At 38.3% G+C, this 72089-nt stretch overlaps 3 protein-coding genes across 6 annotated transcripts in view; 1 reads left to right on the top strand and 2 right to left on the bottom strand.

Moving 5' to 3' along the window:
• The window catches only part of LOC139687798 (peptidyl-prolyl cis-trans isomerase FKBP2), a 9449-nt gene extending 8467 nt beyond the window's left edge, over positions 1 to 982 (top strand). For 2 of the 4 annotated variants that reach the window (XM_071585126.1, XM_071585118.1), the window contains exons 3-4: positions 28 to 140; positions 224 to 982. In XM_071585126.1, coding sequence (XP_071441227.1) covers positions 28 to 140; positions 224 to 368 — 258 coding nt within the window. In that variant the 3' untranslated portion in view covers positions 369 to 982. The remainder of the gene's footprint in view (positions 1 to 27; positions 141 to 223) is intronic. The other 2 variants (XM_071585133.1, XM_071585110.1) reach the window with 1 other exon arrangement.
• A 735-nt stretch (positions 983 to 1717) lies between these two features.
• Positions 1718 to 11213, bottom strand: Tgt (tRNA-guanine transglycosylase). Its single transcript, XM_071598201.1, has 8 exons — positions 10900 to 11213; positions 10699 to 10788; positions 10420 to 10573; positions 10188 to 10320; positions 9924 to 10085; positions 7420 to 7612; positions 4683 to 4877; positions 1718 to 3542 (listed from the first exon to the last, which is right to left on the bottom strand). The coding sequence occupies exons 1-8, from the start codon at positions 11044 to 11046 to the stop codon at positions 3387 to 3389; spliced, it is 1230 nt and encodes a 409-aa protein (XP_071454302.1). The 5' UTR covers positions 11047 to 11213; the 3' UTR covers positions 1718 to 3386.
• A 5902-nt stretch (positions 11214 to 17115) lies between these two features.
• LOC139694992 (LIM/homeobox protein Lhx3-like) lies at positions 17116 to 68568 on the bottom strand. The gene is made up of 7 exons (XM_071593562.1): positions 68379 to 68568; positions 29100 to 29274; positions 27993 to 28195; positions 25722 to 25926; positions 23099 to 23262; positions 21117 to 21311; positions 17116 to 18463 (listed from the first exon to the last, which is right to left on the bottom strand). The coding sequence occupies exons 1-7, from the start codon at positions 68566 to 68568 to the stop codon at positions 18312 to 18314; spliced, it is 1284 nt and encodes a 427-aa protein (XP_071449663.1). The 3' UTR covers positions 17116 to 18311.
• Positions 68569 to 72089: the final 3521 nt, after the last annotated feature.

Raw genomic sequence — 72089 nt, 5'->3', positions numbered from 1 at the left:
AATACATATGCGGGTGTTGTTTTCTAGGGCTACCTTGAGGATGGGGTAGTTTTTGATAGCAGCTATGAACGCAAGAACCCTCTGACATTCACCTTAGGATCAGGTCAGGTGATCAAAGGCTGGGACCGAGGACTCTTAGGGTATGTGTGTAATTACAATGCTAGTCTGAATTTTTCTTTATTCATATTTAAAGTTATACTTTGAAGTCATCCCTCTCTTCCAGGATGTGTGAGGGTGAGAAGAGAAAGCTGGTTATTCCTTCAGAGTTGGGTTATGGGGCACATGGTTCCCCTCCTAAAATCCCAGGTGGGGCAACTTTAATATTTGAAGTTGAATTGGTAAAAATTGATAGGAAAGTGGAACTGTAGAGTGTATCCATCATTTCATGAGGAAATATTTGAATGAACTGAATACTTGTCGGCATTCCATCATTATAAAATGAGGTAGTGTAAAAGAAAGCTGCAAATTTGGTTGGTTGCAAATGATGAATGAATTACGTCAGTGGGTGCATTTATAAGTAATGGTGGCACATAAGGTCCTCAGAAGTATGTGAAGTTATGATTGTCATCTGCTGTGTCCCACAGTCTTGAGCTATCCTGTTTTAGTAGAGGAAAGATAATAAAGAAAGGAGGACCACTCAAGAAAGTGAAACCCTAAATGCTGGACTGCATAACTGTGAATCATTATGTTAAGATTTTATTTTTACTATCTCAATGAATAAAATGTCATGCTTTCACAGAAGGCAATGAAAGGAAGTTTTACATGATTATTAATTACAATACATTTTGTCTCTGGTAGAGTTTTCTCAGGGTTAAGATATTTAATGAATAACATTTTTTAGAATTTTTAACCCAGTAATATTTAATAAAGATTTAATGTTATTTATAAAAAATAAAGTAATTATATGAATATAATGTGCTCTCCTATTATTGAAATAGAAATTAGTTGCTGGAATGTGAGTTGACCATCAAACAATGCAAGTGGCTAAGATAGCTCTTATTATACCATATATATATAATTATTTGGTAATCTACCGGTTAAGGTAGGTTTTTGGATGGACATAATTACTAATTAAATAATTTGAGACCCCTAGCAAAACACAACATCCTACTCTACATCAAGTCCCTCTTCAGCTCTTGAGTACTTTCTTCCTCCCTTCATCCCGTCCAACATCCCTACCCTGTTCCTTCCCTTTCCTTATTTGCCTAATATTCTCCCCTCAATTACAGTCTTCAACATCCTGCTGCCGTCAATACCCCCTTCAGCCACTTTTCCTGCCTCCATAGGATTGCTCCCAACAAACCCCTCTCTTCGTCCACCATACCAAGTACTTCCTCGTTTGTTTTCTTCTCTGTCCATTTCACCTTCTCCACACCCACATTTCAGAAGCCTTCAGTCTACGTCTATCCTCCTACTTCAATGACCACATTTCCGAACCGTACATAGCTAAGCTCCATATCAAAGTTTTTACGAGTCTTTTCTTAACATCCTTACTCAACGTCCCCATCATCAACTCCCTCCTTGTGAAAGCCTCTTTGCCTAGCTCAATTCTTCTCCTTACGTCTCTACTACTTTGACTGTGTTGGTCCAAAACACTACCGAGACACGTGAACTGTTCTACCTGCTCTAGTTTTTGCCCTCCTATTTTAACGTTAAGCTTAGCCTTTTCATATATATATATATATATAAGATAGCTCTTATTATACCATATATATATATGGTATAATATATATATATTCTATATCTTCAGATGAAGACGGATTGTTTCCGTCGAAATATCAAGAAAATACGTGTGAGTGTTCTTCTTTTTTCGTGTTTCTATATTGTGTGTTACTGTGTATTGTACTATTCGGCACTTCCGTGTTACGTCTACGAAAGCATTAATAATAGCTATCTTGGCCACTTGCATTGTATGTATATATATATATGTATACAATGTATACATAATTTATCTCTTTATTAGGTTTACTAATTTAATGGCTGCTAATGCAACTATTATTTAGGTAGAGTTCAATTTTTGGAACTAAAATAAAACATATTGACTATACTTTTGAAAAATTTACTCCTGTACGTATGTCCACATAACCATCATTAATGATTTTGTGAAATGAATGATTGTTATTAATTTGTGTTAGTATTGCTGATATACAGATTCCATTTTGACATTAATTTATACCAGTTTTTCCCAAACGTTTTTGAGTCACTCCCTCTTGGATCCATAAACCTATACTCCACACCCCCTAATCTGTAGCTTTAAAATAATAATCAAAATCATGAAACAAAATATGAATAAATAATAACTGCGGAAGTGGATTTAGACATTTCTGTGATATTTAGAAAGGAAATTTAAAAAAAACAACCACTCGGCCAAGTTGAAAGAAAAAAAAAGTTCTATTTTAGGAAATATTGTTAAGTACCTTCTGATTTTTGGTGTGAAAGGATGACTCTGGTGATAAGGATTGAGGATGATAAAGCAAACCCAATGAAAATTTTGAAAATTATGGTTCAATTACTCTCAATGACTAAAAAAATCAATATAAACTGAAAAATAACATTTAAGGTTTATTATTCAATATGCAACTAAGTTACTTGGCAGAAACTGAACAGATTTGTTTCCTCTATTCTAATTTACAACCTGCTTGACAAGGGGCAAGTATGTATTGGTGCAAAAACACTGCATGATTGCAAACACTTGAGCATTGTTGTAAATATGACTAAAGGAAATAAGTCGATGCTACTGAAGCCTGCTTCATTCAAACATACCTAAGACCATCACTTTAATGACTAAGAAACTAGTATAGCATATAATTTAAGAAGATTTTTTCAAGCAATACCACATAAGGTACAAAATGTCAGTCAAATAGTAGGTTAAACGTTAAAATATATGCACCACACTGAGAAAGTTCTGTAAATGTTGGATGATTCAATAAGCTCAGGCTATAAATATTACAATACTAGTTTTCTTAGCCATAAAAATTCAAAAATATCATCTTACTCGTCATTGCATTTAAAATACAATCAATTATACAAGATGAACCGCATGAAGCCATGATCTTCCAATATGTAATCATTTTAAAACAATTTCTTTCAAAAACTAAATATATAATACCAGATTTGGCCATCACTTGGTGAAAATAACAAATCTTGAGTAAATATGACTGCTTATTCATTTCCAGTAAAATTCAGTGGATATGAATAGATAACCATTTTTACTTGGTCACATAAATAGTCATGATATCCCTGTAAAACACTATGTTACATATGGGACATACATTTAAATTAAGTTTCGATCTTGAGTGATGCCTTGGATGAGCTACAGAACACTTCAAGAGCGCAAAATAAATATGTAAAAAAATGAAACACATGGCACTACACTATACTTCTTCTTAGTCAGGCTTCAGCTTTATGTTTACAGCTCCAAGAGAATCCAGTACCCATTTTGGATAATCAGCAGAGGGAAAAGCACGCTTCATAAATGCCATCACAAATTCAGGGAAGGTGCCAGACTTGATACTTTCACGTACTGACTTCATCAGCCTCATCTGTCAAAGGTAAATGATGAATTGATATTAGTTTTACTTTAATTGCAACTTCATCAACTGCAGTAAAATGATCCAAACATAAAAATTCTGATACTTTTCAGACCACCCACGTACACTTGCATTGATCAGATCAAAATAAGAATATGTTGCTTTGTATTTTACTCGGCAAGGACCAGCTATCTAAAACATCTTACTTCCATACATAACAGGGGTGTATGACTACTTAAGGTTTGTTATTGGGCCACCTGTGTACAGAACCAGCCCAGTTCCAAGCATCTACTTAACCAATACTGGATCCACAGAGGAAGAATTTGATGTGCAAATTGCTATACTTGCAAGATTTTCTCAATGCAGAATCACCCATGTTTCAATGTAATTTTTAACCCAAGCTATCTGGTAGAAGGGCAACCGTATGCATCACCATGTTTTTAACTTTTGATTAATGACTAATATGTTGACTTTCTGAATGCATACTCAGTATGAAGTTTGAGGATACCATGAAATTTAAACAGAACCTTGAGTCTAGGAGCAATGCTATTGAGCTTAGGCTAAGAATCTAACCAAAGTTATAAATAATTATTGAAGAATGCATGACTGTTTTAATTATAGAATAGCTTTTAAGATTAGACTATCAATAAAAGTAGTTCTTAAATATATTTATTCATACAGAATATAAATTGTTATGGATTTTCTTTCACTAATTTGAATTAAGTGAAGGTGGGGCATTGCCCTTACTGTTGATGAACTTTATATTAATGTTCACTACTATTGCAAACCCTGCTCACTGCTTGTAAAGTTATGCTAGGGTTCCCCCCTTGCTCTCTCCTTAGGGTTTGAAGTTTTCTCTAACCCACCATTAGCTTCCTAATTAAGAAGTTAATTAACTCTTTCAAGTAACTTCATTGAAAATGTTTACTTCCCTCACTTTTGGTGACAAAATATTTTTTATGGATGCTCTTGTGAAACAAATTAAAACATGCACATTACGCAGCACCCAAGTTGCGTAAAAGAAATGCTATGAATAGATGCAAATGTTCAAAATGATCCTATAAGAGAAGGATCCAAGAATAGAAAAAATGTACTGTACCTTACTGAAGATGTTATCCACATCTTGACTAAAGCTAATTTAACGAAGCTCACCTGAAAGGCCAAGTTGTGGACAGACAGCAGATGACATGCAACAGTTTCATAGCCAACAATGGTGTGAAGGAAGGCCCGAGTGTGGCGTGCACATGTGGAGCAGTCACATTCCTCATCAATTGGTGAGAAGTCCAAGGCATACTCCTGTTTTTTGAGGTTCAATTGTCCTGAAGGGACAAGGGCACAACCAAATCTCTAACAGGGTAGAAGAAAACAATTGAAATGAAATTGAACATTCATATATACATGTGTAAAAGTCAGGGTTAAAAATAAATTTATTTACTGTAGGCAATTAATACATGGTTGATTTGAAATTCTCTCTCTTGCTTTATGGGAGTCAAACCTGGGTATGACACACTTCCTCTCAGGGAAACAACGTTTAGTCACTGATTTAGTGGAAAGGTTTTCCCCTGATTATTGGGTTGGGATTCCACTTTGGAAATGGGTTGGCAAAGAATGCCCAAGGAATAAAATGAGTGATCAGATACAGGCACAATGATGGGAATCCTTCAGGAGTAAAGCTGACAGCATATTTTACTTTTTACGAATAGAGAGAAGGTGATCCAAGTTATCGATCAACCTTGAGCTACTTTAAATACTGAATATGTTGTTCTCATGAATTTTTCAAGACAGCAAACATTTGATGAATATAAATAAGCTGAGGCGTTTTCTTTTTGCAAAAAGCAATACAAAGAAATGTTATATTGAAATTTATTTATATTATTGACATAAATTCATTCTGAATATTTAAGGCTCCAATCCTCTTGTAAACGGCCAAATAAAAGGAATTTCCTGAATATTGCCATTTTGATATTTTTAACAATACAGAACTAAATACAGAATTTTCATTGTACAAGAATCGTTTGCCATAACTTGGATTTACAACACAGACTCCTCAAATGCCTCCTTAAGTGCTTCAGCTGGTAAGGCTACTGAGGCAGCTCCTTATACTATTTCTAGTGGATCTTCCCTCAACAGCTTAACAGACTAAAGTACTTGGCTAAATTATCACACTCAGCTACTGGCATTTCCTAGTTTGCCATGTATCCAATGATCCTCATAAGTATTCAGATTTGAAATAAGAAAATTAAGTAAGTTTTGGTGGTAAGGTAGAGTAACAACAGTTCATTTGGGTGCCCATGTCAATAAATCAGAAGACCTTAAAACCCTACTGATTAGCAGTGATGCTCAATGACAATTAATGATATCTAAGTTCAAACATTAGCCTCCTTTATGGAATGTTCAACTCTCTTAGTATTCACTGCATCTGTAATTGAAATTCTTCAAGTGAAAATGATCCAGAGGTAGGAACAAAAGTGAGAATCATTCGCAATTTGGCAAATAACAACAAGGTTAAGAAATTTGGCATGTACTCTGTAACTTTTCAAGTGCTATGGGAGAAGTTGATGCATTCAATCTCAAATAAAGCTTGACAAAAAAATGATGGAAATTAGAATGAGAAATAAAAAATAGGTTATTTGGGACAAATTTCTATTGTGATTGTCAACTCCACAATAATTTATGCTGTACAGAGAAACTTCACATCATGATTTCATTGAATATACATATCTGTAGATACAATAATCGATGGAATGTTATCATGCAAATAATTGAAAGAGAAATGCAGTAGATGTACTCTTATGCAGATAAAATTTTAGTTAATATAATTTCAACAGTTTTAGAGTATCCACCAGCCTTTATGTTTAGAGAATGTAACACTCAAGGTGTGTCCAAAGACAAACAAAATGACTGCATCTTCTCTTTTGGCCAACTGAGATGAAATGAATCTCCATGAAATGATGTAGTTTTGACCTACACTTCGTAATCTCTCCCAGATTATTATAGGATTTGCAATTTATTCACAATTCTGTAAACTATGTGCTTGAAAAGGAAGGAGAAAATAATGGGAAATCACCAAATAATGGCAATTATGACAACTACTGACCTCAAATTTCAATTACTTGAACTTGAATGTTCATTGATTAATATGTTTTTCCATATTTTGATGATCTGATGAAAAATAAATTTTTTTAACTTAAATACACAATCCCTAAATGCATAGCACTTAACACTTAAATATTAATAAGTAAATGTGGAGGTAGAGTTGGAAATATGCTCTATGCTAAATGACATGGGTGATATTTGAGTTCTAAAAATTAAATTTTTGAACTTCGATTGGAATCATTCAATTGATAAGTGAATCCAATTATATCTTGAAGCTTCCAGGTCCCTAGTTTTGACAAAAATTAACATACTCTAGCCAAACACTTAATTTTCTGTTGATTTTATCAAATAAAAATTACTTCTATAAAACGTTAAGGGATATCTTAAAACTGGCAAATCATAAACATAACAGTGACGTACCAACTTTTACTCCTTAATTACCCGCGATTTGATTATGGCATGTCTTGACTGGCAAGTTCATCTGGTAGAAATGTGTGAAAATTATATTAAATTATTTACTAAAGATTTGGAAGTTGGCATAATTATTATTATCAGCAGTCTAATGGGTTTGGGTAAATTTTTCATGGATCCAGACACTAGACACTACTGTACTTCTAAGGCCTTTGTCACATCTTTACAAACTCTAAAACTGTGGATGAGAATTCAAAATAATTGAAGATTAACAATAAGTGAATTAAATTGGGCAACACAAATGAGTATTAATTTTTCTTCTCAAATGTCAAACAAAAGCATGTGAGAGACTGAAGTCAGCCTTTAGATTTAGAGTACTTACAGCTGTCCGTGTAGGAAAAACGCAGTCAAACATATCAATTCCCAGTGCACAGCAAACGACTAGGTCAACAGCAAAACCAACACCCATTAAGTAACGAGGCTTGTTCTTTGGAAGAAGGGGCTCCTTGTCTCCATCTTTTGTTTGGGTGCATAAGTGCACCATGTTCCAGAAGTCATCCTTACACTCTCCCCCACTGAGGAGGATGAAAAAGAGAAATAATACACCAAGTGAGAGATTGAACTGAAACTAGCAGGTAACTTATTGCTGAGACAATGCGTACTTTAAATCACCTTTAAAACCAATATTACATACACAAATTCACCACTATATCAGTAAAATATAATTTTGCTCAATAAAAAAATCTTGAGTGAAAGGTTTCCATTCCACCCGTAATTACTGTTGATTGCATAGAAAAGAATATTTTGGCTGTAAGTGAGCAGAGCCAAAAGCTTCCCGACCTCCTGGCCTCGAATGGGTGTATCATGGTGCGCTGTCAAAACTTATTTACTCACAAGTAGTGAATGAGATTCAAACTACCTCTTTCCTTGGGCTTACGCAATTTTTGCTACACACTTCCTCTAAATTACAACAACACTACATGAATTGCCATTTCAATTAACAATAATCAAACTCAAAATAAATAAATGTGTCAAACAAACACGAGTCAAATACAGTACCTGAGTTAGCTTACATACTTATATTAAGAACATAGAGCAAAGGCTGGCCACAATGTAAAGATAGTCCAGCTGATAGGGGATAGGGGGAAAGAGGGGTAGGTGGGGGAGGGGAGTAAGGGAACCTCAACCCTGGGAGGGGCTGCGCAAAATTACCATGATGGTCCATGTCTGTGTGAATGCACTGTTCACCAGACCTTAGATGCTACCTTCACTTCAAGATGGGTATGTTGAAAATCAAGGTAAGCCAGTGCATCCATGTTCCATAAGTGTTCCTTACTGTTCCACTCACTATCTAAATTAACCAAGTGATTTAAAAACTAAGTAAGAATTTAGAATTTTTCATTATGATTTTGATTGCTTCAATTTCCACTTATAATAAACAGCCTCCTTACAAAACAGGATTAACAAAGTTATATAACCCAAATGTATTTCTGTCACGGATTTTAAGAAGACATCCAACAGAGTAAATTGGGTAGAGTCAATGAATGTACTACAGAAGATAGAGTATACTGGAAGGAAAGGTGACAAATCTGCAAACCATAAATCTTTAAGTATTCATGCACAGGAGTAAGGATAAGCAACCTAAGACAGATGTCCTTTATTACATGTGCTTTTCAATGTAACCTTCGAGGGAATGGTAATAGAGGCATGTGAAGGCCATAAGTGGGAAATTCAAGCTTTAGTTAGCCAGTAAGCCTAATAATTAAAACCATTATTTGGCACAATGCAGAAATAGTGTAATAGGCATGGGATGAGAATTAATCACAAGAAAATGATATTCTGAAAAAAATAGGAGAAGATAATATTGAAGTTGGGGGGGCAAAAACTAGAGCAGGCATTTATTTATTGTTTCAGAAGGGAGTAGACAAAGTAATAAGGACCTTGAAACTATAATTGCATTAAGCAAAGAATCCTGTACAAAGAGGAAGGAGTTGATGACAGGGACCATAAGTAAAGATCTAAAGAAAGATTAGTGAGAACTTTACATGGAGAGTGGTTATTGTATGACCCATAAACTTGGCCATTAAGGCAAGAAGGTAAACGCACACAACCACCATAGGAAACATCCAAAGAAAGTGATGAATTAGGCAGTGGTAGCGCAGAGAATAAATGAGAAAAACTGTAGAGATACATACAAAAGCTCATGCAAAAAAAGTTTCAAAGGGAAGTAACAAGTACTGGTGGCAAATCAGACCATTCAGAACTTCAGTAATGGCTTTACGGTGCTATTGAATACAAAATTGATATTAGTGACAATTATAGAAGTGAAGAGTGAAAAAAAAGAGTAAGGTCCATTGTGATTATTAAAAACTCAAAGAGGAGGAAAACTACTAATTAAACACGCTAATTCTCAGAAACTACAGGAAGCAAAGAATGAAAACAACAGGGCAAGGGACTACAGAGGAATGAAGAGACTGACAAGTGATATGATAGCTAAAACCTACAATGATGATCCTCATTTTATAATCAGGCAATACTATGCAATTATTTTATTAATGCCACAGGCACATGATCGGTTGTTACCTATTTCCTTACTTGATTCTATCTCTTACTCCTCTATTCAGTAATTTTATTACATACTTGTACTTAAGCATCAATTAAAATGAAATATTTACAGTTATTGAGGTTGAAACAAGGAACTACTAGATATGATGAAAAGTATTTACAAAAATTGATAGTTTGCTCAAAAAAACCTCGAAATTGAGTCTTAAGACTCAACAAGGAGCAAAACTCTTCGGAAAATTGAAAGGTTGATTTAAGGAACAAAACAGGTGAGTGATTAACTACAGCTTATTGAAATATAATTATATATTTGTGAATTATCACCTTAATCCACCAATAGCATAGCCATTCACATCTCTTTCTGTTTGCTTTTTAGCACTCATAGCTCTTAGCTCTGGGTCCAATCCACCTTGTATAATAGGAAAAATATTTTGTCTTTCCGGGTAAGCATGAGCTTCAAGGCATCGATCAAGCCACCTTGTAGTTCTGCAAGAAAATATAAAAAATAAGAATAGAGACAATTTCACTTTTTAATTCAATCAATTATAAGCTTTTAAGGTACATAGCGGAGAGCTGTAGGTAAAATACCTATGCATTGCTTCTTCCACACGTGGGCCCACTGTTGTTGTTTTGACTACATCATCCAACTGCATAACAATATCAGCACCAATTGCATTTTGTATTTCTATTGAATGCTCGGGGGTCAGCATACACTCAGAATCTGAATCGACGTTTAGCATTTCAGATATGAAATTAACATTTGCAACTCTACATTATCATTGGTTTATAAATCTAAAATAGCACATCAACAAACACTCACTGTTGTAGGGGGAGTTGAATTTTACCCCTTCTTCAGTAATTTCCGCCAGTTTTAGGAGTGACACCATTTGGAAACCGCCGGAATCAGTCAAAAGTGCCCTTTTCCAATTCATAAATTTGTGAAGGCCCCCAGCTTTCTTCAATATTTCTGGGCCCTACACGCATAATTAAAATAGATACAAAATGTGTCTCTTGATTAACTTCGATAAAATAGACCAAATGTTTCAATGAAACAGAAACGTCCAATGAGACCCACAAACACCACTGACCATCATCTTACCGGTCTTGTTCCTAGGTGATACGTGTTTCCAAGTATTATTTGGCAGTCAAGCATTTCTAGTTGTTTTGGCAGTAATCCTTTCATCGATCCCTAAAATATTTTATCATTTAAATATTACCAACAAGTACGAGGGCAGAAACCGTTACAAATGAGAATAAAAACAGTTTGAAACCCTATAGAAATACGTAGAAAGATAATAACCTGCGTTCCCACTGGCATAAAAACTGGCGTTTCAACATCGAAGTGAGGAAGTTTCATTATTCCAGTTCTTGCATTCGAAGTTGAACATTCTGCAAGAATTTGGAAATTCAATGCCGACTTAACACATCCTTTGGCTGTCATTTTCATTACAAGCCCGTCCAAAAGAAATTAGTATAATCAATATACTGTCAACTGGACATTAAAATAAAAGTTGGTTGTCTTTGGAATGAACAGGTCTGCATTTGGGTCCTTAGATCACATTTCAAAAGGCTTCAGCAAAACAACTTCAACTCACACCGGCTTTTCATACCTAAACAAATCCACATGTGTTAAAACAACTGAGCGTTACGAACCGCGAGTGTTGCGAGCTGTTCGCAACGCAATGCAGCGCCGTCACCGTCGTCACCTAATGGCGTCGTTCTTTAAAAGTAGCGGGAAATTCAGTTAGGGATAGAAATATGGTAGATGAATCTGTCTGCTTTAGGGAATACCTAAATGTTGGACAATTTAGATGTTTAAAGTTGGCATAAAGGCTTAGAGGACAAATTAAGAAAAATGTCTAATTTTATTAGGGAATATTTGAAATTAAGTTGTGTGACCGATATGCCCACAAATCCATTGAGGGTCTGATTGTAAAAAATGTAATGGAAAGTCTACATTTGCGTTCAACATCCCATAAATAGAAACTATCAAATTATTTTAGGACGCCAAAGTATAATATGTGACATTTTCCTGTTACTTCTTTTACATTGACGTATTTTCATATTCTTTTTTTACCTAATATCCTTGCATTTTGGCTGTCGTTGAGAGATTTTTCGTTTCCTCGGAATAATTTCGCCGAAATGCAGTTTGCATCCGAAATATTTCCCTTTGGAATTATAATTTTTCCGGAACAATTATATCCAGAAAAAGAGCAAGAAACTGAAACTTAGAAAAATATTTATTCGACATCTGTTCAAACTTACAGCTGATAAATAGCAAGAATACAGCAAATTGTATGCTATCATTTTGCCCTGAAGTATTTGCCTAGATTAATGAAATTATTCAACCAAATGCCTTATTTAAAGTCATAGAGAATGCATTAAGGGTCTTTCTCTGAATACCACTAGCTCCATGGGATTTCATTGCGAACTCTAACTCATTTCAAAACTTCACAGTTGATTGGAATCTGTAAAATGAATGGTTAAAACGAAATTAGGACAAATATGTTCTTAAAGATGCACTCCGATATTTATAACCTAAAATCACGACATACATAACAAGTGAATGCCAATCGATGTCACTTCTCCGATAATTTTAATTCAACTCGAATCTTGTGATATAATTTGAAGAAATGTGTGACATGTAATCGTAATTGAGGATGGGATTATAAAAGAGCTGCGGAGTTGAAAAGAAGCTCAACCTGACTACGTCACTATCACGATGGTAAATATTATGAATAATATAAGAATTCATTTATAGTCGCTTTTAGGTCAGTTCTAGTTTGACGAATATCTTCGGATTAATTTTTCAACATCGTTGGATGGAGAAGCGTTAACACGCAAGGATGTTTTGGATAAACTTTAAACCTCCGTCCGCTTGGGGTGAACTTCAATACTTTCTGTACATTATCCTGTGCAGTTTCAGGAAGTTTTTTCAATGTCTACGACATTGAAAAGTTTTCAACAGCGTACTACAGACAAGTGCATTTATCAGAAATGCGTACGTTGGCATTAAACAAACAGTCTGTAACCTTTATTTTGGGACCAAATAGGTGGATTAATGCTTCAAATTGACGGAGAATTGTTTAATTATAAATAATATAGTATTTTAATATAACATCTTATTGATCTTAAAATAATAGTAAAAAATGGTAAATTGATAATTACGAGAAAAACAAATTTGCACTTTTTTTACAAGTTTATTGGTATTGTACTACGGGTACCATCATCAGGTACAAGACAAGATAATGGCTCTGTGAACCGAAACGCGTAGTACGTTACCAATAAACTTGTAGAAAAGTGCAAATTTGTTTTTTTGTCATAATGGGAAACTTCCACTCTATCTCGCCTGAATCTGTTGAAATTGATAATTCCTAGTTTGAGGGAGAGTAAGCTGTCAATCAGTATGTTTGAGAAGCATTTTATCAACATATGTTCAATTAATAATGCCAAAATATTACTGCTGATACTCTATCTTTGGCAGAATTTTGTCCCACTTTAAGTTCAAGGAGGAAAATGAAATTAATTCACTGTATTTCCTAATTTTGCCATCGGATTTTTATACATTATAAAATATCTAGCTGTGTTAATCAAAGTTTGGCACTAAACATTTTTGCAAAGCAGTAGGTGATTTTATTACCCATACCGTCATCATCACAGGCAGCCCAATGAGCAGAAATACGTTTTGGAGGATGCCCAACATTTGTAAGATATCAATATGGGCTTCCTCTAATATTAGATACCGTTCACTTAATTATTATTAAGTGTTTTATATTTTCTAGCAGTCTTCATTCTGTACAAAAGTTTTTTTCCCTCTTCTTCTCCACTTGACTAAACATTTTTCCAACGTCGCATTACCTGTACTCGTATCCCCACCATCCAAATTTTCTTTCTTCTGCTAATTTCACCAATAACTTTATCTCTCTTCTCACTACAGGCTAAATATCGTCTTTGTGTATACCCGATATTTCATTCTTCTTCCTCCACCAATAAATCTTAAACACTTTTCATCTCTTCGCCGTCCTTCTTCAAATATTCGATTTCTGACCTAGATAAATATACACTCCATACTGAGGCCTTTTATTAACGTCTATACCTGGCGTGCCTGCCATTAGCCACCTTCCTCGCAACTCTTTACATGCCCATTTTCCTTTCAAATTCTGTCAAAATAAGTGAACTGTTCCAACTGATACAATTTTTTTCTAATTCAGTTTAACATACGTTAATTATTTCTGTAAAATCTCCTTCCTTTTCTTTTGTAATAAATCTTCATGTCTCATACCGATCCCATACTTCAGAAAATGATAACTAATACCCCTTGGCTGTATGACTAACTAATGTTTAGTCATCTGTAAACCTTGCCTATTTTCCGAATGATTAGCTTCCTATCCTCCTCAATAAACCGCACAAGTCCCTCTCATTTCAACATGAAATCCTAAATGTATAAGTTAATATGCGTTGGTGATAATGAACGATCCTGGCTTATTCCTTTTCCAATCACTATCCAACTCACTTCTTCCCCTCTTACCAATTCATGTGGTGTCTGATTCATACAGTGGTTTCTAATAATCTAAATATTCCTCCAGTTTAAATAATACTCCGCAAAAGTTTCTTCGTCTTTGTCCACAGTCGGAAACCTTCTCGAAAGCTCTAAAGAGCCCAAAGTTATGCTCGTACTATAATACGTTCATTTTTATTAACACCCTAACATTATAGAAACAATCGATTCTCAGTAATTTTTCCCTTTTTTGTGAAAAATCGGACGAAGGAAAAGTGTGGAAAATGTCTAAGATTACTTGTTTTCATGATGATACCATTTATAGTACTCTCATTTTTTAAGTGGCGTCATGTTTTCCCCTCCCCTTCATCAATCCGAAACGATCTTCGTCCAGGCAATGAATCTCTACTATTCATTACTTCCTTGTCATTCTAGTGATGCTTCTCAGTAGAAATCTTGCCTCATTTGAAAGTTAACTTACTGTAATTCAGCCCTTACACACTATCACTGAATATATTTGGGATTTGTATTAAAATGTATCTATTGAAGTCTTCTGGACAAATTCCTTTGCTGTACTTCTCCAAATAAATCCCAAGACATTCTGTATCCTACTATACCCTGAAAGTTTTGGTATATTTGCTGGAACATTGGATGATAACTACCTCATTTGCCTTCATACAGGTATCCCTTAAAGAATTCTGCATGTCCGGGTTTTCACCGCGTTGTTGTTTGAAGCCGACAACAGTCGGTTGGTCAGTCAACACTTGGACGGGACCACCTATATAAGGACGGCCAAAATCTGAGTCCCTCATCTTCGACCTGAAGACGCCGGATGAAACTTCGGCGAAACTGTTGTCGGCTTCAAACAACAACGCGGTGAAAACCCGGACATGCAGAATTCTTCAAGCCACCGCCGCGAAAGTCTACGCAGCCATATAGGTATCCCTTACCCTTATTTTTATTTCACTTGTAGAATTCTTGGTCCTTAACTGTTCTCGCCCTCATCGCATTCTTTCTATTTCTAAGCTGACAGACGTAATAGACCTCCCATTATGGTTTCAAAAGCTTTCCTTCCATCTTTAATGTCAGTCTTTTGACTCCCTTCCATTCCATAATATGCTTTCCTCTTTTGGTCATTATATTTCTCCACTTTTACACATAGATGATTGACCTATATTTGTTACTCATCTTAACTTATCATTAAAATTCTATGCGCATTCTGCTCCTACGCTCTGTCTGCATTAGCAAATTTCCACTTTTACGGTGGGTAGAAAATATTTAATATTGAACAAATTCATTTAAAATAGAAATGTGGTGGCATGTTTAGTTCGGATTTCTCTTAAAAAATGAGGGCATGCATACCTGTATTTTGCCTCTGGCAGAATGTGCATTCATTCATTTGATACAGTACTGAAATATGGCAAACCTCGTGTTCCAATATGATATTCGCTTTGAATTTTATAAAATGCAGCATTATGGCTAACTTAAAATATAAGTAAACATTTGCAAATAAAATTTAAGGTTTTTATGAAAAAATCTGAGTTAGACGTTTGGTCAGGAATAAGCATAAGCCAGATTTTTGATTTTGAATAAATATACAATTTTAATATCCATGGAAACATCTTCAAAAAATTCACAGGACAATCCATAAATGCATGAACATTCAGAAAAAATGTACATTTGTATCTTTATGGCAAAGAAGATTGCCGGAACAAAATTGCAATCAACGGTCATTACCGCAAAAAGAGAACAAACACAGCCTTGGATGCGGCACCTCTCCGACAAAAGCGGAAGTGATTGTGTGGTAATCACTTAACGGAGACTCCGCGCCCATGATGGACAAAATATGGAGTCGGGGGAGAGAGAGGGGTGGGTGATTTGTCACTCCCTCCCCCGACACCTATCGTGTAGAGGAAGTTCACAAAGTCTGGGAGAGGGTGGGAATATGCACAGAGAGGTCGTGAAGTGTGGCAGCGAAGGTGGGAGGGTCATGGCGGGAAGAGAAGTGGGAGCAAATAATTGTCGCTTTGTTTATTACTGTTAATTTTTGCCCAATGAACAACACACCTTTCATATTCCAACACAGAAATCAATGTTTATTTACATTTATGCCATTCATCGTGACGTCGTTGCATTGTATACGCCACATACCAGGTTACTCGAAAGAAATGTATTCGATTACGGTCATGCACGACGTCGGATTACTTTTCATATTGGGGATTGAAGCATTTCATAAAAAAATTAAACGTGATATTGAGAAAGAAAATTAAGATTTGTAATAGTTTTGAATACGTCATTCAGTTAAAATTCAACTCATGTCTAAATAAATCGAGTGTTCGGTAAATTGTTATAATTTGAGGCAAAAGCTAACAGTAAAGAGTCACATTTTAGTTCGCTGAAACCACCACCTTGGCGAAAAAGTTTATCTATTCGAGTTGAGCCCCACAGTTGAAAACGGTGCATTTGTCTACACAGTCAACATTGTGAGCCGTCATACGGCTCCAACCTTTGAATCGACGCACAAGTTGTTTTCCATCGGAAATGTTTGCACATGTTACACATTACACTGCATAAACACACGCCAAAATGTTCAATGGACAGTAATGCTAGCTGAGAGGATATCGTTAAAGACCCAATGGGCACAAGAAAATTATGGCCACAATTGATCCAATTGTAATCGGGAATGTTGCAAATTGATAAATTTTTAACTAAACGTGGTGCCAATAGTGTTGGCTGTAAAAATTCAGTTTTAATATCGCCCTTTCTTTATGAACAACCCGATTAAAGATTAAAAGTTATTATGCCGATTTGAAGGAAAAAGTAATTTAGTAAAGATAGGATATTCAATACAAACGAAAAAATAGCCAAAAAACCCAAAAAATTAGTGCGTAACCATTTTTCTCGTTTATTTTTATTCCAAAGATATATAGTTATGAAATAATTATATTTTTATGCCCATATAGGGTTGAAAAGATTTTTTCTTTCGAAGATATTACATTTCGCAATAAATTTTGATTTTTATTACAGAGTGTACCCAAACTCAACTGTGGTTTACCATCATGGGAAAATTTTCGTCGATTTAAAAAGTATCAGTTCATAAACGTTTTACCATGAGACGCTTCGAAAACTCCAATTTCCAGGAAACAATGGTGGAATTTCTCTCATTAAAATATTCCAAAGTGAAAAATTGCATTTAAAACTTTATCCGGACAATGACTGATAAATTCAAATCTTACTCCATATAAGTATGTAATCTCACCATGAAATTTATCTGAGGACATCCCTAAATTATTTGATTTGCAAGCAAAAGAATTTAATCATTACATCCCTTCTTTAAGATGCCTCCCATATAAAAATTTCACAATATTTTAATTGATAATTTCATGATTGCTCTGCCCCACCCCCCAGGAAAACAAGGAGAACTCAAAATCGATAAATCACTCATCGCATGTAAGGTAATTTTCATGTGAATTGGAGGGAATCGATGTTTTCGAGGCGTCTCTCTCTCTCTCTCTCTTGAGATTAATCGCTCCCCGTTCCTAGTTCGAAGGAGGGATTTCTTTCCACGATCCTCGCGCCTCCGCAGTCGGGAACGCATTAACGAAAAAAAGAACCACACGTTCGTTTCCACTTTCCCCGAGACCAATCCCGGTAACTTTACCGACCCCTCCTCCTACCCGACGACGAAACAAAAGAAAATACGAACACTTCAACATTATATCTCCAAATCATCTGTTAACAAATTCATTGACCGTCCCGTTGAGGCAACGGATCCAACCCCACGTCACTGGCACTCCCCATTCTCCACGTTTGCTTCACGTCCGTCCCCCTCGGGATGCCTCGGGGCCTCCTCCAGTCCGCGCGACATCTCCCAAGCATTCCCGTCACCGCACACTTGCACTCACACGCTCTATCACACACGCATTCACTCGCTTTCGCAGACGCACGCAACCGGAGGCCCAGGAGGGGGTGGCGGGGTCTTCGGCCGACCTTCACGCCTCGTGGGGGTCCGCCCAGGCGCTCAGGAGGTGGGTAATGTGCGGCGGTGCGGCTCCCCTGCCGCGTCCCGCGCCCCTTCGGCAGGTACCCCGCCGCCCTCGGATCCCGGGGGACCTCTTTAGGGGTTGGTACGGGTGCCAGGGCCCAGGGGTCAATTCCTGCGGTGCGAGGCCAGGCACAGCGCCGTCGACGGTGAGTGGCGGGTGCGGGGTCGGTCAGTAATGCGGCGCCGTGGTTGCGGACGCGGGCTCCAGCCAGGAGTCGGGGCTGGGCGGGAAGTCGGGGTAGGCGCCAGGTGTGGTACCGCCCCCACTGCTCGCGTCGCTGAGGTCCGGGTGCAGGAGCGGGTGCGGCGGGGGTGCTCCACCTGTCGAAGAAAAAATCGAGATGTGGCGATGAGATCGAGGAGGGCAATCGCTAATCCTACAACCATGCGCATCTAGCGCGTAGCTTGCTCCCAGAGGGGTTGCCAGGTTGCCACCAAAACAGGAAAAACGATATGTAGCCAATTCGAAAAATCGTGAGAGAACAGAATTCATCTGTGCAATAACAATTAATTGCCAGCATTATGCTCCAAACTTTCAATAAAATGGTATATTCACAGGAATACATGAACAACGGTTTTTATTGATTTTCAGTTACATTTTTTCATTTAAAAGAAAGGATGAGCTTGCGTTTTTTATTTTAAAGTGGTCAATGTTGTTGAAAAAGGATTAATAAAATTTTATTCAACTTCCAATTATTATAACTATGAATATGATATTTTGAGATGGAGTAAACGGTATGATAATAAGTGAATCCGCCTGATAGGATAGTTCCAATATTATTTCCATGAACTGTTCTTTGTAAGTATCCAACAAAGTAGCCAGATTATGGTATTAAAAAACTATCGAAAGAACATTTCAGCACTTAATTTCATATTATTAATTTAAATATCTATGTCAGATATTTATGCATATGTATCTAAAATAAATATTTTAACTTTCAGAGGATATGCTTTAGAATTATATGGATTTGTTATTTAAAGGTGCACGCGGAGCATATTTTTCCTCTCGTTAAGCTGGAAAGAAATGTATTATTATTTCTCGAGCTGAAGTTTCTTTGGCATCATTTTTATTCTTGAAAAATTTATTTTTTTACACTTTATTGCTTTAGTTAATTGATTTCTCTGTGCATGTATTTTTTATTCCAAGTTATCTGTTAATTTAACTCACTTATCGGTATAAATAGAGCCGGATGACAAGATGGCATTAAGTAAAACCGTAAACATTTGAGTGAAAATTGAGTAAAGTATTAAATCGTATATAATAAGCTTATGGTCAAAGTCGGCCAAAGCCGGATGTCTTTGGTAGACGGCGTGCATTTTAAGAAGTAGAGCGCTTAATTGAAGAACCTGACATTGAGATATTGTAAAACATTTTGGAATTGGGATATATAAATCCTGTGAGAGATATTACATTAGGACGAAATGCGACAGTCTTCCATTAAATGGATTTTAATTGACTTGATTAGCTTATTGGGTTAATAGGTTTTTAGAATGACCGGAATTCCACAGATAGGAGTTAAATTGGGGACATTGGGTATGCAATCATAAAAAAACATGTCCTTAAATTTCTATTTTCGACGGATCTAGACGAGATACTATATTGGATCGTTTACATTTTAAATACTACATCTTTAATAGTTTGAAAGTACGGCGGGGATGTTAGGAAATATTTATATATCACTTGCAGTTTCTACGCAGAACCACTTGCCATAGATAATAAAAAATAAATATGGCGTAATAAAACTGATTGCTTTCTGATTTTCAGCGGTAATATTTTGATTTACGTTAATTGGTGATTTCATTGTTTTTCATTACTGGATTATGACGTAAACATTCTACGATATAACTCATTTTTTTACAAAAAAGTTCGATTATATTTAAAAATATTTGCTGTTACAATCACATTTTTATAGTATATATTTTTCAGATTTATTTCAAATGTAACCATAGGGCAGCTATTTTTAATGAGTAATTGTTGAAACTCTATTCATCTCATTTAATCAGATAACTCCGAATCAGAATATATTACTTCTATTTTAAAACTTATCCATACATATAAAGCTTTTGTGGAATTAAATATTGAAAACACTAATTCAGGTATTTGATTGCGTTTGGTTTACGTATTTTTACAGCAATAACTTTTTGTGGGTCCGAGTATTTAATACCTTCCTTTTAAAATGTATATTTCGGATAATTATTTTGGTGGCAGTGCAAGGTGTTATATACTGCTGAAATTGACAAAGTTGGTTCCGGATTACCCGACTTATTGAAAATTGTGCATTGCATGAAAGGAATCATTGGAAAATTATCTCATTGAGAAACAAAACAAAACTATCTCTTCTTATTATACACCTGATGAGTACCATTACATATATTGATGCTCTCTGAAAATTCTGATTAGTATACTATATTTCATTTTAAGTTTTTGCCGCCTGTAACTAGACTAACCTTCCGTGCGCTTTAATGTGCATGTGTTGCATAACATCTAGGATACCGCGTCAGGCCTAAAGCCCGCTTATCGTCACTCGCTTTCGACATGCTCCTTATATTATTCCCATTATTTGTCGCGGCAAAGAACCGCGACAGAGTCACTTTGATTGTACTAATAATAACACAATTATTATCTATATGTTTCAGATTCATTTCCAGTGACGTGAGCAGAAAATATACGCATAATTATGCCTTGTAGATGCTATGTATATTTCACTCGATTTTTGTAATACTTTTCAGATTATGTGGGAATGGATTCATAATTGATAACAACTGATAATGGTAATCTTTGCCAATAACTCTCTCATTCGGATAATATGCTTGTGGACGTGGGAAATTGGGAATGAATGGACTGATATTCGCGCTCCCTTCCCTCTCCCGTTTTCCTGTCCCCAGGAGTCAGCGGCGACCTCTGATTGGCGAATGTGTGGGTGGGTGGGTTCGCGGCGGCCTTGAATGCGGTAGCGTGCGAGGGGAGACATACCCGGGGGTCCGAACAAGGACTCCGCTCCGCCGAAGGGTACGGACTGTCGACGCTGCGGGGGCGGGGGGGAGGCGGCCAAGTACGGGGGGGTTCCCCTGGACGCTGTGCCTGGAGGCCCCGTGAGGAGGAAGGGCTGATGTGGGGCCGGGGGGGGCCTCCTGCCGCCTCCTCCGTAACCGTCGCCTCCCAACGGGTCTGCGAAACAAAGGAGAAACGGGAAGCGACTCGTCAATCATATTTACTCTTTTTTTATTATCTACTTTTAAAATTTTTAATTCCTTGTCGACATTTTTATTGATGTGGTTCAAAATTTTATGACTAAATGCCTGGCTCAACAAAGAGGTTTGTTTGCATGGCATGTGTTCATCGTAACAGATTATCGTTGAGAGATTTCGATATCATGTCTCTTAATGTTCAGTGCGCATCAGAATTAACAATTTATTATTTAAAAGAGAGGGGAGAAGGCATTTGTATAAGGAAATAGTTATTACGAATGCATTAAATTAAACGTTAATTGTACCTTAAAAGTTAAGACGATATTTATAGTTTCAAGAATCGACCTTTGACACATAATCTCGAGGAATGTTTTTGGTTAAGTTATACTTTGATTTTATCGGGTAAAATTACTAAGCATCCCACCTCTGAGCATGATACGCCGGTACGCATTCCATTTTCTATCAACACACTAGCTTTATGGTACAATCGATAAGAGTTTTATTCGATCTTATTTAATTAATGTTAAATATTCACATGTTTAATATTGATTACGGGCAAATTTATAAAATCAATCCATGAACATAAAATTTATGCACTATAGCATGAATGTTCAAAATAACATTTATATGTACGTATAAGCTGCATCGTTTATTTTCTCAGTGATTTCCTGCTTTTTAATGCTACCTTCAAATATTCTGCTATTTTATATCTTTTTGCTCTTAGGAAAAGTATACATAGTAGGTAAGAGAAAATCTTGGTTATCAATTTCCGTGCATGTGTATAAATTCCATGCATTATGCTCATCAACTGCCTTTTAATAATATTCGTATTTTCTGCTTTGTGGGAAATCTGGTGTCATATCTCGTATTTTTATGCAACATGATCAAATTTTTTCGTCTAAGAATACAGCAAAAGGGGTTCAACATACTTTGGGACTTTAAGAATCGGGTAGGTATTCTAGCTATATCATTCAAAATGTGCAAATTTGACCAAAAATGTGTTCCTTGTGTGAGAAAAACGGCTTAATTCAGTCATCGCATTCAGATACAAATAAACCTAATATATTTTCAATGTTAACCCACAGAATATAACATTTTTGTTATCATGTGGATAAATGAAGGAGAATAAGTATTTTCTGAGAATTGCTTAAATTCTGTTATTGAGCTGTTAATATTAAATTGCTGCCGATTTCAATATGCACTGGGTTAGTAACTACATATTTTCCATTGTATTCAATTTCTTTTCAAGCTGCTTTGTCTTTAGCGTGTGAAAAAGGCTATCATTAAGAAGGTTGATTACGCAGTCTATGCTTTTAATCGTACGTGCAATTTGTTAAAGTTAACTTTGATGAATCCAAATGTGCTTGAGTTTTTAGAGTGGGTTTAACTTACCTAACTCAAAGGAAAATTAGCATACGCACATAGCCTATCATTTATGACTCTTGGCTGAATGAAATTTTTATTTCTATATTTCCTCATGGAGATGAAGAGGAAACGCATGACGGTACTAAGAAATCATCAAAAACAACTGAGGGTTTTCACATAATTAATGGGATGGTGAAATTTATTGCATCCGGAAACTTATTAAACGGTTGTCATTACCATATGCTTCTGTTGAAGTGGCAATATGGGTCGAACTTTCGGCAGCAGGTCTCGCCCAACCCCATGCAAAGTGTCATTTGACCCGCTTGGCTGGTGCCTGCGGGAGGCGGCGCATTTGACTGCGCCAGTCCAACCCCTCCCGCCCCATTGCGTGTGGTTACTCACCGTGGCCGAGGGGCGGCGCCACTTTGATCTCATCGTCGTCGTCCTCCTCGTCGAGGCGCTGCGCCACCTCCGCCCTCGGCGAAGAGGCGCCCTTTATGCTCCGGAAATACTGCGACCAGCGCGTGCGCCCCGCGTCCTTTTTGAGCCGCTTCTCCTTTGCCCTTCTGAAACGAATGGCGGCGGGGGCGTGAGCTGTAATCCTCCCCCTCTTCCGCGTGCCATCGACTGCGCCTGCGCGCCGTCAATCGCCGGACGGTTGGAGAGCGTTGTGGGGGAGTTAGAGGGGACGCGTTCTCCTCCCCCCCCGACCCACGCACCCTTTCGTCCTCGAACTATCTCTCCCCGAGCTGCCATTCCGCAACTTATACGTCCTCCCGGTCCAACTCTCCCCCCCGTATTTTCCCCTCCCCCAACGAAAGAGCACACGAGGGTGTCACCATTTTCTCCGCGCGCGCTCTCGGATTGCAATGAAGTCGGGAAAATACTGATCTTGCCACCAGATCGTTTCTCCGGAGGTTTCGGAGCTTGAAGTGTGCGTCACGAAGTTTGTCAATGATTTTTTAGGAAATGTGCTCATTAAATTTTACAGGTCTTTTCGCTTTTTGCATTGCGTCAAGGTTTGGTAAGGTGCCATCACATTAAGTGTGACAAGATGCTTGAATTAGTGTTTAGCATACACCTGTTAGCAAAATATTATAATTTTAAGGAGAATAATGGCCACAAGATTTTTCTTGAGATATTTATCGATAACGGTAATCGGCACATTACTGAATGACGATGTAGAGGTGATGGAAATGTATATTGGCAACTGTGATTTATTGGTGATTTTGATTGAATTGAATTGTATTTATAAGGCGAAGACTTTTTCTTCAATGCTGAGGTTTCAAGTAGAGTGGGCGAATATAATGAAAACAATATAACCACCGCGAAACTAATATAAAACTAGAGACTGAAAAATGTAGAAAATTGCTGTGGATAAGTTAGTATTGCTAATAGGTCTTATGGAGAAATTATCAGTGAGTTTAACTATCCCTTTTATTAATATAATGAAATGAACATTGTGAACTCCAGGCCTTGTTTACTAAAAGAAGCAGTAATTTAGCTCTATGAAAAGAAAAATACTCAATATTTGCGAATCAATGAATGGTCATCAACATTGGCTGCTAATTTAGTCCTGGGGGCATCTGGGTATAGGAAAGCCTAAAACTGATCGCTCTCGTGTTTTGAGGCGATAACGTTCGCAGTAAAGATATCACATTAGATTCAAATATAGATATCCATGGATGGTTTTTGCGTATTGATAAATAAAGTAAATCAAAACAATAGAATAAATTATGAATTTGATCTTACTGGGTCCAATTTTTGATGTTATGAATTATAAGATAGGAAGGTAATGATTACATTGGTTTAGAAAAATTAGGTCACGTTTGATTATTAGCTTAGATTAGAGTGTTAAACTTAAATATCTGTAAAACGATCAAAAAATATTTCATATGAGGAGGTTACATCAATATGTCTATTTCATGTAATTTGGATAACTGGTTATGAAATTACGGCCTTAAATGCGGTAAATAAAATGATGATAATGGAAAAGTATCTTCCTATTTGTTTTCATGAAAATGTATGTAGAAAATCCTGGAAGTTAAATATAAATAAACGGAAGTGTAGGACTAATTTCAAAAGAATCATGAATAAATGGCGCAGAAATAAATGTCTTTATTACGGAAAACTGACATCACGTGCAAAATTATATAAAGTTTTTAGTAGTATCAACAAAACTAAATCTAACTGCCATTTTTGAAATGATATTCATTCATTTCTGTTAAAAAAAGCCAAAATCGCGAATTTTTAAACTTTGGTGCCTCAAAACTTGCTCAAAATAATTTTACGTTTAAAAATAACCTCAGAGTGTTTAAAAATTGTATACTCGCATCATATCCTACGAACAACGCATGGATGGGTGTTACATTACTTTTTATCGCTCGTAATCAATAGATGAACTAAGGTGAGATACTGAATTGCGTAGTAACTATCCCATTGGCTTAGGCCAAAAGGAAGTAGGAATTTAGGACATTATGAATTTTAGATCCAAAGTTAAATCAAGAAAGTATCCCCTAGAATGATTTCCAGATTTACGTAAGAAAATTAGATAGGGCGTCCTCTCTGTCCTCTTTCCATCATTTCACCCTTCGTAATTCTTCTTCTAACTCACATCCCTTGTACATGAAATGGTGCTATCCAAAAATTTGTCAGACTACGATCCGGAATCGAAGCCCGAGCGAAATTTAATTAATTTTTATTAAGATGAACGATCATAAGTACGGAGTATGCTTTTTGTGAAAAAGTAAAATTTGGACATTTTATTATTGGATGAAAATGAAATTTTTGGATGAAAATGAATATTTTTTTGGTGATGCCAGAAAATTTTAGAAAAATATGTGATTAGGTTACAAAGAGAGAGACGGAAAACATTTACAGTTGATTTTTCCAATATTGACGCTGATATAGATGAAATAGGCCTACTTTAGGTGGCAGTTTCATTTGATAAAAGTCTTGGATGGAAATTGATACGTGTAAATGGACGGAGAGCGCTTCCCAATGTAAGGGGACTGGCCAAACTCACCTGTTCTGGAACCACACCTGTACTACTCGCATGTCCAGCCCCGTATCCTGGCTCAGTTGCTCCCGCACGTGGCGCGCCGGCTTCGGGGAGTTGTTGTAGGCGCACTTGAGCGTCTCCAGCTGTTTGGCCGTGATCGTGGTCCGCGGCCTCTTGTTCGGGGCGTCTCCGTCGCTGCCAGCCACGCCGCCTCCTCCGCAACTGCCATCTACACACGCGCGGGCGGAGAGGAAGTCACCGGGAGAGGGGAGCGGGAAGGGGGGTTGGGGGGGTGGAGAAAGAGAGGACGGGCGTAAATTAACGAGCGAGAGGACGAGGACCTCAACCGAGGGAGAGAGGAGGGTGCTTCCACCATCCGCCTCCCTTAGGTACTCAACGAAACCGAGCCCTGACTTCAAAATCCAGTTTCGATGACTGATAGGAGGAATCAAGGTGGGGAGTGTCTGTAGCGGGTGCACGGGGAAGGTACCGAGCAAGCCGAGTTCGCATGTGAGCAAGGGAAAACTTGAAAAGCGACTCGGACAGTGCCAATTTTGACTAAGTCGATTATTTATTCGTTTAAAAAATTTCAATTAAGCATCATTTCAAGGACCGGAATCTGGGTAACAAGACATGAATCGTTAAAGTTCTTAGGAAAATATTTCAACAAAATTTCTCTAGGTTAGCATTGAGACAATCAATTAACTTATTTCTAACGTGCGTGCTTGAAATGCCAAAGTAATATATTTATAGATGGTTGATATTCGAATAATTGCTACATATGCGCCGTGTAGGCATAATTAATAATAGTTTTGTTTTCGTGTGAGATAGTCATTATAGTGATTATCATGATAGTCATTTGTAGTGTGCAGTAGAGCAATAAGATATGGCGAGAGATTTTAAAAGGCAAGTGATTTCCTGAGTCATTTTCATCGTTCTGGGTGCAGGAGAATTTTGGATTTAATAGGAATTTAGGGAGCGTAGGATGAGAAAAGAGAGAGCTCCAGCGTTGAGATAAGAATTCACTATCCCTTGAAGGGGAGCGGGTTCTTCGCTTGAGTGCGCCTCGACTAGGGATCGCAATGCCACTGAGAAACTCGCCCCCGCATTGATCCTTAACTAACCCCCCCTCCACCAGATGTCAGTTCATTATCAAACGAAAAATATGTTCCTTGAGCCCTTCATGGAAAGGTCACGTGATATAACTAGCAAATTCTATTATATAATCAGGTGCCCTAGTTTTACCCATTGATAAAATACGCTGCTGTGGAAAGATTATTCTCGCATTATCATTCCTGCATTGACTGATTTCCAATTGTTTCCCAATGGGTTTAATAATGCCCCTTATCCCTTATTGTTTGTTTGTATGAAGCTTTCAAAAATTTATTTTAAGGCACTTGAACTTTGAAGTTTTAAGTCTAAATTATAATTAAGAACGGTAAGCAATCATAACTTAAGTGTAGCCATTATGAGCTGGTATATTCTATTTTGTCGACGATGACAACTTGAGAGGTCAGTTATTTAATTATTATTAAATAGCTACAAAAACCTACTAATATAGTAATCAAAATTGCTTTCAGTTTGCGATGGATATTATTTACCCCATATTTTTATTGTATTTAACTGAAGCTTCCTTATGAAATGAAATTATGAGCTGGGGAAATCGGAACATTTTAAATTATTTCTCTAGTTTTAAGAACACTGTGCTGATTGAAAGAAGATAACATTCCAGAATAGATCATATTTATAATACATAGTCAATACTCCAACCAAATTTACAGTTTCTACATGGGGTAAATAAAGACGGGATACATCGACCCTCGGGCTGAATGTAGCATTGCAGATTATTTAGCAGTTATCTGTAGAAGTTGAACAATCGCAAATTAGGATCTCTTCATTGACAATTTATCATGGAACCGATATACCCCTAAATGCACACTAATATTTGTTGGTGCAATATTTAATTGAAAATTAACAACGTTTACGACAAGGAAGTCATGTAACTCTCAAAAGCTGTCATATTTATAATGTGCACTCATTCCATGCTAAGAAATAGTTCACGACAAATGGGACAATCGAATATAGTCAATTATAGCGCAAGCGTAATGTACCCCTAAAAGTGAGGACGTGATTATCACACCCCGCTCAGAGACATTCCAAAATAAAAATATATCGTTCACTATATAGCACTATCATGCATAAATCTTCCTTAACTTCATTCCAAGCTTTATCATCTAAGAAAAGTAAAAAAAAATATGCACACACTGGCATATAGGAACTGACCATGGTACAAACCTTTGCTCCTGGCCGCCTCGTAGTCCGGCTTGCACACCAGTTTCCTGTCTTCCATGAGGTAGAATTCGTCGCCCGTGTTAAGCTGGCGCCGGCAAAGGGCGCATGCGAAGCACCCCAGGTGGTACACATGCTCACCCGCCCGCCGTACCACCTCCGTGGGCGGAATGCCCTCCTCGCAGGCCGCGCACTTGGTTCCGAAGCGCCTATCACCGCAAGCCGAGAGAGAGAGATGTGAGGGTGAGCGAAAAATGATTGAGAGAGGTGACCGATACATGCTACAGGGTCTATTATATACATATATATATATATTTATTAAATTATATACATACATAATTATGCAACGCCATAGTATATATGTATATAGGTGAAGATATATATATATATATATATATATATATATATATATATATATATATATATAAACACTTAGAATCGCGAATAAGTACAATTGTTTTGATTAAGTTAAGTCAATGAGATCGTTTCAAAGATGCTTTTAAGTATTCCTCGGTAACAGTCATTAGTCCAGAACAAGTCCTCTCAAAGGAGCAGTTCAAATCTTTTTAAGGAAAGAATTACTTTACTTGACAATACGTCATTGAGCACATAAAAAATTTAAAGCAAGAATTTTAAAGAGCGATAGTAATAATAATAGAAAAGGGTGACTTATCATTAGTAAGTATACAAGTAGTAAAAAGTATACAAGGACTGTTGAATAATTTGATTAAAGTTGATTTCACTCTTTTGAATACAAAAACCTGAAAGAACTATAATTTTATATTTGAGTTCATACGTTTAAGTCGTGGCGAAATATTCACATAATTAGTTTCTTATGAAGAATATACAATGAATCCTGTCTAAAAAATGCAAAATATCACTGCATGCCAAGGCAGAAATTTTATGGAATTAATGCATGAAAGATTATTCCACGGTGTTGTATTTAATTGATAATTTGTCCCTTAAGGGACATTCTAAGCGTGCGTTAATGTTCTCTTAACTACGGCCAGCGCGCGAGTCAGGGAATGACATGAACATAACTTATAGCCATTCGGAAAACTGAACGTCTTCCAACTTCGTTATTTTAATTTAAAATGTGCGAAAGATACTGACTTGAAGAAGTCCTCCTTGCAGAAGACGTGCCCCTCCCGGGCGAAGCACTTGTCCGTCAGGGGCGCGGCACAGTCTCCACACTTGAGACACCGGGCGTGCCACGTGCGGTCCAGGACTTTGAGGATGAAGCGGTCCAGGATGAGACCTCGGCATCCACCGCATCTTGGAACGGTCGCTGCAGAAATAAGAAGAGGGATGAATACGCATATTAACCTCCTCTCATTGGAAGAAAGAAACTTCAAAATCTTCAAAATAAGAAATAAGATAAAGTAGAGAAGTAAATATTTTAGTCAAACTAATTCTATTTATTGAATTAATTATACAAGTTTGCAATAGTAAATCATTTCCGTTATGATATACGAGGGTCATCCGGAAAGTAGTACCCGTTCGTGCCGCATGAAGTGCTGACGACGCGAGTAGCCGCTGGACGAGGTCACATAGCTTCAGTGGCTTGTCTGCCTTCTCTGAGCCAAGTTGCGTGACGCTAGCATTGCCTGTGTTGTTTCTGTGATTGTTTACAATGTTTAAAAAAATTGAGAACGCCGCCAGTTGTGAAGTGAGGGCAGTGATTAAATTCCTCAATGCAAGAAACGTTCGCCCATGTGATATTCATCGCCAATTAAAGGAGGTGTATTGAGACAATGTAATGGACGAGTCGTCTGTTCGGCGGTGGTGTCGCAACTTCAACATGGGGAGGGGGAACACACACGACGATGAGCGTTCGGAGAGACCGTCTGTCATTACAGACCAACTGGTGAGCTCAGTTGACGAATTCGTGAGGAACGATCGGCGCGTCACAATTGATGACATCTGTGAGCATTTTCCCAATGTTTCTCGAACAATTGTTCATGAAATTGTTAAACACCATCTGCATTATGCAAAAATTTGTGCAAGATGGGTCCCTCGCGTATCTCAATGAGCTGGCGGCGAAGGACTATGCAGCAGGAATACAGAAACTTGTCACACGTTATGACAAATGCCTTAATTTGCTTGGAGATTATGTTGAGAAGTAGTTTAAAGTATCCTCTTTCAAATAAAATTTTTTATGTTTGTTAATATTTACTTTTGTGTCTTTATTTCACGAACGGGTACTACTTTCCGGATGACCCTCGTAAATAAAGATGAATTAATGCCAATTAGATTTTAGGCATTCGGACGGCTGATCGATTTGAGCAGCTGTTAGATTCGGAAAGCTGAACGGCGTAGTAATGGAGGTAGCCAATGGCTTAGCCCGCGAGTGAACAATTACAGCTTACCCACAAAATATGTGCCAACAATAATTATCCAACTGAAACGAAGCGAGACATAGTGTTAGTTTTTTTGCTAATTTTATAGCGTATATTACACTTGGTATGAATGACTCGGAATCTCACTCGAGGGGCTATCTTAATCACATGAAATATAAGAATAGTTTTATTTGGGGTTATTCTATTTCATTTTACCACAAAATTGAATAGTCTTGAAAATATTTTCCTACCTATTGCGATTGTTTCTCAAATAATCGATAAACTGAATCATCCAATAACTTAAAAAGGTTTTTGAGTATGCGATGTTATCACGCACCCCATTTCTTCTCAATTTCTATCTACAACATTCCATAGTCGAGAGAATAAAATTTCAGATTTCAGTCGTCAATGATTCAAAACATTCTTACTCGCCAGGGTATTTTGGATGTTTATAATTTAATTAATGGTTAAAATAACAATTTGTTTTACAAATTTCAGTCCAATACTATTTGAAATATATATTAATAATTACATAATAATTTGTATTTATACATTTAGTATTCATCGCATAATAATTGTAAATAATAGATGTGTGCATGAATAACTCACTCACTGGATGTTTATAAACTAGTAGGAGTACATTAGGTGCTATGGTTGATATTTTGCAAAATGTACTAAATTAATTGCGTTAAGGATATATAATTCATTAGAAAAGATTGACAGCACAACTGAAAAAATAAAATATGTACGAATGTGCACTTCTTCTCCATTTTACAAAATAATACACAACGGTGTAGGTGGTGCATTAATGTATAGTAATATGGCACTGTCGATTCTTTGGATTTATTTTCCACACGGAGAGTAAATGAAATATATTCACAGACAGGCGAACAAGTCTAGAGGGAAACTGTAGATTTTAAGACCGTATGCTTAGTGGTAGTCGATAAAAAGATATTTCAAGCTATTTTAACTAACTAGAGATTATACCGATTAGTTATTTATAATTAAATGATAAAATGTAGTTACTTTGTTTATAGAACGACATTTATTCTTGGTGTACTTCCAAATATAAGATAAACCCATTTACAATTGCTAGCAGAGCGTATTAATTAACACCTGCAAGAAAATTAACGTTATTGCTAATCTCGGCCATCAATTTAAACGGCACCAAGCTCAAATCATTAAGGAGGAAGGACCAGTCTCGTCGCAAGACTCCGCAGAAGAATAATTTGCGCTCCGCTGCCAGGAGTGCTTTGAAAATTAGATTAACCGAGGACTCATTTGCTGAAAACGTTTAGAGGTAGACATTTTAAGCGATGAAAAATACGGAATGCCCCCTGCGGATTGAATCATTTCATTAACTTTCCAAGGACAATACGTTTAATTTAGAAAAATTAATTACAGCATATTACTTTAAAAGCAAGGTAATGAATGAAATAATTATCAATTGAAGAGAGTTTTTACCAGGAAACTAACACAAAGTAGCATTTCTAGATTTTAAACTTCATTGTAGTAGAAAGCGTTTTATAAAGTTGAAAACGTTTCTTAACCGCGGAATATAACTTTGTCTGGAAGTGGACGTTGACTGAGACTCCACCATTAGTTCGATTCATTTGAGTTCGTTCGAAATTCCACAGCCACACGGTCGATAAAATACGAGTATATCAAGTGTCGGTGGGGGTAAAAAGGTAGGACCGAAGATTTCCTAGTCCGTGTCTCCGAGTGGCGAGTTTCCCCTCTTTCCTGCCCCTTCCTCTATTCGGCCCCTCACCCTCCCTCCCCTACGCGGTGAGGTTTCGCGGCCAAAAGGTTACGCCGTTAAACTGCGGCACGCAAATATCGACAGTGCGACCTTAATTAAAGACCTCGGCGTCAAAAGAGCAATTAGACAAAACCTCGCAATGAAGAATCGCCCAAAGGATACTCAACAAGAGCTGTGACAGAATATATTACATCATGTCTCTCAACGAGTACTTTGAGTGTACCGTGTGTAATATCACGTCATCCACCTGGGTGATATAAAATACCCACACGAAGACCAGTTAGGGCAAATCGCGTTTACCCTCCACCTGCCCCAGTCATCTCTCGTGGAATGCGACAAATATTTTTTACCGACAACTGACAATATTGCGTCATTAACATTAATTTACTAATGAAGGATTTTAAAGGACTCCTCAAAGAATTATATATGATCCATATTTTAAAGATATTCTCAGAACTAAGCTCCCATCATTAGATACATAAATCAGTTAAGAAGAGTGGTAAGTAATCTGTCCATAATGTTCATCTACGTAGAAGGTTTTGCGGAGTTAATAAAGGCTATGTTATTGACAGTAATACGGAGATGAATTAAGAAATTCAGGTCACTCTCTTTTTTCTGACACGAAACAGTCGACTGGAATTCTGAGGAGACCGTCCGTCAGTCGCTATTTGAATCGACGCGGTCGCAAGACAAAGGCCGTAAAGTCAACTTCTCGTTTTTTCTCCATACTTCTTCCTTCTCTGCGTTTCCCACCGTCTGTCCGCGACTTCACACGGCTCTCGCCCGCTTCCCTCTTGGGTGCCCCTCGCTGAAACCCCCACCCTCGGAACCCCGATCTCAACCCCCCCTATTCAATCTCCACCCCTCCACTCTCCCTCATTCACTCGCTTCTTGTTCCCCGTTCCTTCTCCTCCCCTCATTCACTCCCTTTTCCTCCATCTCCTCATCTCTCTCTCTCGCTACATTTGAAGGCAAGGACTCTTATATGTACAGTCTTCCCCTTTCTCTCCATTCGCTTGTTTCCACGTATTACACCCTCCTCTCTTCTCGCACGAGTCCTCATCCCTCCTTTGCCGCACTCACGCATCATTCCATCCCCCTGAAACCCCCTCCCTGCCACCCTCACGCAAACCCAACCCAATTATCCTTCTCCCTCCTTCTCGGTTTTCCGGACACTTCGCTCTCCTCTGTGCTGCTCCAGGATGCGGAATGCACGGGAGAAGCATTCCGGCTCCTCCCCCCCCCCCGCCTCTTCAACGAGGCCTCCACCATACCCTCCCGACCACCACCACCACGCCCCACCCCACCGCAGGCGAGGGCGGCGATGTGTGCACAATCTTGCTTCGGCACCATCTTCCTCGCCGACACGCCAACTCCCCTCCGTTCCCATCCATCGCCCCCCAAGGACCCCCTACCCCCCGCCGGACCTTTCGTTCTTCCCCTCCGCTCCTCCCTCTGCACTCCCGCCGCCTCCTGCGCTCCAGACATAAGCACATTTCTGGGAAATATACCCGGGCGTGGTTCTCCACCGCGGTCGCTGCGGGGAGCGTAGGGGTGGAAGGGGAGGAAGAGGGAAGGGGGATGGAGGGTGTTGGGAGGGAGAAAGTTGTAAGGGGGAAGAGGGGAGGATCTAGGGGGTGCAATGCACTTTGTGAAATGCGCAGGCGCCGGTGGGCGTGGCCCACCTCTTGCGCCTGCGCAATGATATGGGGAGATATCTGTGTGTGTGTGAGTCGCAAGCATCAAAACCACGGGGGTTTTTCTCTCTCCTCTATCTATCTCTTTCTCGGCGTCTCCGTTGTACCCTTTTTTTATTCCCCCGAGCCACTCGATAAATGCCTGCGGGGTGCGACAAGGATGTCAGCGGGGGGGATGGAGGAGGGTTGTGCGGCTGGCTGCTGCGGGCGAAGGAAGAAAAACGCCAGGGGGCTGAGGGGGAAGAGGGGGGGAGGGAAGAGAGAGGGGGCGGGGCGGCGGTTTCACTTCCTTCGCGAGGGAGATGGGTGAGGAGGGGTTGGATGGTCGAGGAAGGAATGAGAAGGGTTGGCGGCGTTAGAGAAGCAGTCCCGGGGCAACGGGGGAATTGCCGCGGCCCCCGCTACTCCCCACCAGAGGCAAGTAGCATCTCCAGATAACGCACCGTTTGTTAAAGCCGCGCGTTTATTTCAAGCCCCTGGAACATTCATACGGACTTTATTAAACCGTTTACCATGCTCGGAAAATACTTCTTACAGCGGGAATGGAAAGAAATTTATGAAAGGGCTAGTTTTAACAGAGGCGATTTCTCCCGCTCCCGATTTTCTTCACCCTAGTGTGGCGTTATGAACCGAGGGAAAGAGGCTGAAGGCGGAGTAACGGGGAAGGAAACGATACATAGCGACTTTGAAAATTCCTCGAGCACAAAGTTTCTATTAAAGATCTTAAAATGAGTTGAAATTAGGTGATATCCTCTAGGGCAAATTAATAAAATGCATCGTGGTAAATAGTCCATGTTTTCAAGGGGATCAAGATGGTGCGAGGGCTAACGTACTGGTTTCCACCCAAAGGGCGCGGGTTCAAATCCCGGCGGTGTTGAATATTTTTCCGAGGTATCTCGAGCCCTACTTGAGGTGCTTTGTGGAGGACTTTTTGAGTAAGTACGCCGTCCGTCGGATAGGACGTTAAGCTGCTGACCCCTTGGCGCCTTTCGTAAACTAAGGCTAATGCCGACGCCGGGTTTCTCTCCACCCTTCATCCTTTCCTATCCATCCCCTATGGCGCAAATGACCTCAGCTGTCGGTCGCCTCCCCTAAATATTATTACTACTACTACTACTGATGCTATCAATTGTCGTCAATCATAATTAAGCTAAGATCACCTTGTTGTCTGGGTTTCTCCTGTACTGTCCGTCTTAGGAAAATATAAAAATAGGGTATAGTGGGGGTGTGTAAGAGATCCCTTCATAAAGGATCTGAAAATCTAAAAATAAAATTAAAACCAGACTAACATAGTTTTTCGAGAGGAAACGCGCTCTTTACATGTTTTCGTATTCACCTGCTTTATTACAAAATACTGATTTTATTGGATAAATATCCGATATGGGATAAAATTTAACCCGACATAACACTGAAAATAATGAAAACACCTGAACAATGAAAATACCCGAAATAAAATGATATGCTTGACTTCTCCTTTGCCTCTTCTGAAAAAAAGTAATGAACTTGATGGTATGCATTTTATTTCTATACAATTGGAAGGTTTATTTGGTTTCTAATACTGTTCGCCGATTCGTCTTCGCGAACGAATATGCGAATCTACTCCAAGTTGCAGTCAAAATATTGTCCACGGTTTTAAGGATTTCATCTGCCAGATGAATTATTTGATGCTCATCAAATGTTAGTGGTGTTAAAATCAGTCGTTTCTCGTCGTTGAAATGGCATGACGGCTACAAAAATAAATTTGCGCAAATATTTAGTGAATGGCCAGTAGTAAAATTTTTATTCTTCAAAAAATGATACTTTTGACGAAATCGGATTCCCTTAATTCATAAAAACTGATTTCTTATTCAATAAAGCTCTTGCTCATTCGTCTATCCCTATTCATTTCCGGTAGAGTGTTTAAAAATGGCATTTCTCGAGATAGATGCCCTGCCTATCAGGACCAGAAATCAATATGGTGGCAAGAGAGACTCTGTATTTAGCATGGAGTTTTAGGAAATGTAGTTAAATTCAGCATTACCGTCTTCCTCACGAAATATTTATAAGAAACGGATCCTCTGGCCCCCATTCCTACCGCGGCCATCCTCCCACCACCCACCTCGGAAGATAAATACGCCTCTCCAAAGAATAAACGGCTCAAAAACCTCGCTTTCGCTTACGATTTGGCGTCTCGAAAATAAACAGAAAAAACACGGAGGTGGGTGTCCCCGAAGAAAAAAATTCGCGGCAGCGTATGAACGCGTTTAATGATTCAGTGCTTCGCGATGCTCACTCACTAACGACTGCGAAGGGATTCGTTCCATTTCCCTCCGCCGGATAGTGTTGGCGCCGTTTCCGGAGATTTCGGATATCGCGTGTTATTGTCCTTTTTTTCCCCTTCACCATCCATTTTTGTATGGCATGCGGACGAGTATGGAGATCCACAATGGGTTCGTCCATGTGGAATCGAAGCGTGGGCGGGATGAAGGCCTCCTCCCGGCGATTGGGCGCTCCTCGACGGAATACGCGAGCGTTCCAGGAGTAGGAGGGACGCTCGGATGCCATTCGGATATTGCGCCGGATGCAGTCCCACTTCAGGTCATTAGTTATATTGGAAGCGAGGGGCTACCTGGGATCGCAAGCCGCCGCTTGCAAAGCTCCCTCGACCTACGCTTACTTGTATATTTCAGAGCTGCTGCCAAATTACTGAGAGGACATGATTCGCGCCAAATAAAACAAACTATTTGCACTCAGATATTGGTCTCACATTCATGTAAGTGCTTATGTATGCATGAATATATAAGTATACAAAAATACATAAATATAATTTGTATAAATAATGGGATATAAATACTTCTGTTAGCATAAACAGTTTAGTCTGGAAAATAAGTATTCTCGCGTTCATATACGTACACGCATATATATACATATATGTAAGTGTATATATACGCGTGTACCTTTATGCATATTATTATAGGTAATAATTCCGGTTAAGGTAGGCTTTGGATAGTCCCAAGTTACCAAGCAGTACAGCGACATTTCGGTTCTCTCCCTTCACAAAACACATTCAGTAAAATCTTTCAGGCAATACTAGATATTACGTATCAAATGAAAATGGGAAATTGGCCATTTATGTGGAAAGCCTCACTTTCACGAATTTCAATTAAGGTCATAAGAAAGAGCTTTAGATTCGCTACCCATTTCGGAGAACTCTAATGTCAATGGATCGTCTTAGACATAAACGGTTAATGTATGTGAGAAAACATTTTAAGGGTTTTATGCCATACATGTAGTGTTAGACATATTGTAGTGAATGGATGTACTGAGGACCAAAACTGTTTTGTGCAAAGATTTTATAGCTCAAATTTATAGAAAACATTTTTTTCTACATACATGTATAGTGCATAGTTTGCAGGGTCATATATGATGCACAGGGTCTGTCCTAAAAATAAGATGAATGATTTTTTTGCCACCAATGCAGATGGCTGGAGTAGGGTGATTTGTGTTTGGGAGGGTAATGGGAGATCTTGGGAGAGCAACTCGACCCACGTCAGTTAACTGCGGGCATTTACAGTGTGTGGATTACTACCGGACTGAACCACTCTTCGACAGCCACGTCACGAAATCACGATGCCACTTTTAATGGAGCAATGATATATGATACAATTGTGTATTAAGCTTGGAAAGTTCGGAGACCATGGCCATTTTTAAGGTTGCTTATGGAGATGGAGAGATGTCCCAAGGGACGGTTTTCTGCTTGCACAGGATGTTCTGGCAGGGTAGCGAAGAGGTTGACGATGAGCAATGTCCTGAACAATAATCAACAACACAGTTTGATGAAAATGTGCAAAAAACGAGGTAACATTCTCAATTCTGATTTACCCAAAAGTGCCGTGATGCTAATGGAAGAGTGTAATATTCAGAAAATCACAGTACATTACATTCTTACAGAAGTTTTAGATTTAGCCATTAGAAATGTGTGCCAAGATTTTCCCCAAGGTGCTGTCAGAAGACTGCTTGCGTGACTATCTTGCCTTGGATCTCTTTTTTAGAATAGGTGTTTACTGGTAGCGAGACATGTGTCTTTGAGTACGACCCAAATGTAGCCCCTTTGAGCACCATTTTGGACTACTGGATTATGTCGAAGAGGCCATGACGAGGTGCCTGGACAAGGGTCCTGTTGATGCCTTACAGGAGGCATACCACAATTGGCGGAGGCACTAACATTAGTGTGTCGATAAATAAGGGTACTTTTACAAAGAATTTCAGCAATTTGTACTTTCATTTGCAATATATTATACCCCAGATTAATTCTAATTATTTTTGGGACAGAAGTATTCATTATATGTGAGAAATCTTTATTATTAATTCTTTTACTATCTTATTTGACCTTAACTACGACTGGGACTCAAAACTGAGAAACCCAAGTGTGACATTATGAAACCAAAATATGACATTATCTTGTAACACTAATATAGATTTTCATTTCCTAAGCTCACATTCATTGAACAAAACCAGAACCCATATATGACAACGTTTTAAATTTGTTTGTCCCAAAAAATATTTCCAGGAATTTTTAGAGTGTATGCCATTCGTGGTGTGTCAACTTTCACTGAGTTATTGTAAATGCATCATGGGTTCCTACAGAAGTGGCCAAGACGTCCTTTGTCACCCTTGTGTAGTTATTCGCAGAGAGAAAGAAGCACGATAGGAATAAACATTTAAATGAAATCAGTCGCCGTTGAAGGCATTAGATGTGCAAACTTCTCGACTGTGTCACGCAGATTGAAATCGTATCCGAAGGATAAAATGTCAAAGAGGGGTCCCTTGTACCCTTGGATTGTCTCACTACTGAGGGAGCCGAGTTCAGGATATCCACGCGGAATACTCGTACTGCCTCGATCCGGCAGGGTCGGTGTAAGGTCGAGGAGAAACCAGGAGCCTGAACTCCTCTTTCCCCATTAAAGTGCACCAGGGAGTCCGTAATTAAACAGCCTATCCGCAGTGAAAGTTACCGGCATGTGTCGAATTCCATTTCGGACAGGAATTCGACCAAAACGCAATCACCACAGGGATTTGAATTCTGGTCGATGGTATGTGAAACAGTACAGCGGCCACCGCACTCATCGGGCTAACGATGAGTACTTTTGATATTTCCTCCTGGGGCAAAGAATGCTATCATGAGGACGTCTAAGTACGAGGAATGAGGAGCCGTATTGAGAACTCCGACTCATATGGAACGAAATTGAATTTAGAATTCTTTATTTTGCCTAAAAACACGGGGGAAAATTATCAAAGAGCGGCGATTGGAAAACAAATACACAATTGTAAGTAAAATCTATGAAGCTTATCGAGAATCCGGTTTTTTAACTAAATCAAAATGAACTGAGGAAAACAACAAATGAAATATGGATGGCGAAGGATCTCTGACGATGATCTACGAAGGAATATAGCAAATAGTTATTCGCCAATAAAAATGTTTGAATGAATTGGCATCAGAGAAGGAAAAATATGAAACTGAAATAATAAAGTTTATATAGCTACAACAACATATGTTGAATTAAAATAATTAAAGAAGAAAAATAAAATTAAGTTCATAAACAGATAACCGTCTCGATGGAAGCGAAATTTAAACTAAGTGGAATATTTTTTCCCATTTGAAGTGGTTTTGGCATTAATCATTTTCATACTGCTACCAAATTTCATCACATAAATGACATTTTCTGGCTATAGATTCCTGCAGAATCTTCGCTAAATTGCCTTAATTATTTGTAATTAGACTCATACGGATGAATGAAAAAGCTCAACTCTGCGATGAAAAAATTATTTTCAATTCATCGAACCAAATTTTGATAAATTGAAATTTCATTCAGACGCATTTCATATTGTATATTATTCTTTAGCGTACTTTAATGCGTGAAATACACTTTTATTATATTGTTTTAAGTTTGTAATTAACGATTTACCAGAAACTTTTGAAGATGTTTCACTAAATCCACATGATTAGGTATACATTCGGCACTGTTATAATTCTGTATTATTCACGGTCAGCTTGGTCCAGACGGGAGAGGTCCATAGGCCAAGTGGCCACTTTAGTATTGCTATTGGGCGCGTGCCATACACCACTCAAAATACTAGTGTTTATGAGCTCAGAACACGTGATGTGGTTCTTAAGTATCACACAAGGCGTGGCATGCCTCCCATCCGCTCGCGTTCAAAACGCTGCCCGAGCGTGGAAAGCAGATGGGTGTTCAATAGGCGAGAGAGATAGTACTTGAAACTACCCTTGGCGAGGGGAAGAACCCTCTTGAAAATCATAACATGTATCCACACAGATGAAAGATGTTATGCTTCATGAAACCATAAATATGAATAACATCTAGCCACAGCCACCGAAAATACGAGGTTATGACGATAATTTCAAATTTGGCTACAGGAGAAATTGTTGGAATACGTGGAGTACTACAGGGAGGTTACAATTCCAGTTTTTACTACCTCCGTAGTTATGCAAACAATCGTCTTCTGGAAATCAAGATAAAAATACAAAGAATCACTGCTCCGACGTTGTCTGAAAGTGACTGGATTTTGTGAAAACAACAATTGAAAAGAAATTTTTTTTGTTGGCTCAAAATTCAGCATTTGAAAAAGTGAGGACATAATTAAATTCAGATTTAATCTAAAAGTGAAGTCGAAATAAAGGGGATAAATCAACCGATCCACCGATTTTTGCTGTTAAAACTACAAGCTGGAAACACTATTTAGTTTAATATCGTTTCTAATTAGTTTGTTATTTTCTAAAAATGATCTGTTACCCATTCTATGCTGAAAATAATATTTTAGATTATATATCACCGTTCAATCTGCCATTTAAACCATATATATGGTCATAAATTAGAGGTATATTTCATTAATATAAATTTTTATCCCAAACAACTCTCCAAGGAATTTTTGAAACACACTTTTCGAAAATCGCTCGATTTGAAATATATTTAAATGCATTAGGAAATATATTAGATGTGTAGAAATTTAATAAATAATATTGGGAATTACTTTCTCTACTCAGTAGATGCTTCATGGATAAAATTATAAGCAGACAAATTCTCGTTGAGTGAGCTAAAAAGGCGATTGAAAAGGGGGAAGAGGATATTATTTCATCTTTGATTGAATATAAATCGATAACACTAAGAGATGACTTGGATGGAGGGGTCGTATACCACAACAATTCCAAGCAAACCTTCATGACATCGCGGTAGAAGTTTCTTTCCGGAAGGGGATGTCCTGAAGGATATTCATGAATTAAGTACACAAAAATAATGATTAAAAATAAGCTAATTACGTTCCGTAATGATGCTAAATGAAGCCTATTCTCATTAATTCTTTAAGAAATCTATCACCAACTCCCTCATTTGACTCAAGAATTCGATTTCAAAATCATTTCCTCACAATAAAAAAACATAAAATATGCCTGTTTTTCGACTATATACGGAAGCCAAAAATATACACTATACCAGTGATACACACTAATGTTTAAGAGGTCAAAATCCTCGAAATCAGTTCGTATTTTAAGATATGCTGCTATTCACGTAAAGAAGTGGAATGCTAAGTAAATAGGATGCTAAATTCTCTATTTTACATGACAAAAAAATTTCCAAGACCCGGAAAAGCTTAGAAAATATTTTCAGGTATAAATCTATTCAAATTTACGAAAAAAATAGACAACCACGAAATATTACCAACCGAAATTAATTTCAAGAACTCTTTCAATACGTTAATAATTCAGGCAAAGCAAGGAAGATACTCCCAAAGATGTGTTTGGCATGTTAACCCAATTTTTACAAACACATTTTTCCTTCCTCAAAGGCCATATAATCTTCTTAATGATTTACAGCATGTGGCGCAAGTTCTACACAATACGCGAAAGCCTAACACGATATCCTTATCAAATCTTATAACGACTGGAGTTCTTATAGTGAGACGTCAAATTCTTGAGCTCAGTTGAGCCTTATGTGAATTTTTAAGTTGCTAAGAATATGTTACTTAAAAAAATGAAGGCAGGATGCAAACCAAAAACACACTTCCGGGTTAGTCTAAAGCATGATCCAAAATACGTATCACAATCACATCGGGCCTAAACATCAAATAGGCAAACGTGGAAAGCAAAAAAATGAATTATTATTACTATTAAATTTCGAAAGGTTAGAGTACTTTTTTATGAATCAATCGACCAAGCAATGTTACACTTCTAAGGACCGCCGCATATGGCAAAGCAAAATAAAACGAACATCTTGCATATCTGTAAACCATTCCCCAACTGCACATTCTTCCTGCATTCGATCATTCCGTTCGATTTTCCTGTTCCTTTCATTCTCCCTTGGTTACCGATGCCATTCATCTCTTTTTGTGTTGTGCATACATTTATCACAGCCCAGCCCTAAATCACAACAAAATGATACTCCGTTTTATTTTGTATCTCTGTATTAGTATGTATCATGACAAACCATTAACTGTTTTCTATTTATAAATATCAATTTCCTTTAGTCATATGATAGAAAAGCACGAAAAGACTGAAAATTCAGATATTACTATAATTTGTATACGTACGCTTGCTACTCCTAATAATTCGTCATTAGAAGGTATAATTGGGTATATGCACCTGGGTATTAAGCACCTAATTTTGTGTAAAATTGGAACGCGGTTGTAGGCAAAGGAAGAGATGTAGTTTAGGATTTAAGAATGAACACGGAGAGAAAGCGATCGAGTACTGCAAGAGAAAAGGCTTTCCAATAACTAGCATTTGATTCATATACCTTGACAGATCTGCAAAATGAAAAGTTCATTAGAAACAGGTTGATAGAAGTTACCTCAAATCATGATTAGTAACATTTAGGAACAGCGTCGTTAATGTTCACAAATATTCCAGGGGCGAATTCAAATTTGAATTAGAGGTAATTTAGTTGCTTAGTTACTAGGAAAAATCCATATAAGGCAGACAAAGTGGATGGAGGATATATTGCGATGTAGTATACCGTGGAAGACCGTGGTAGAAGGGAGAACGAGGTAGCCGAGTAGGGGAAGGAAGAAACTAGGGTTTATAGACGGAATGTAAACAGAAGTAGGGAATTGAAATGGAATGAAATCATTGAATTTGCTATTCCACACACTTTATTTAAAAACACGACCCGGGTTTCGACGCTGAACGTTATCATCAGACCTGATAATGAAGTTCAACGTCGAAACCTAGGTCGTGCTTTTAAATAAAGTGTGTGGTATTAAAAAGTCAATAATTTCATTCCATTTCAATATGTTATGCAAATTCCATAAAGTTACGGCGGAGGAACCACATTTTAAGAAGTAGGGAAGATATGAAGAAGGAAATAATTCAAGGAAAAGACAGAGAGAATACGTAAGGTGCGCTACATTGTAGTCGTTAGGGACTGTTAAAAAGTTATATTTAATTTATTTATTTCCACAAATGATTTAAATAAAAATGAAAGGTCAAAAGACCGGCCTTTTGAAGAGTTAGTTAAGTTGGAAGGTCAATCCTTCAGACAGCACTCGATAAGGATCCAAATTACAGCCTCTCTTAACGAATATTATAACCAAGGCCTTAAAATGAGCACCAGTTGCCTATTCATTTGTTCCCGGCTGAGTTTTGTGGAAATTCATATTAATTGAATGAAGAATACAATGCATCTTTCCACTGTCCTTGGACAGGACAGTGGGAAGATACATTGTTTTCTTCATTCAATTACCAGTTGCCCATATTAACAGATATTTAAATGTTATTTCCGCTCTTTCTGCCCTAATGTTTTATCACGCTCAAGTCACTAAGCAAATGCACATATATTTCCTTCATCTAGAGAAGTCCGTTAATATAGTTCATTAAGGGTTCCGAGGTAGCCACTAAAAAGAACGTATAATGGCAGTAATCGGTATTGATTAGACCTGAAGGTTTATAAATGATAAATAATACCTATAACAAGTATCGGGACAAATTATCATCAAAGAACGGAATGAAAAAGAGGAATCTTTCCAAAAAAGATTTCATATTTGATGTTGCCAGACTTTACTACGTGTATTTTTATTAATTTTATTTAGAAAAAAGCCAGTGCTCTACACTCAAAATATTATTTCTTCAACAAAAACCTTCAAAGTTGAAGCATAAACGTTTCAACTCTGTGAGCCATACTTAAAGGGGTTAAAACTCGCAACATCAAGTTTACTACTCTTATATTCATGCATGGATTAATTAAGTTACAAAATTTTCAAAGACATCACATATCAAAAAGAGTTGAAATACGAAAGAGATGATTTACGAAAATTAAGGGGTCACCTTTTGGTTGATAAATTTTACCCAGGATATCGCAATAGCGGCGGTGCGCAGCTGTATAACTTTACTTTTAAATGTACAAAAAATCTAAACTGAATCTTAGTTTTTGACTAAGAGACCCAAAAAAGTCGAGGGCAATGAAAGAAAAAACCTCAATACCATAAAAGAGTTCTAAGAAATATAGTGACCGCCATCGGGCACCTCTATCATCCAATTTAGTCCTTCCTTGCAGAAAGAACTTGCTTGGTCGAGCAAGATGTCAAAATATCCATTTAAGTATCAAATTACGTGAGAGATATAAATGAAAAATCAAGAACGTAGGAAACCTGTACTATTTTTGCTGATATTCCGGTCTTCATCAAAACCACTAATCACGACGATAGTGCAAAGAATATAAGCAAGTGGGGTTCACTCTGAACACTTAAATCATTTAAGTTTGGAGTTAAAGTACATGGTATAGCAAATTAATTTTAAGATTAATTTTTTTTATTTCAACCTAGTCAAAGAAAATTGCGTTGGAAAAATTAGTTGCGACTAGAGGAAAATCACTTTTAATATCCTCTCCTTCCCCAGCTTCCATTCCCCCCGCCTACCTTTATAATGATGCTTAGCTGCCACACTTAATGCCAGATGGCGAAATTAAAAGATTTAAGTGAAATTGAATACAGAGTTACGTTTGCCCAATGTTTGCAATTTCCACCGAGGACGGCCAAATCTATCGATCGTATTGGATACGAACTCTCGACGGAAGCGCCGCTTGCCATTGCAATGAGAGCGATCAGTCCCTTACGGATGAGCGTGGACGTATGATCGCCTCGATTACAGACTTGGAGACACGAACAGAGAGGTGGGTGGTAGACTCTTGGGCGCCTCCGACTTGCGCAAGACTCCCCCCGCCCCCACCTCTCCCAAGGGCTTCCCTTCCGCCCTCCCCCTCGAAGCACCCTCCGCGACCCCTCGAACCATCTGCCGGCCGTCGCGCGGCGTCAGACTTCACCCTCCCCTTCATCCCTCCCCCCCTCCTGCCCCACGCCCGTCCCCTTGCTCCCTCCCTTCCCTCCGTCGTCAAGTAATTAGAGTAAAAGCCCACCGCAGTTTCCCGGCACCACTCGCACTGTTACTTATTACTAGTTGGATATTCAGGGAACCACCATCGGTTGAGCACTATGTCCTACGAACGGAACAAATATCTCCTTCAATCGGTTTGCTTACTGCATATGTTCCTCTTAAATTGAATCTCAGATACATGAAAGAAAGAGCTGTTTTTTTGAATTTTGCAAAGAAAAATTCCGCACAGAAATTATTAAACTAAAACAAGTAACTTGGCTGCAATAGATTGACATTATATGCGTTAAAATAAAAGTAGTTCAGGGCAGGACAGTCAAAATTTAAGATGTTCGCTACGAATTTTATATTCAACATTTTCTGTCGGTAGATTAAAGAAAAATCAACGCACAGGCAATTAATGATACTCTCGTGCATATTGATTTTTACGCATAATATCTGGCTCTCAAACGGAAACCTTGACTGCTTATTTATTTATTGAATCCTAATAGACTCGTTAGGATAATTTAAAATTAGATATAATACTAAGAGGATAAACAAAATGAACACCATCTGGAAGCAAAAGCATCCCTTTTGAGGAGGTTAACATACACCAATCGACCCCATTCCTATTCCAAAGCACTGGAGAAACTGACCTTTAAAAACCGTCAGAGTTATCACATCAGCAAATAGTCTTGGAAGAAATTACACGTCCGACGGGTCGCGCCATTGTTTTCAAACGCCGCCGATCGGATCTTTCAATCTTCCGATACACTCGCTCTGACCGCAGAGCACTCGAGTCGTGTCAACAAGGAAACGAGCAGAGACACCGGCGGGACAAAGCACACCCAATCATCTCCACTGTCAACCTGTCAAGGGGATTATGGGCCTCGCCGAGAGGGAGCGTGTCCAAGAGAAGAACCGGGAGGTCATCGGAAGTGGCGTGGGAGAAGAGGGGAACTCCTCCTCATGCTGATCGGTTGGGATGGGGGAAGCCGTGAGAGGCTCGCCACGGCACCCACCCCTCCTCCTCTTACTCTTCGGGCTCGGGAGGTGGGGAGGGAGATGCGATTTTGTTTGGCCGAGAAAGCATTGTGTGCGCAATCATCATTACAACTTCCCCTCCCATTCAATTCCCAAGTGAGAGGGAGGCGTGCGGGCGGAGGCACGTAAGGCCGTGGCGGGCTTAAATCCCGGATGATTTAGGGACGAGAGGTCATAAGAAGGAGAGCGTGGGACGCGGCCGAGACCTAAGGGAGCGGGACGGGGGGAGGCGCTCCCCAGGGGACGGGGGAAGGGAGGGAATTCGGAGGAGAGGTGGGGGTTGCGGCGAGGAATCGCCATCCCTCATCCACATCACCACGCTCCCCTTTTCGGCTAAATTAACGTCTCCCCGGAAGGGGGTCAGTGGGTGTGAGAGACGGGAAGGGTCCCCGGCCGCGAGTGCGTCCCTTCCCCTCTACCCCCCCCCACTTCGTCTGGGGGAAAGGGTAGTGCCCGTGCCTCGGTGCTGTTGAGGAGGGCTGCCAAGGGAGGAGGCAGATGTGCCCGGGTGTGCGGAGTGCATTTGTGAGGATACCCAGAGGGGGAAGTGGTGCCTTTTCGGGGTGCCTCCGAGGGGACAAAGGGGAGAGGGAAGCCCCGGGGCGGAAAGGGGAGCGTGCCGGTCGCGTGCCCGCGGTTCCCCGCCCCACCCCCGCCCGCCTCTTTTCGGCGCACGGATGGGGTGCAAGGACGCGTGGCCTGTCCGCTTCCCCCGTCGCGCCCCTCTCCCGCCTTTCGCTCGCTCATCGGCCCCGAGTCATGGATTGGGAGGGGCGGGGATGCTCTTCCCTCCGAACGTGGTCCCTCCTTCCTCTCTTTTCCCGAAGGCGCCTCAACCCCCTCTCTCTGCTCATCTTCCATGCTAGCAGGAAGGGAGGGTGGGTGGTGGTTTTAAGGGTATTCCGTCTTTTTCTTCCCCGGGGGCACGGCGGCGACTCTTCCCACCCTTCTCCTCTTTCGCTCGGAACACAGCCCCGGGGCTCACTCCCGCCCCCGTCCCCTCGTTCCGCCGCTCATTCTACCTTTCATTCCGTCCAATCACCCTTGTTGAAACTGTTGTTGACCTTCCTAACCAAGCTCGTCTAATGCAAATTTCATGCGGACAAGCGGCATCTCCGGTGGCCTTTCCTGCCTCCCTACCATTCCCTCAGCCTCCCTTCCACCTCCCTTCCCCCTCTTGCGTCGACTGCAGCATTTATTTTTTATGTGGAATAAGAAATTGGCGCCCTCCTTTCTATCCTGCTTCTTTATTTCCCAAGTTTCCATCTCCGACTCAGCTCCTTTCCCAGCGCCCGTCCCACATGACCTCCTCCCTCTTATCGCCTTCCCCCATCCACGTTTATTTCTCTTCCTCTACTTCCCCCTCCTACTCCATCTCAACTTTCCACCCACTCTCACGCTCAATCTTTGTGGGAATCACTTCTCCTCCGCCTCCTTCCGGGTCTATCCCTCCCACACCATGCCTTTCCATCCTCCACTCAACGCCAGTTTTCATTTCGATGGGAATTTTTATGCGTGTGAAAACTCGTTCGGTCGATAAATGCAGTGGGTTCAGGGCTTATCAGTTCGTTTCCTCCATTTATGTTAAGTCGGAAATCAGAATTGGCTTCAATTAGGGTGAGAGACTGAGGGGAGAGTGGAGAGTGGCTGGTTTCCTTCGGCGACCGGTCTCTTGCCTCTCTCAGCACCAGTAATCTAGCTGCCTAATTGGGGAAACTCTTCAACTTGTTGAAATGAAATCTGCTCTATCCAGTTTTTGAAAATATATTTGCTCAATTATATTTAGACCGTTATTTTCATTTCTTACTTTTTCAGGTTGAAAATGTTGATAACATTATGATTTTCGAAATTTTCTATCTTGGCCAAACTTCAGTAAATATAACTAAAAGGTCAGAGTTTTCCAGTTCCTAACCCTTGGATTAATTGTTGTAGACGACAGTTTTTCTTGCATTTAGTCCTATCGGTTGCAATTCCGGCGGAACTACCGTTCAAGGTGCATTCGCGTAGAAGAGAACCGCGAGAACCATGCGCGGTGACCTCGTCCTGGGAGGGGAGTGGTTCTCTCCGCTCTCACTCCGCCTATTTATCTCCCTATATCCGCCACTCTTTCGTGGATTAATTTAGCATCATTACCACAGTTTTCTATCTGTTCTCGATTTAGACATAGTTTTCGAGTCTTTAATTTGTTTTTCACGAATTAGTTTGCGTTCGGTTTTTAATTTGTTCATTGGTGCTGAATATTATATTATCAACACGACTTATCATTCTGAGGATTCGTTTGTTACAGCTGTTCAAACTATGAATTCTGCTCTCTGCTGACCCCGTCATTCCCTCTTAACTCCTTGCACCGATATTATCCATTACCTTTTTCTCACAGTTTATCCTTAGTCTTCCTCAATAATGCATCCATCCCAAATTTCCTTCAGTTTCGATTTTCATTTAACAATCGGGCCTCAGGATATTTGCACTTTTTCCCTTGGGAGTTTTCTCTATGCGTTTCTTTCTTCACCCAATCTTCAAAATGCTATTCCTTTTGCTACGAAGTCTATTCATTTTGTTTGCAGTATTCTTCTGTGGTATCATATTTCCACCTGCATTCAATCTTCTTTTCTCGGTTGCGCCAGTCGTCCTCGTCTCGCATCCGTCAATGATTTCTCACGCTTCCTTTAGCGAATACACAAGCCGTGATGGTAAATCAATGGTTGCTTGGGATTGGAACCCTTCTTCGCCATTCCTATTCTACTAATTTTATCTATCTTGCAACTTTCATAATTAGAGATTCTGCTCCCATAATAGCAAAAATCTTCCACTTATTCAAGTATTTATTTCTGCAGTCTTACTCGGAAATTATCTCCTGTATTTCAACCGAAGAATATCACCTTACTTTTTATCTTGTTTATCTTGAGGTTGCATTGTTTTATCTCCTTCTCTATAGCAACTGGCATCCTTCTCAGAAATTATTTCTTCACCTCATTTTCAGCTATGTATGTCAGCCGTAAATTGCGGCAGGCATATCCTTCTCCGTGTATTCACTCTTATCTTGTCCTTCTCAAAAAAAATAGTTCTACTAAAATCTTGAGGAAGCCATAATTCCAACGCATTCTTTTGATAATTCTTATTTTGAATTCCTCTCGCATCTACGTAGAGGGGAAAATTGGCAACACCACGTATGCTCACTTCTGCGTCGGGAGGTTGGGGTAAGTTTGCTTAACCTACTTGCATAGTTTACTTGCAGAAAAATGCTCTTTTCCACGCGAATGGACAACGGTGAGATCAATCAACTTTGAAATTTAAGTTCACCTCTGCTTTACCACGCATAATCCTTGGCAGCAGTAGGACAAGGGATCGGATAGATTCTGACGAAGTTGGGACCATTCTCATTTCTATTTTGCCGCATGTTCGGGTGACAGAAGGAACTAGTTCAGTCTTGAACTCTCCTTTATAAGTTCATATGACGTTCTGTGGCTCTATCTCACGCGTGTTATTCCATGAATATTAGTAGAATTAACTTGATTCACTACGTCAAGCCTCTCACTGTGTAACAAGAAGTGTGTTGATAATTACTGACTGCTAAATTTAGAAATGATGAATTTATATTTAATCTTGCTCGCACTTTTTGGCCAAGGCAATGTGTAAAAATCTCGCTAATAACCGTGAGCAAGCAAAAATATAATGCAAAATTTGAAAAAAACTCATTACTATTCTCTGGAGAATGAATTGTTTAACATGCATCGAAAGGGTACCATATCCAATTTTGAAGCAAGTATTTTTTCCTTAATCAATCAAAAAAATCTAGTTGGAAACGTTTACTTGAAGGGGAATAAATATGATATTTATTTTTTAAATCGATGGGACTAAATCCGTCTTCCCAGTTTGCGTGGCAAAAGGAGCAGGAATAGATGAGATATAGAAAAAGCCAAGGTGAAGGAAGAGAAGAGAGACGGAGGGAGTGAGAGGGGAAATTCTGGAGGATTTCCTGTAGGATATAAATTTTCAAGTGAGTCCACCATGAATGGGCATTAAAATGCATACTTCTCAGACTCACGCTAATGATCGAAAATAATTAGCACGAAGACTCGCTCGCCATACCGGAATCATGTCGAAAGGCAGATAGGGAACACGAAAAATGCATTTACTGGCATGCATACACCAATATCTAGCGTAATATACACTGGGATCACGAAAATAATGCTTGCATAAAATTTAAATAATTATTTTCACATGTTATAACTATACCTTCGTGAACATGATAAACTGCGTGTTTTCCTGCAGATAACGTAGATGTGTATCGTTTATAAACTCAAGTGTATTTTTTCTAGCTCTCACTTTTCCTCTTGTTATTTAAATATGGAAATAATTAGCTCCGGTTAACCAATTTGCTTTCCTACTCCGGGCTCACGTACATACGAGTACGTACATATGAGGGCGTTCACGAAGTGACAACGCGTGCAAATTGAATTTACTCCTCAGTCCTCCCCTATTCCTCTCTCACAAAAGGAGGCATATAAGCACTAAAGTCCCCTCATGACCCCCCGCTCGACATGCCCTGATGATATGGTTAATAATTCAACTCCCTTCCCTCACCCTCCTCCCTTCCTCTCCCCCCCCCCACCGCTCTCCCGAGGAGGGAATTCTTATTCGATTAACTCGTGCGGTGTTTGAAGATGCCGAAGGGATGATTCGGGGCTGTTTTTTATTTTTAGTCTTCGACTCGCCCATTTTTTCCCCTCTTTGCCCTCCAAGGCATTTTATGACTCACTAGAGCTGGTCTTCCTTACACAACTATAGTTATTTTAAAATATTCTGTGGGAGATTGGAATCTGGACGAATTAAGATGAAGTTTTACTGAAGATAAAGATGAATGAATGAAGTTGTACGAAAAAAAACTTTTAAAATAATAGTAGCCACCAACTCTTTAGGGATATAATAATATTTATTACATTAGTTGGCTACTTATTCTGTTTACCCTAAATGTATCATTGAGTTGATGTATCAGTATATTCAAAAAAAGATGAAGAAAATTTAAGGCTAAAAAATGAATGATAATATGAGGTAACTAACATTGAGGGGTATTTTGTTCTTTTATTACAAATGTACGAGATCACAATATCCAAGAAATCAGTGGTCTAGGAGTGAATGAGTGAGCCAAGAACCAAACAAGTTGTCCAGCTCATCATTCTATCATTACGTGGTCTAAATAGGGAGGAATAGCATTTTACCTTAGTTAAACTGTAGTGTGGAAAAGCTATTACTGTGGTGTTATTAGCAAATTACTTTGTAGTTTAAGAAACATTTAAGAGTAAAAATTTTTATTTAGTCAGGGAAATTCGTTTAATTATGAATGAAATAGGAAAGCATTTAGTTATAAAAGACTTACTTTAGTTTAGGAAAACTTTGCTTCGATTTCGTTGGAAATTTTATCCATGTGTTGAAATATATAAAAAAATGAATGACTTACTTCTGCCTTGCTGTGAAATTTACATTGTACGGATTGACAGGACGAAAATAGCAGATGAGTCCAGGGTTTACACTCGTCCCTCCTCATCGGGCGCACTCCACGAGATACGCATCGTAACTAATTTCCCACGCAAACAACGTCTGCTTCAAATAACCATTCCCTACTCCCTTTATCAACTTAATCTTATTTTTCCCTTTCCCCGAATTGCGTTACCCAAATTCAATTACCCGGAGGGTCGCTCCCTCTGCTGGAAAAAAAGAGAGAGAGAGAGGGTGTAGCGAACGATGCCGTTATCCCTGGGGAATATATTTGGTTATTGATTTATCGTATCTTTCGCACGCACAATGGATCTGCCAGAACAAAATGTTTTATTCAAACAACATTCGTGGCTGACGCACCTGCGTTAATACGATCGAATGGTTTTCGCATTTGCTTTTAATGCGCAAGGCGCTAAAGCGATGTTAATGTATACATTAGCCGTCAACTCTACAATTTTCAAGTAAAACTTAAAAAGCACTCTCGTTGAACAAAAATCAAAATTTAGTTCAAAACTTTTTGAACACATTTTTACCAATAAATTGAATGCCAATCTTGGTGCATCAAAATATTTAACCTAAACCGTGAATCACTTAATTATTTTAATAATAAAATAGTTAATGTAGACACTTTATTTAGGGCAATTTGTATTCCTCTGTTTATTTTCGTCAACCAAGTTACGAAAATAACTCCTGATCTATTTTGTTTGATTTAATTTGACATGGATATTGAAACAAAAGATAATTAACAATCATTTTGCTTTTGATAAAAAACAAAGAAGGTTTGACCTATAGAACTAGAATCTGATTTTCATGAATACATTTCCTATCTTCTTTTTTATACAACGCGGAAAGTGTAAATGGCATTACGGCAGGACACCATATTTTAGAACTAGCGCACAATTCTTATTATGGGCATGATTTCGTGTATGGACGATTTTGCTAGAAAGAGGAAAATAAAAGTTTTCGGTTAATTACAGATATAAGTTAAATTTGAATGATTGAACTAGAAAAATATTAGCCATTAGTGACTGTATTGCGTTACCCCTCACGGCCTAATAATTACCTCAGGAGCCATATTCAATGCAATGCGTGGGACAAATTCAAGTGACCATTCAAGTAGCCATCATAATTGTAAATGGGCATCGTTTCGCTGATTACTATTACGCAACTGATAAAAATTAAATCGATTAATTTATTCATTGAGAGTTCCCTAAGTGAAACGTGAGTCAGCATTTGTTGTCATGTACACTCGTTGCTCGAATATTCCGAGAAACAAATAAAGTGATCAATGCACGAACCTGTTTGCTGAATGCGATGGCAGCACTCTCGGTCAACAATGCACCAATTTGCTTGACGCAAGTGCTCCGAAGAGTAATGCCTAGTATTCAGGATGCTGAATTCATATTTGGAACTTTATGCGCATAATCATAAGCATCTAACCTAAAATATATAATTTAACCTATGGATGATCGAATTCCTTGAGAAAAAACCTAAATTCAGCCTTCTAACATAGTTCCGTGGAAAAAGGTTCCAGAGTTCAGATTTCCACTTCTGATCGCAATTATTAGTAATACATGGCTTCAGTTCAGATCATCCAAGTCTCCTGATTTTAACAGAAAATGGTTGGTCTTGAATGTTAGAAACACATTTTTATTGCTAGTAAATCATTTTTCATTATTAAAGATTTAACATCCTAGCTTTTAGGACTCCCTTTGGATACCGCACTGAAATTTTATATTTTTTCAATAATTCCCAGCACCTGTGAAAAATTGAGCCCTACTTACTCAGCTTTCGTCTGCTGACTGATTTACTACGAAAGGAAACCGCGTCGTGTCAGTCTGAGTGTTCGGTAATCGAAGGACGACAAAGCCTCTCGGATCTTTGGCGAAAAAATGCACGGCAAGGGCTCGCTCAAAGAAAGGATGGTGCCACGGAAGCCCTCCGCGGGACGAAAGGGGGCGCGCGCGTCAGTTGCCTCCCCGCAGGCCCCGTCCGTGGCCCTGCCCCTCCCTGCCTGCCCTTAAGCCCTTAAAAGATCCGTCCAGAAGGGGGATAATTATTTCAGATACGGATTCCTTTTCAAGTCCTCGCCCACTCAGCTTCCACGAGTCTGCATGTGTACCCCGCTCGTGGCTTAATGTTTGTCCAACCAGGGAGGTAATCGGCGATATGCCGGCTCCCCCGCCACGGGGAAGCGGGTGGCGACGGAGGGGAGGGAGCGCCCGCGGGGAGAGGGGCTGTTCCCTCGGGGAGCGGGGAGAGAGGTGGGGTGGGTGCGGCGGCGGGCGTTTACCGAGAACGGGGACCTGGCTCCGCCCCTGGCGGACGCGTGCCGCCGGTGGCAGATGAAAGTGAGGGGCCCTCGCCCCTCAACCGGTGGCCACGTGCGGACCTCGAAAGCCCCCTCCCTTCCATCTTCCCGCAAACCCTCCGACACACTTGCCAGTTCACGGCCCATTGTCGCCCCATTGACATCCCCTCCCCCACCCCACACCTCACCCCCTTGTGTCCGCCCATCGCAGAATCAATCGGAGGGCGCATCTGAGGAAGGCGGCATCCTCGCAGCCAGCGGCGGCGGCAGAGCAGCTATCAAAGCTCCGTTAAGCGTGCATTTATACACTCGTGAGAAATAAGAGGGAGGGAAAGAAACACGTTCCGAGGGAAAAGAAATTTACTTTGGGAAAGGGGGAGGCTAGTAATAACAGAGCGATTACACGCTCCTTTCATTCGGCAGCGAAGGGCGTTGGTTTTCATTTCAGAATTGAAGAGTGTCGCGCGAATAAGAGGGGATTTCTTTAAGAAAGTTGATGCCTGGACAATGATTGTGATTAAGGAAGGCAAATATTTTCCCTGTCATCACGTAATGACATGAAATACCAATGTAAAGAAAAGTCATGCCTTTACGACATAGTATTTGCAATTTATGGGTGATACTTTCCGAGCGATTACTTAAACTTTTTTCTGTTTAATTTGTTTTTTAATGAACTCTGACTTTACCTAATACACCAATTGTAACTTCTTTTATTTATTTTTTGTGCGATGCATCCGGATTGATCTCCGAAGTCTTCCATCACAGTCATCATCGCTTGCTAGACTACACTTAGGTTTACTCGATTCTGCGACGTCACAGGCTTTTTTATTCATGCAATATCCCTCGTGTTATACGAGAATATAATATTTCCTGTAAACAGACACCGGGGGTCATATTATATCATTTACATTACTCAAAATCCAAAAAAATGTAAAGATCAATCACATTTGTATTATAAAACTCTGAAAATCGAAGTAGTAATCATTTGCTACATGTAGCAAGCATTTGCTACAGAATCGGTGAAAAATAAAACTCTTAAAAAAAAGACGAATATGGAACAATTGCATTGTAGCATTTGACCCGTGAAAGACAGGTAGAAATAGGTAATAGTATTGTGTAATCGACTAATCAGTTACTGCTGTTATTTATGGTAGTTAACTTCCCATTCGGAATCGGAGGATTTGATCAGTGCTCCAACCATGGAATACAGAATTGTGAACATTCGAAAATCATCAGGTATTGTTAGACAAATGCATTAAGCAGAATGTTATTTAATTAGCTATCATTTACATGTACAACAAAAACGACAACTTGCATTTTTTCCAGTGAATCTTTCAACGGAATGCAACTGAAATTGAGTCACAAAAAAGTGAACTGTTCTAGCCAACGAGCGACTAAATTTTCAATTACTATACCATATTTAATAATCTCCTTTTTATCATAATCGTCTCCATTCACACCGGTTATTCTTGAAAACCACAGCCTATAGAAGTTATTTACAGTCGAAATATTATAAACTCTATTTACGTATTTCAGATTGATGGGAACTTCAAAATAAATTTTTCACGAGTCACTCTAATTCTATGCTCATATCTACCCCAAACATCTCCAGCAATAGTCTGAGCGTAGATGGAGCACAGTGTTGGTAGCGACCGACTGCTGAGCGTATCTGGACTGCTGATTGATTTAGGACTGACGGTTAATCGTCAAGTGTGAGTCTGTTGTTCATATAACACTTAAAATTTAAAAAGTATTAATATTCTATTGTTTTGGAACTAGATAACATATAAATGGCTCCCAAAACCGTATCACACGGCCCAATGAGAAAATAGCACTGGTGATGGACGGACATTCATGGTCACTTAATGTATTTCATTTGTGCAATCTGGTTCGCATGCATGCATGCGAACTAGATTGCACAAATGAAATACATTAAGATATGTCCGGCATCAAATGCCGCAGTTGTAGATGGAATCGGGATCAAAATATTTTTATTAAAAGTTAAAGTTCAATGATAGTTGAAAAAATTAATTTAAATTGATGGTGGCATAACATTTTGGAAGCCAACATAATACTAAGATACAAAAAACACAAAAATAGTATATTTAGGATTGCATTAAACAAGAGGTGTGATGACTGATCTGTTTCAAATAAAATATTACGAAGGTGTCATAATTCCCAAATTGGATCTGGCGATAGCGAATATATAAATGATATCATATACGACATCAAATTAAATAAATAGATTTTAAATATTGAATACAGGATACTACGACTGACTTGAAAACTAGAAAATGCAAAGGAATGGAGATTTAGGAGTAGCTTAAATTAAATGGGCCAGAGACTAAGACTTTTGTAGTAATGAGAACCGAGTAATAAAGTCAGACAATGACCAGCTAGGGTTGTCATAATGTTGAAGAGAAAATATGAATGAACGGAGAAGTCAAGCTGGCAGTAACAATAGTCGGTTAGAATGAAAGACCAAGTTATAATGTGATATCGTATCATGGAAACATCTTGAAATTCTGTACGTTAACAATCAGACACGTAGATTATGAAATGTATGAGCCACTGGAGTGGTCAGAATTTTTAATGAAAAGGAAAAGTTGTTGGTAAGACGGAGATTCAGTGACTGTAGAGTCCAAAAATTACCGAAAGGTCTGGGTTAACAAAACAGCAAAGGATATCGACTGATGAATTTCTACAATGATAAGAATAACGTAGAGACGAAGAAATTCTTCGAGCAGCATCAGCAAATAAGATTCAAAAGGAATAAGTAGGTCCAAATACTTAAATGGCATGTATTATATTCATGTTAAAATTGTGGAGGGACTTAGGTGGAGCAAAAACTATCCCATTGTGGATATGAAAGATACTACTAGTGAATTCAATCTAATTCCATGGAAATAAATTAAGATTATAAATAGAAATTAAGGTGGAAAATGAAAACCTCTTCGGTGACTTTACCACAGAAAGATGCATTGAAAAAGAAAGCGCACGAGATCATAACTGAAAGAAGATGAAATCATCTGGAAAATAAAATTATGTAACAAAAGAAGACTCAAAAGGAGGGAAACAATATTATATAATTAAACCAAAAAAAGAGAAGTAATAAGTTGCCAATGCAAAATTTACAATAGTCATTGATGCTCAGAAAGAGTGGACTGAATTCTACTTGGAGGAAATCTAAGAAAGCATGAAGGGAAGCAAATACACAGCATATAAGTTAAGAAAGACGGGCTAGGAAAAGGAAAAAATCACTATTGAGATTTATAACGCAAATAGATATATATATATATATACATATATATATATATATATACAGAAGACATTAAAAGAACACATTAAAAGAACACTTACACGTTACTTCATAATGATTTCGAAGGAATTTAGCTCTGTCTTCCTCGGAAGAAACAGTAGTACTGATATATATAATATATATATATATATATATATATATATATATATATATATATATATATATATCAGTACTACTGTTTCTTCCGAGGAAGACAGAGCTAAATTCCTTCGAAATCATTATGAAATAACGTGTAAGTGTTCTTTTAATGTGTTCTTATATTGTTAGTTGCTGTCCAAGTTTTGTATTCAACACTTCCGTGTTACTTCGATGAAATCATCTCTCACTCTCTCTCTATATATATACATATAATATATATATATATATATGTGTATATATATGTATATGTATATATATATACATATATATATATATATATATATATATATATATATATTTACACACATTTATACGCTCGTGTGTATATATATGTGTGTATATATATATGTATATATATATGTGTGTATATGTATATATATATATATATATATATATATATATATATATATATATATACACACACACATACATATACCGCTAAAAGATTAAAACGGTCATAATATCCTAAGAGTCACCCAAAGGAGCTCTCTCTCCGAACGCCAACTCGGAAGTTATTTTGAGTATTTCTCTGGAGCGCGTCTTCTAACACCATTATGTTATTTTGAGGCAATATTTATGAATTAGGCAAGGCATTCATTAATCATATCAAGCACCAATACCAAATATTTCACGGTTTAACGAAAGTTATAAGCAAGATTTAAGGAAGTTTTAGGGTCCAAAGATAACAAGAAGAAATTTCGACTTGGATGAAAAACGAGACCCTTGGAGCAGACTAAATAAATGAAGCACTTATGGAGAAATTTCAACATGAAACTATGCAAATTCTGTTTCAGATGACGAAGAAAAGCTATAAACCTTTTAAACTAGAAAAGTGAATCAGGAAAAGTGTAATGGTGGCGATTCCAAATAGGACGAGGACTGAGAGAGTCGAGAAGCACTGAACTTAAATTATGGTGTAACCTTTGACAAATTTCTATCATTAATTAACTTGGCAAAAATTGAATCACCTCTTTGCAAAGATCCTGGCAAATGACAAAATAAATTGAATACATGAATAAAGAAGATGGGCAAGGACAAACCATTTCATCATCACCGTTTACCGTTTATTGGAGGTGGCCGCAAAAGAAGAAGATGGAATGAGAATGAAATGATTGAAGTAGAATGACGAATATAATATGCTTGCTTATCACATTGTATTTGTAACAAATTCGAGCTAATATCCTACAGATCTCATAGGAGGGCATCCTAAAACACAGGTTAAGTCATTCAAAATTAATACTTTTAAAATCAGTAGGTTTGAAATTTCAGGTAAGCTGAAGGCATGATTGAGCTTTAGGAGATAAATCAGTCATCTTTTGCCACATAATGCAGAAGTGCACCAATAAATTTTGCCAAAATTAATAATTTTATAGTTGCTTTGATTCTTCTAATCATTTTACATCGCTTATGCTGCTAGAGATAAAAATTTGTATTAATATATACTTAATCCACGGCAAAGGCTGGATTGATTATGCCCGACGAGAAAGACTACTTATTTTTGAGACAGACCCAGAATCCCAAGACTTGAAGACAGCTGATATAAATGAGTAATCTCTCATTCACGATAGGCGCTCGCTAGTATCCATGATCAAACCTCCGTAAAAAAATTATTTGAACTTCGCTATATGCGGTTTATAAACATTTTGTTCAGGCTTCATTCAATTAATATGGAACGTTTGGTCGCAGTTCTCAGTGCTAAATACTCTTCCCGGATAACGGGCAGAAATTATAAAACATAGGCATTAAGGGCGCCAAAATAAAGTTAACAGATTGTCATGGTGGAATTCCGTCAAGGATATAATTCTAAGCATAAAAATTTCTGTGAGGAAATTTTTCAAGGGTCGTAATTCCAAGCAGGTTGTTCAGTTTTCACCTTAAGTATACGACTAATTCAATTGTCAGACGTAGATGAGAATGAAAACAATGAATTACAGCTTATTGCTCAGCTTCCTTTAAATTGCGTTCAATATACAGTCTCGTCTCCTGAGGTGATTTACGATTGCTTGTATATCATCATCATCATCAATATTTCAATCCTAGGATTGCTTTACTGCAGCCCTCCATTCTTCTCTATTTAATGTCAATGCCCTTAATCCTTGATACCCTCTCTGTTTTACATCCTTCTTAATTTGTCCTATGAGCATGTCTCTTGGTCTCACTTACAAATATATACACATGCAAATGTGCATAAAAACTATTGCGTTATATAGAAGTTGCTCATTCCTACGCCCATATAAGGTTGAATTCATGAGCAGAGGCATCCAGGACTGCACCTTAGCTTCTGTCGTATAGGTCGTTATCTCATTTGTGCATAAGCCGTAAATATAGTTTGTCACGTTTATGATATGATTGAGGCTAATGTATTTTGTAGTCAAGAAACAACCCATCCAATCCATCACGCACTTCTTGATATGTAATTACTATACGAAAGACAGCCGTGTTTTACGAAGAGGTCAACTACAGCATGCAATGTTATTTTTATCATAAGGTTACAAGAAATATTCAAGAAATGTGGGACAAATCTTTGTCATGCGATGATGTCCTAGAAAATTATTTATGCTCAAGAAAGTTTTAGGATAATTATCGCTCTGGCAGGGCCTGTGGTCACACACTATCCTTTTAGATCATGTTTAAAAGCAATCCCAAGAAAAATAATTGGATTCAACACTATTTTGTTCTTTGGAACGGATTTAAAGTATCGAGGTGAAAGCTATGAAGATATAAAAAATTAATACAATGCAGAAAAAGAACGTGGCCAAATTCTGGAAACTGAGAGGAAATAGATACATAAAAAAATTAAACTAAATAGGCTGTCAAATATACTCAATTTGTGATAAATATTTTGGAGAAAATTCCGGAAGGTGAGAATAGAATGAGTGATGCACCAGGTCATCTATTTTAAACGAATTTAGCATTTTGGAAGGAAGAGCAATTTCCATTGGCTTAAATATAGCGTGAAACTTACGTGGGGAACGAATGAACTGCAGGCATCTATTTCCATTGACCTCCAAGAAAAATATAAAAAAATAGCTATAAGTGATAAGTTGGCAACAGACTAGGTGCAGAGACATTAAAAACCAAACTAAAATATTTTTGCCAGTGCACATTCAATCATGTTTTTTCGTTATTTTCTCATGACCTATTTTAACTCAAAAAAGGATAATGATTAATACAAGATATAATAATGTTTACGTACGCAAAAGAGAGAAAATTTATGAATGAGGTGGCTCTACATTAATCACTTTTGAAATCGCTATCGACCTCATGTAGCTCATATAATGGGTATGCGTAATGAAAAATAAGATAAATAGGAATTTGGGATTTGAGACTTTTTCGGTTTGTTCTGGTTCATATGAGAACAACTCTGCACATTATTGGCAAAAATGAATGAGAAATACTTGTGAAAGGTTGTAATTAGAAGGAAGAGTTATTCTTAGTTTAAACAACAGTATTCTAAATATTAGTTTCATTTGGCATGTCCGCAGTCAGATATAAATAAACGAGTCCTTGAAGTTTAATTGGATTATTTGTTTTAGACATACTTTTATACCTAATACTTCTACCATTTACTATCCATTATCACAATCTGTATGCAGATACGCAGGTGTATATATGCTGCGGTAATAGAAAACATATTTATTTTGAATTCCAGATTTATTTGCTACAATCATTTAAAAATATTTTCAGAGAATATTGACGAAATCTCTTTTTAGATTTAAACCAATGTAAGTCCATGTACCCTTTTTATCTTAAGTAATTTATTACTGCATTCTACTACTCCTTGAAGAAAAGGATTTTTGGGTTACAGTTTTAAGTTTTAGCACCTGCAAACATAAATAATTGAACACCGATGTTCTGCTCCTCCCGGAAAATACCGTGCGTGGCGAGAACTCACCCGGCAAACGCCCCAGGTCTCAACAGGTAACTTAACCCATAATCGTCGTTAATGAGTCTCAAATATTAGTTGAATTATGATCCAATTTTCGGCCCGTTACCATAAATTTAGAATGGAGTCGATAGAACAAAAGCGAGTTTCCTTGATAAATTTCCAGAAATGATGACTGACATTGTTGATGTGTATCTGCTTCAGGCGAGGTTGATTTGTCATTTGTTTCTATCGGCATTCATTTTGTATTAATATCCTCCTCTAAGTTGCACGTAGTATTGTATTTTTTCATTTACTTATGTTTTATGTTGAAATAATTATTTGATGAGTCAATGCAATGAAATTAAGTTCTTTATAGGGATATCATGCAAGTTTAATAGTACTATTAACGTCATATTCTTAGAAAATTGCGAACATTGGCCATAACTCAGTCATTTATCATTCTTTTTTGTCAAGCCATTGTTCATTTAATTATGACGACACCTTATTAAAGTGATTTTTAAAAATTTTCCGAAAAAAATATTAATATTCCAGTAAATGATTTCATATCTTTTCACCTCGACGAGCAAGCATGGGGCTGTTTCTAAATTTTTAAATCAATATAATTTCGTTACTACAGCATTTCTGTAAAATTGCTATTATATAATTGATTAACTATGAGCTTTGGTAATAGCAGAATTTGATGACTTGGTACTAGGGCTCCTAGTTCTGTAGTAATATTACACTTATGATTAAAAGAAGAATATGATCTAATAAACGGTTATGCCCGAAATAATTACACGTGTCTATGACTTATACTGCCTGCACCAGAAATGCATTTTTTGGCACCAATTTAGGTATCTAAATATTCTTTAATCCTTAGCATGCATTCCTATATAAATTTATGTACTCTTTTACGATATCATTAAGCTTTAAAAATCATTGAATACTCATAACTAACTTATTGGAAGGAACCACTTAATGTGCTTGACTTGTAATTAAATTATTTCTTCTTAAAAAAATCGATTTATTTCTCTCCAACATACTTCCGTAGGTCAGTCAGCACCTACCAACTGACTAGATCCGCAGTGTACGACTGATCTGAATCTTATAAATGATTTCGAAATTTGACAATGATACTACTACATTAAAAATAATATTTCGCATTCAGGCATGGATCGATGTATTCAGAGTGAATAAATGTAAAAGGGAAATTATCAATGTGGCCTCGGATGTTAGAAAATTATGATCATGGTAACTGTTTATAATGCACCATAGATAAAATAAATTGCCTCATTTTCAAACTATATTCTGTTAATCGCTTTTAATTTCTGTGCTTAATAGGTCAAGTATTTTCCTATTTTACGAGTAATCTCGATGTCTTGCAAGTTATACGATGGAGTACAAGACAACAAAACAAAACAATTTTGAGTACTTTTCTCTTGCCTTGCATTGGTGAGTCATTTCTCCCCGCCTTCGCAACACTTCCATGTCATCGTTTCCGATGTTATCTCGATCAGTTGCTTTTCATGAAGCCGTATATAAAGGGTTTTTTGTAGAATATTAACTAAGTTGAGGTAGTTAATTTCACCACAGCCAAGTACCAAACTTTAACATAATCCGAATTATTCATCTAGAAGTTATCGGAAAAATAAAATATCTGTCTCTGTTTTCCAAACACAGCGTCATAATTTATTTTTGTTGCAGTACTCAGCATGAAGAAATGATAACTACAACTTAAAATGAAATTGAAAGGGAAGAATAGGTAGTTAACGTACCTTAGGAATATGTTTTTGTTCTAATTAGATTGGAAACATCACCTACGGTAATAGGAATCTTCTTGCGAAATGCTTTCTCAAAAAATATTTCCTAAAAACCCTGCCTAAATTTAATCCTTGAAATTCATATTTACATATTTTATCTCTTTTTAGCCGAGAAACTTAGTAGTTTGCAGATATGGAGGCTCTCTGCGGACTGTTGAATATACCTTTCGCTTTTACTGCTGTGCATTACTGACTTGATATGAAAATGAAAGTATCCAGAGTACGACTGTTTTTGAAGCTTATTATCATTTCAGTGGCTCATAAATGCTAAAAACCAATGCGGTGTGAAATTTTGTATTATACCACATGACTGGAGAATGTAGCCGCTTCTTTGACTTATGCGTCAAATATTTCCTCTGAAGATTATTTAAAAAAACTCAAAATTATTCAAGTGGTTGAGGAGAAAAGTTTTCATCAGTTGGAAAAGAGGTAATTTTTAGAAGATCAGTAAATTTAATCAGTAACAGGTAACTCTTCATACCCTGTGGCATCTACACTATTCTAAAAACCCTGATCAGTTGCATTGATACTGGGCAGAATAAATAATAGCACTTGACTAAGGATCGGCTCAATTATTATTACTAGATCTGTCAATCGTAAACGTTTCTCTCATCAGCACCACCAAAAATTACTAACTTACTTTTCTACTTGCCTCATAACTTGAGTCAGCCGACCTCTTCTGATCCAATAAATCTTTGTTTTTGATTATTCCATTACGCATTTTTCAGATCGAATCCTTGCGTTCCTTTACCATAAAATAAATGTCAATAGTTACACCAAATGTCCTAATCAAACCATTCCGTTTTATTTGACTCATCAAAAACATAAGTAGTAACCATCAAAATAGATGTATCAATATGGACAAATGAACACGAAATATATTTTGTCACCTATTCAATAATATAATATTACTTATTCTGTACAATATGTAGCGGAGGAATATGCATTTAAGCACAAATGCTATGCCCAAACGTTTCAATCAAATCATATACCGATAAATTATGCGATAATAGGAAAAGGTAATGAATTGAGCTGGCTGAGTCGTAAAATAAAACAAATGTTATAGTGAAAGCCAACCAATGAAGGGCTTCTATGAAATTTAGGTCTCTCTTTCTTCCTAATGTACCCTATGTACCTTCCATACCTTTCTACTTTACAATCTGCATTGTTGGGTTTTCCATAACTTGTCTAATAAGTCTGATTTAATTATGATAAATATTATGTACATACTTTTCCATTGTTCTCCCTAAGGGCAAGTGATTTTGCATATTTAGGTATTTAGATGTATATAGGTATTTAGATGCTATTTTCGTGTCTGAGGAATCTTTTGACTCGACGTGAGGAAGCAACTTGTTTGCTGTAATAACGAGATATCTATATCTTCGTTTCATTCATTGGTATAAATATTTGTAATTTTAAATACATATATTCACATATTCATTTGGACGCACAGTGTAATGACTTGTCTAAGTTGGGGAAATGGAAACTTATGATCGAGGAATTTAAATGAAATTAAGCTCAAATTACAAAGTATTTAATGCCAATATTAAATTCCTTTTCGAATATATTACGTAAAATGTGGAAAGGTTATATATATATATATATATATATATATATATATATATATATATATATATATATATATATATATATATATATATATATAGAAAGATTCAGAAAGATCTTCAGAAATGATTCTGAAGACGACAGCCGTGCTGTCGAAACGTCAAATAACGAATTGTGAGTGTCCTTTCTTTGTGTCTCTATATTCTAAAAATGTACATCTGTGTTTTTATATATTTGTGCGTCGCCGAAGAGCGTTCCATTTCGAAGATATTTTATATATATATATAAAATGGGCTGACACAATATAACACAAATAGGCCTCTGAGAGGGCCGAAAGCTCGAACAATTTACCGTGTGAGTGTTCTTTTAAATGTTGCTATTCTTTTCTATTTGTCTTATATTGTATCAGCCCATTATTGTGCCGCTAGTGTGAGTTTTTCCTTACAATCGTTATACACACACACACACACACACACACACACACACACACACACACACATATATATATATTTGCACACTCACACACACATGACTGTTGGAACCCATTCCTAAATCCAAGGATATATATTTGAACCAGATCTTCTCACATTATATTTTCAAACAAATCAGCATACTCAATATTAAATTTATAGATGAAAATAAAATAGTAAACTTATATATGTACATATATACATTAAATAGTTAACTTGATTTTTCTACTGTTATTTGTTTAACGGCCATTCTATAATGACTAAGTTCGCAATGATTGCCAATATACCTGCTTTTTTAAGTAATCTACTTTTAACAAATCTAGCGCTGAAAATAAATTTCAAATACCTGTCATCATCCATTCACTTGTTAACAAGAAATTAATTTATAGTTTAATGGAAACATTTCCGCTTTAATATTTATTTTCGGGAATATTGGAAAGAGTTTTGAAAATATTAGTAATAAAATGATGTCTAAAACTTGTAGACAATATTTTTTTTGCTAAACGACGAAATGGAAATGAAAACTATCTACAGTGAAATTATAGTTTTATACGCACAATTATTAATGGAATGGTCAATATAAACCAATGCGCTGCAATAAATTTCTCTCGAGCATTTATACATTTTTCATGCTTCGGTAATTTATCGATTCCAAGTCTTATATGAGCGTGCTTTGCGAGTAAATGTAAGCACTCTCCTCAATGTTCCCCCAATGAGTTTTTGATGCTGGCGTTATTTGCTGAGAATTAAAAACATTCCTAAATGTGCAGCAGGTGTGACACAAATATCTTATATCACCATGGTGAACAGATTTGTCGCATCAACACAATTCTGAAATACGTCGCAGATTATGAGACCGAGTGTAGATGGTGGAATCCCGCATTCCTCCGATCGAGTCGCCATTTTGAAAATCTGAGCCGCTGCATTGATGCCGTGAAAGCGTGCTGTGTGCGACGGATCTACTGATTGGACACCGTCTAGAGTTGATCGGACACATGTGGCAATAAAATAAAGGCGCAGGATAAAAGAGCAGAAGAATTGATGAACCCTTATTATAAAAATATGATTTTTTCTCCTTATAACACTGAGAATATAGTATATTACGTTGCATATCCTTAAAATTAATTAAAAGTCATTGCGTAAAACACATAACATTAATGGCTGGCTCGGAAATAGTTATAACAAATCTCGTACTTGATTACTGATTGCAATACATCACAATAAATGTATTGTTTTTGTTGTCATTTTACAACTGTTAAATTTCTAATTTTCTTTGCAGCTGCCTTTAAACGGTGGGTATTATTGATATTTAAGGTGCTTATGCTATTATTGATCAGTCGTTGAAGTCTCCCATTGTGGGCATGCACCGCGGATAAATTGTCAATAATAGAAACCTATCGGAACCCATTCCTGAATCTAAGGACATATATTTGAACCAGCTCTTCTCACATGATATTTTCAAACAAAGTAACATACTCAATAGTAAATTTATAAATGCTAGAGATGAGAAGGAGATAGGGTTACGTTTCCACAAGAGAAAATTATTCAGGTATTCAACTCAGTTTAAAACTTAACTTAGTATTTTAAATAATAACAAAATCCTTCGTTTCCCGTTGTAATCTGTTTTGAATATTGGTGTTTCTATGGATTTTACTTAAACATTACTCAGAAATAAGATCTCTCAATGCGATAATTTTCACAGTATTCAGACAGCAAGAAGAGTGAATTCTAATGAAGCAGTAAAAGTAGGAGGACTAGTAGATGATCAGTATTTTTAACATTTCATCATTTTGCAAATTTAGCGAGCGATAAAACTTTGAAAAATACATTACCAAATCATAATTTGCAACAAACATTTAGCTAATATATTGTTTCCCGTTTGTATTATTTTACAGTTTTGCAAGTATATACTCTTCTCTGAAGGATTAAAATAAAAATAGTACAAAAGTAAAGTTTCCTCACTCAAGTGGTTAGAACATCGGCCCGGCAAGGCTATAGATCCGTGGTTCAAGTCTCGGCCAAGGAAATATTTTTGCACTTGTGATCTGCTCGATTCCGCCTTCCTCAGCTATCCTATTTTAGTCTTTTATTTGTTTTTCTATCACTTTTCCTTGTATTTATTTTCAGTTGGATTAATAAATAAATATAAAAAATGTATGTGTATGTGTATATATATATATATATATATATATATATATATATATATATATATATGTGTGTGTGTGTATGTGTGTGTGTGCATAGGTACATATATATATATATATATATATATATATATATATATATATATATATATATATATATATATATAAATGTATATATTCACGAAAACGAATTAGTAATAAAGATGGAATACGATATTGCATCGCATAAGAATATAGATTTGAATGATGGCTGAAATTTGCTGAAATTTTAGGATTTCCTCAACAAATTCCGTGAACAAAAATGACCTTAACAAAAATCCAATACTTACTATATCCCTTACACTCTTCATGGCAAGTTAAATTTGGAAATTTGGAATTAGCTAATAAAATGAAATCCATAAAACACTGGCCAAAATAAAGACAACTCTGTTGTCCATATCATATGTGTTTATGGAAATAAACATTCAAGCCTACGCTAAATTTAATCACCTACATATGATGGTGATGAGTAATAATATGAGATAAATGAAAAAAACTAGTGTAACTAATGATTATACACCTTTCCCAAACATGAAAATAACATTTGTAACGATAGTGAGTAGTTCCCTAATGTTTATTCAGTCGAGATTTACTTTCTTCAAATACATATAACCATTAAGCGATGGCTAATGATATAAATCCATTTCCGTAGAGAACCATGTGGTTTTTGGTGCTTGATAATCGTACTTGTTGGTCCGGTTTGCCTAATGCCCAGTGTCTCGCCTGTTAGCTCACAGAACGTGGGGCATGCATACAGCATCGCAATATTTCTGCATATTCACCTATATAATCCAACGAGGCACATAAAATCTATTACTACCAGCATTCGCACTTCCCTTAAGTCAGCCACAGCGAAGCAACTCTTGAGCAGCTTCTGGCCTTCCACGTGCGGCACAATATTTCCCTCTCGGCCCGCACTCGAACCAAGTCAAACTCACTCGGCGACACACACACGCGCACACGCACGCACGGCCCGATAATGCCCTCCCCCAGGATATGGAGGGAAACCCGGTGTCCCACACTCACCCTCGAGCGACTTGTTCCTCGACAGCAGTGCCAGCAGGACGTCCGGACCCGGCGGCTGCGGCGTCGGTCCCGCGGCCCCGCCCATGAGGCCCCCCTGTGCCGCCTCCACGCCCCCCTTCCCGCCCCCGGCCGCGCCCCTGCCCCCCGCGGCCGGGGGCAGGGGCGGCGGCGGTCCAACGGCCGCCGACATGGCCCCCTCGAGGCCCGGTGGGAAAAGCGTCGTGGCGGAGGCGAGGAAACGTTGGGGCAGGGAACAGGGCCCCTCAGCAGGGCCGCCGTGCGGGAGGAATATGTCTCCCGCCAGAGGGGGCGGCAGGGGGGGCGGGAAGAAGGCCGCGGCGGGGTGCGCGAAGTGGTGCCGTTGGTGCGGAGGCGGCCGAGAGAGCGGGGAGGACGATGAGGAGAGGAGGGACGGGTGGAGGGACGAGGAGGGGAGCGGAGGTGTGGCGGCGGAGGAGGAGGCGGGAGGTGAGGCGCAGGATGAGGAGGACGAGGAGGTGGCGGAGGCGTAATCCTCCCGTTTCACTCGAACCCCGAACAGCGTCAGCCTGCCTGGGAGGTCCTCCCCGTCCCGCCCGGTCGCCTCCTCCGTCCGCGCTCTCCCGCGCTCCCGGCCCGTCGTCGTTTTGCTGCCGCTGTATCAAGCACGCACACGGGTCGCTGACGACGGCCGTGCCACTGGGGATGCGTCAACGCCGTTGGGTGGGGAATCCTCTGTTGCCCTCCGTGGGGATCTGCCGGGACCCTTCCTTCCCCCCCTCGGCGTCTCTCTCTTCCGTACCGTGGGCCCGGGAAACGTGCACCAGAGAGCCAGCCCGACGCCGCTCCGACTGACTCCCGAGGCGGCGGCGAGTGGGGTCGGCGGTCAGCCGGGGTCGGCGGGAGGAGGGCGGCCCCTCGGAGAGCGCACGCGTGCGGCGATCGATGTCCCCCCTGCGGCGCACGCAGGGGCTGCGGACACCACGCCCGCTCCCTCTCCCCTCCGACCGAGAGGCCGGGGGAGGGGGTTCGGAGACGGCGGGATCTCTCCGGATTGGTGGGTCGGGGGAGGGATATGGGGGTGCATTTGTTTCGCGAATCGAAGGGCGCAGGCGCGTTGGGGACGGGGAGATAGACGCCGGCGGGGGTAGGGGGGTTGGTTTAAAGATTCGGCGGTGGTGGTGTGGGGGAGGGTTGGATGGGGTGAAGTGTGCGGGAGATTTCAACGCGCGCGTGTAATAAGGAGTGATGCTTTTGCCTCCCCACGGCAGGCGGCGCCGTCGGCCATTTTGGCGTTGCGTGTGTGGGCGCGCGGGGGAGTGAAATAGGGAAATGAGGGGAGGTGCGGATGGCGGGCATTTCTTTTCTCGGGGATATCTGGGGGTGGGATGCGCTCGGGGAAGAATTCTGGGGGAAGGGGGGTGAAATAGGAGATGAGAAGGGGAGCCTCGAAGGGAATGAAGGTGTGAAAATATATGCATATATATAAACTCGGCAAGAAATTGGTGTACTCCGGAAAGGATGTGATGGGGGCGGGGGTTGTAGTGTGAGGGAGCTATGGAGGGGCGTGAAGGAGGAAGATGGAGGGTCTGTGCGTAGGGTACGCTTTTGCAATGCGAAACAGGAGGGGTAAAAGAATGAACAAGGGGAGCGATATAAACATGCAGAAAAAGTAACAAGGATGTGAGATGGAGATTCGTTTGTTAAAGGGCGATGGAAAGAATGAAAAGTGAAATGAGAGTCTCACTTGTTTAACCAAAAGGTTTTAGCAGCTTTCTCTTCAAACTTTTTGAAAGGTAATATAATCTATATCCTTGATCTTATTATAACATTGAATCTTTTTGTAACTTTTCACCACTGTTTCAGGCCACTGACCTTAGTTAAATAATGAGAGATAATTTTAAGTATCATAGTTGGAAATTATCTTTATAGCCCAAAAGTGCGTCCCCACGCCTATGTCTTTTGCGTGCTATAAGAACTCGTGTAAAAATTTAGCCATAGGTGCTATTCTCTTCCTCCATGAACTACAAATATTCGTCCTCAATTATTATCATTTGAATAGATATTTGTGTTAAACTTTCATCTTTAACTATCAGTGCTCAACAAATCAGCAGTCGTGCTTATTTATAGCACGCTTATTCTGCTAATGGTTCCTCTGCACATTGACTTTATAAAACCAATTTCTATATCTTTTCATAGTAAGTTTTTTCTGTTTACTGTTCCATACCGCTTTTGTTAATCAAAATACCTTTTAATTTGCGGATTTTAAAGTAGATTTGTGCCGCCCATGGATATCCTATCTCAAGTCGTTTTATTATTTTCCTAATAATCCTAAGGAACTCATATATTTACTATTGTCGTTGGTTCTATAAATGATTCCTATGCTATTTTAAAGGCCATCAGGGTGAGAGAATTTTAAAATGTCCGATGTATGTTAAAATGTCCGAGAATGTTAAAATGTCCTTTTTTGTGATTGTCTAAAATACGGACTAGGCCAGTGAACCCTCTTTATTATATTAGTAGGGTTCTCAATGAAATTTGAATTATATCACAGGTTGAATTTATTTCCTAAATTATACTAATTCATTTAACCACTTTTTGTTCCGTTACCGCTTTTGATGAATAAATTCTTGAATTCAGTAAATGATACACATATCCATGTAGCCTCATTGATAACTGCAAATCACTATCTTCCACAGTACTTAAATTCGACTATGTTGCAATTATGTTTCATGAGATTTTTTAGTTCGGATATATTTTATCGTAATTTGAAATATCATAGTTGCGTTTTTTGTATAAATCCATGCAAAAACTTATATAAAGATTATTATCTTGATTCAAGTGTTGGACATGAATGTTTTTATTTGACATGTATTTTTATATGATCAACGATTTCGAAGCAGCAACAATGAAATATTAATAATTCCCGAGGAAAAAAACATAAACTATATGGAATCAAAGACTGGATAAATATATGACGCTAAATTAGAAAACCGCACAGTTATAAATAAAAAGTATCCCACTTAGCAGATCGAGCCAGAAGTATACAACTTCGGATTGAATGCTTTTGTCGCAGCCACTAAAACATTAAAAACATTATTTTGCTCATTTATAACTTATTTAAGTTGATATTGTGGATAATTGCTTTATATATTCCATAAATAAAGGCGCAAGTCATATCTTAAAACACTTTCTGTGCATAACTTCCCTATTGGTGAGCATTATAAGAGCATGGCTTTTCTTAAGTTTCGGCTGCCAAAATTCTGACATTTTTCTTTGAATTAGCAAAAGATGGCCGATCTTTTGCTAATTCAACTACTGGTCTCTTTTTTTTCGTCTTATACTTTTCCTTTGTGTTTTCTGTTGCATAATTTTCAAACACATTCGGGATTCTTCCCATAGTATTACTACTACTTCTCAAGACAACTTCCAACTCGTTTCCTCATTCTAATAATTTCTTGATCGTCAAAATCCCTCACTTACTTACGTACTCATGCTTATATTATCAATCTATTCACTCAATAGACTTTTATGCAAACCCATTCTAATCCTATAGATTTCTAATAACAGTCGTGCATATGTTTTTATTATCCTTTAGATTATTTTAAGGACTGCAGCCATTTCATGGTACCAGGACATTAATATTAATACTAATATAATTAATGTGACATTGAGACAAGTTTTCTTGATTTCCGCTCGGCCGACGACCCATTTCCCCGACCCTCACTCATT

This window comes from Hetaerina americana, unplaced genomic scaffold (assembly GCF_022747635.1).
Source record: "Hetaerina americana unplaced genomic scaffold, ioHetAmer1.1.p SCAF_1, whole genome shotgun sequence".
NCBI lineage: Eukaryota > Metazoa > Arthropoda > Insecta > Odonata > Calopterygidae > Hetaerina > Hetaerina americana.
The sequence above is the reverse complement of the archived record's forward strand: the minus strand, read 5'-3'. Positions and strand labels throughout refer to the sequence as shown.

Coding starts and splice junctions, on each gene's coding strand:
- LOC139694992 (XM_071593562.1), bottom strand. CDS start 68,568: ATGTCGGCGGCCGTTGGACCGCCGCCGCCCCTGCCCCCGGCCGCGGGG. Junction 28,196..29,099: donor TGCAAGGAGGACTTCTTCAA/GTCAGTATCTTT, acceptor TTGCGGTGATAG/GCGCTTCGGAACCAAGTGCG. Junction 25,927..27,992: donor CGAGGCGGCCAGGAGCAAAG/GTTTGTACCATG, acceptor GCGCGTGTGTAG/ATGGCAGTTGCGGAGGAGGC.
- Tgt (XM_071598201.1), bottom strand. CDS start 11,046: ATGAAAATGACAGCCAAAGGATGTGTTAAGTCGGCATTGAATTTCCAA. Junction 10,574..10,698: donor ATCACCTAGGAACAAGACCG/GTAAGATGATGG, acceptor TTATGCGTGTAG/GGCCCAGAAATATTGAAGAA. Junction 7,613..9,923: donor TATGCTATTGGTGGATTAAG/GTGATAATTCAC, acceptor CATCCTCCTCAG/TGGGGGAGAGTGTAAGGATG.